Source organism: Balaenoptera acutorostrata, chromosome 11, assembly GCF_949987535.1.
Source record: "Balaenoptera acutorostrata chromosome 11, mBalAcu1.1, whole genome shotgun sequence".
Classification (NCBI taxonomy): Eukaryota; Metazoa; Chordata; class Mammalia; order Artiodactyla; family Balaenopteridae; genus Balaenoptera; species Balaenoptera acutorostrata.
The window spans coordinates 93,562,764-93,634,852 of record NC_080074.1 but is presented as its reverse complement, the minus strand read 5'-3'; positions in this window follow the sequence as shown (position 1 = coordinate 93,634,852).

The following is a 72,089-nucleotide window of genomic DNA, read 5'->3' as shown; positions in this document are numbered from 1 at the left end:
CTCCCTCCCACTCTCCCCATCCCACCCCCCCAGGCGGTCACAAAGCACTGAGCTGATCTCCCTGTGCTATGCGGCTGCTTCCCACTAGCTATCTATTTTACATTTGGTAGTGTATATATGTCCATGACACTCTCTTACCCTGTCACATCTCACCCCACCCCCTCCCCATATCCTCAAGTCCATTCTCTAGTAGGTCTGTGTCTTTATTCCCATCTTGCCACTAGGTTCTTCATGACCTTTTTTTTTTTCCTTAGATTCCATATATATGTGTTAGCATACTGTATTTGTTTTTCTCTTTCTGACTTACTTCACTCTGTATGACAGACTCTAACTCCATCCACCTCGTTACAAATACCTCCATTTCATTTCTTTTTATGGCTGAGTAATATTCCATTGTATATATGTGCCACATCTTCTTTATCCATTCATCTGATGATGGACACTTAGGTTGCTTCCATGTCCTGGCTATTGTAAATAGAGCTGCAATGAACATTTTGGTACATGACTCTTTTTGAATTATGGTTTTCTCAGGGTATATGCCCAGTAGTGGGATTGCTGGGTCGTATGGTAGTTCTATTTTTAGTTTTTTAAGGAGCCTCCATACTGTTCTCCATAGTGGCTGTATCAATTTACATTCCCACCAACAGTGCAAGAGTGTTCCCATTTCTCCACACCCTCTCCAGCATTTATTGTTTGTAGTTTTTTTGATGATGGCCATTCTGACCGGTGTGAGATGATACCTCATTGTAGTTTTGATTTGCATTTCTCTAATGATTAATGATGTTGAGCATTCTTTCATGTGTCTGTTGGCCATTTGTATATCTTCTTTGGAGAAATGTCTATTTAGGTCTTCTGCCCATTTTTGGATTGGGTTGTTTGTTTTTTTGTTATTGAGCTGCATGAGCTACTTGTAAATCTTGGAGATTAATCCTTTGTCCGTTGCTTCATTTGCAAATATTTTCTCCCATTCTGAGGGTTGTCTTTTGGTCTTGTTTATGGTTTCCTTTGCTGTGCAAAAGCTTTTAAGTTTCATTAGGTCCCATTTGTTTAATTGTGTTTTTATTTCCATTTCTCTAGGAGCTGGGTCAAAAGGATCTTGCTGTGATTTATGTCATAGAGTGTTCTGCCTATGTTTTCCTCTAAGAGTTTGATAGTGTCTGGCTTTACACTTAGGTCTTTAATCCATTTTGAGTTTATTTTTGTGTATGGTGTCAGGGAGTGTTCTAATTTCATACTTTTACATGTACCTGTCCAATTTTCCCAGCACCACTTATTGAAGAGACTGTCTTTTCTCCATTGTATATCCTTGCCTCCTTTATCAAAGATAAGGTGACCACATGTGTGTGGGTTTATCTCTGGGCTTTCTATCCTGTTCCATTGATCTATATTTCTGTTTTTGTGCCAGTACCAAACTGTCTTGATTACTGTAGCTTTGTAATATAGTCTGAAGTCAGGGAGCCTGATTCCTCCAGCTCCATTTTTTGTTCTCAAGATTGCTTTGGCTATTCGGGGTCTTTTGTGTCTCCATACAAATTGTGAAATTTTTTGTTCTAGTTCTGTGAAAAATGCCAGTGGTAGTTTGATAGGGATTGCGTTGAATCTGTAGATTGCTTTGGGTAGTAGAGTCATTTTCACAATGTTGATTCTTCCAATCCAAGAACATGGTATATCTCTCCATCTATTTGTATCATCTTTAATTTCTTTCATCAGTGTCCTATAATTTTCTGCATACAGGTCTTTTGTCTCCTTAGGTAGGTTTATTCCTAGATATTTTATTCTTTTTGTTGCAATGGTAAACGGGAGTGTTTTCTTAATTTCACTTTCAGATTTTTCATCATTAGTATATAGGAATGCAAGAGATTTCTGTGCATTAATTTTGTATCCTGCTACTTGACCAAATTCATTGATTAGCTCTAGTAGTTTTCTGGTGGCAGTTTTAGGATTCTCTATGTATAGTATCATGTCATCTGCAAACAGTGACAGCTTTACTTCTTCTTTTCCGATTTGGATTCCTTTTATTTCTTTTTCTTCTCTGATTGCTGTGGCTAACACTTCCAAAACTATGTTGAATAATAGTGGTGAGAATGGGCAACCTTGTCTTGTTCCTGATCGTAGTGGAAATGGTTTCAGTTTTTCACCATTGAGGACAATGTTGGCTGTGGGTTTGTCATATATGGCCTTTATTATGTTGAGGAAAGTTCCCTCTATGCCTACTTTCTGCAGGGCTTTTATCATAAATGGGTGTTGAATTTTGTCAAAAGCTTTCTCTGCATCTATTGAGATGATCATATGGTTTTTCTCCTTCAATTTGTTAATATGATGTATCACGTTGATTGATTTGCATATATTGAAGAATCCTTGCATTCCTGGAATAAACCCCACTTGATCATGGTGTATAATCCTTTTAATGTGCTGTTGGATTCTATTTGCTAGTATTTTGTTGAGGATTTTTGCATCTATGTTCATCAGTGATATTGGCCTGTAGTTTTCTTTCTTTGTGACATCTTTGTCTGGTTTTGGTATCAGGGTGATGGTGGCCTCATAGAATGAGTTGGGGAGTGTTCCTCCCTCTGCAATATTTTGGAAGAGTTTGAGAAGGATAGGTGTTAGCTCTTCTCTAAATGTTTGATAGAATTCGCCTGTGAAGCCATCTGGTCCTGGGCTTTTGTTTGTTGGAAGATTTTTAATCACAGTTTCAATTTCAGTGCTTGTGATTGGTCTATTCATATTTTCTATTTCTTCCTGGTTCAGTCTCGGTACATTGTGCATTTCTAAGAATCTGTCCATTTCTTCCAGGTTGTCCATTTTATTGGCATAGAGTTGCTTGTAGTAATCTCTCATGATCGTTTGTATTTCTGCAGTGTCAGTGGTTACTTCTCCTTTTTCATTTCTAATTCTATTGTTTTGAGTCTTCTCCCTTTTTCTCTTGATGAGTCTGGCTAATGGTTTATCAATTTTGTTTATCTTCTCGAAGAACCAGCTTTTAGTTTCATTGATTTTTGCTATTGTTTCCTTCATTTCTTTTTCATTTATTTCTGCTCTGATCTTTATGATTTCTTTCCTTCTGCTAGCTTTGGGGTTTTTTTGTTCTTCTTTCTCTAATTGCTTTAGATGCAAGGTTAGGTTGTTTATTCGAGATGTTTCCTGTTTCTTGAGGTAGGCTTGTATTGCTATAAACTTCCCTCTTAGCACTGCTTTTGCTGCATCCCATAGGTTTTGGTTCGTTGTGTCTCCATTGTCATTTGTTTCTAGGTATTTTTTGATTTCCCCTTTGATTTCTTCAGTGATCACTTCGTTATTAAGTAGTGTATTGTGTAGCCTCCATGTGTTTGTATTTTTTACAGATCTTTTCCTGTAATTGATATCTAGTCTCATAGCGTTGTGGTCGGAAAAGATACTTGATACAGTTTCAATTTTCTTAAATTTACCAAGGCTTGATTTGTGACCCAAGATATGACCTATCCTGGAGAATGTTCCATGAGCACTTGAGAAAAATGTGTATTCTGTTGTTTTTGGGTGGAATATCCTATAAATCAATTAAGTCCATCTTGTTTAATGTATCATTTAAAGCTGGTGTTTCCTTATTTATTTTCATTTTGGATGATCTGTCCATTGGTGAAAGCGGGGTGTTAAAGTCCCCTACTATGATTGTGTTACTGTCTATTTCCCATTTTATGGCTGTTAGTATTTGCCTTATGTATTGAGGTGCTCCTATGTTGGGTGCATAAATATTTACAATTGTTATACCTTCCTCTTGGATTGATCCCTTGATCATTATATAGTGTCCTTCTTTGTCTCTTGTAATAGTCTTTATTTTAAAGTCTATTTTGTCTGATATGAGAATTGTTACTCCAGCTTTCTTTTGATTTCCATTTGCATGGAATATCTTTTTCCATCCCCTCACTTTCAGTCTGTATGTGTCTCTAGGTCTGAAGTGGGTCTCTTGTAGACAGCATATATATGGATCTTGCTTTTGTATCCATTCAGCCAGCCTGTGTCTTTTGGTGGGAGCATTTAATCCATTTACATTTAAGGTAATTATCTATATGTATGTTCCTATTCCCATTTTCTTAGATATTTTGTGTTTGTTATTGTAGGTGTTTTCCTTCTCTTGTGTTTCTTGCCTAGAGAAGTTCCTTTAGCATTTGTTGTAAAGCTGGTTTGGTGGTGCTGAACTCTCTCAGCTTTTGCTTGTCTGTAAAGGTTTTAATTTCTCCATCAAATCTGAATGAGATCCTTGCTGGGTAGAGTAACCTTGGTTGTAGGTTTTTCTCCTTCATGACTTTAAGTATATCCTGCCACTCCCTTCTGGCTTGCAGAGTTTCTGCTGAAAGATCAGATGTTAACCTTATGGGGATTCCCTTGTGTGTGTGTTTTTTTTTTTTTTTTCCACACACACACACTGTATTTTATTTTTACAAGAGATAGATAGACTGACACCAAGCATTGTACATGGATGACCACAACAAAAGCAACAATGATTGCAATTACCAAACATGAAACACACTTATACTATGTCATAACATTGACATTCAGTCCAGTAATCCTCCACTGTAACAGCTCCTTTACTTTGCAGTGAAAATTGATTTGTATATTCTTTTCCTCTGAGTCCTTGTGGGATTTTTTTTTTTTTAAATTCAGACAGAAAGTCACAAAAATTATACTCATCCTCATCAGTTCACTCAGTCCCATGTAATTAATTTCTTTTTTTTCATCTTGATCTTTTGTTAGCACTTTTATGAGTTCATCAGTTTTTCATTAGAGTTCTGAAAATGCTTATTCATTCAGTTCAGCAGTACAGTCAGTTACCAGAAACCTGTACTTGTCAGAGTCTTTTCCATGAATTTCTTGAAGATGAAACTCTTTTATAGGAACATATTTGCAAAATCATCAGAGTACACCCAGAACTGTCTGTAAATGACAAAAGACTTAAAAATGACCATGGTTAAAGATTTGATGAAAGTTCATAATAATGCAGTTGACAACAAAATTAGTTATTTCTGAGATATACATTTTAAAGTAATAACTAGGATTATTACTTATAACATTATACCAGAACATATAAGATTTTTAGATGTTTCCTGTAATGTCTGAAACATTTATATTAACATATTTCCATACATATTTCCATACAAATACAAATATAAGATTTTTAGAAATTTCATGTAATGTCTGAAACATTTATATTAACATATTTCCATACATATTTCCATACAAATACAAATATAAGATTTTTAGAAATTTCATGTAATGTCTGAAACATTTATATTAACATATTTCCATACAAATACAAATATAAGATTTTTAGAAATTTCATGTACTGTCTGAAACATTTATATTAACATATTTCCATACATATTTCCATACAAATACAAATATAAGATTTTTAGAAATTTCATGTACTGTCTGAAACATTTATATTAACATATTTCCATACATATTTCCATACAAATACAAATATAAGATTTTTAGAAATTTCATGTAATGTCTGAAACATTTATATTAACATATTTCCATACAAATAACCCAATGAAAGTTTAGTATTAGTTGTTTTGTTTGTTTTTTTATACTGCAGGTTCTTATTAGGCATCAGTTTTATACACATCCGTGTATACATGTCAATCCCAATCGCCCAATTCAGCACATCACCATCCCCACCTCATCGCAGTTTTCCCCCCTTGGTGTCCATATGTCCATTCTCTACATCTGTGTCTCAACTTCTGCCCTGCAAACTGGCTCATCTGTACCATTTTTCTACGTTCCACATACATGCATTAACATACGATATTTGTTTTTCTCTTTCTGACTTACTTCACTCTGTATGACAGTCTCTAGATCCATCCACTTCTCAACAAATGACTCAATTTCGTTCCTTTTTATGGCTGAATAATATTCCATCGTATATATGTACCACAACTTCTTTATCCATTCGTCTGTTGATGGGCATTTAGGTTGCTTCCATGACCTGGCTATTGTAAATAGTGCTGCAATGAACATTCGGGTGCACGTCTCTTTTTGAATTACGGTTTTCTCTGGGTATATGCCCAGTAGTGGGATTGCTGGGTCATATGGTAATTCTATTTTTAGTTTTTTAAGGAACCTCCATATTGTTCTCCATAGTGGCTGTATCAATTTACATTCCCACCAACAGTGCAAGAGGGTTCCCTTTTCTCCACACCCTCTCCAGCATTTGTTGTTTGTAGATTTTCTGATGATGCCCATTCTAACAGGAGTGAGGTGATACCTCATTGTAGTTTTGATTTGCATTTCTCTAATAATTAGTGATGTTGAGCATCTTTTCATGTGCTTCGTGGCCGTCTGTATGTCTTCTTTGGAGAAATGTCTATTTAGGTCTTCTGCCCATTTTTGGATTGGGGTGTTTGTTTCTTTGATATTGAGCTGAATGAGCTGTTTATATATTTTGGAGATTAATCCTTTGTCCGTTGATTCATTTGCAAATATTTTCTCCCATTCTGAGGGTTGTCTTTTCGTCTTGTTTATGGTTTCCTTTGCTGTGCAAAAGCTTTGAAGTTTCATTAGGTCCCACTTGTTTATTTTTGTTTTTATTTCCATTACTCTAGGAGGTGGATCGAAAAAGATCTTGCTGTGATTTATGTCAAAGAGTGTTCTTCCTATGTTTTCCTCTAAGAGTTTTATAGTGTCCAGTCTTATATTTAGGTCTCTAATCCATTTTGAGTTTATTTTTGTGTATGGTGTTAGGGAGTATTCTAATTTCATTCTTTTACATGTGGCTGTCCAGTTTTCCCAGCACCACTTATTGAAGAGACTGTCTTTTCTCCATTGTATATCTTTGCCTCCTTTGTCATAGATTAGTTGACCATAGGTGCGTGGGTTAATCTCTGGGCTTTCTATCTTGTTCCATTGATCTATGTTTCTGTTTTTGTGCCAGTACCATATTGTCTTGATTACTGTAGCTTTGTAGTATAGTCTGAAGTCAGGGAGTCTGATTCCTCCAGCTCCATTTTTTTGCCTCAAGACTGCTTTGGCTATTCGGGGTCTTTTGTGTCTCCATACAAATTTTAAGATGATTTGTTCTAGCTCCGTAAAAAATGCCATTGGTAATTTGATAGGGATTGCATTGAATCTGTAGATTGCTTTGGGTAGTATACTCATTTTCACAATGTTGATTCTTCCAATCCAAGAACATGGTATATCTCTCCATCTATTTGTATCATCTTTAATTTCTTTCATCAGTGTCTTATAGTTTTCTGCATACAGGTCTTTTGTCTCCCTAGGTAGGTTTATTCCTAGGTATTTTATTCTTTTTGTTGCAATGGTAAATGGGAGTGTTTCCATAATTTCTCTTTCAGATTTTTCATCATTAGTGTATAGGAATGCAAGAGATTTCTGCGCATTAATTTTGTAACCTGCAACTTTACCATATTCATTAATTAGCTCTAGCAGTTTTCTGGTGGCAGTTTTAGGATTCTCTATGTATAGTATCATGTCATCCGCAAACAGTGACAGTTTTACTTCTTCTTTTCCAATTTGTATTCCTTTTATTTCTTTTTCTTCTCTGATTGCCGTGGCTAGGACTTCCAGAACTATGTTGAATAATAGTGGTGAGAGTGGACATCCTTGTCTCGTTCCTGATCTTAGAGGAAATGCTTTCAGTTTTTCACCATTGAGAATGATGTTTGCTGTGGGTTTGTCATATATGGCCTTTATTATGTTGAGGTAGGTTCCCTCTATGCCCACTTTCTGGAGAGTTTTTATCATAAATGGGTGTTGAATTTTGTCAAAAGCTTTTTCTGCATCTATTGAGATGATCATATGGTTTTTATTCTTCAATTTGTTAATATGGTGTATCACATTGATTGATTTGCGTATATTGAAGAATCCTTGCATCCCTGGGATAAATCCCACTTGATCGTGGTGTATGATCCTTTTAATGTGTTGTTGGATTCTGTTTGCTAGTATTTTGTTGAGGATTTTTGCATCTATATTCATCAGTGATATTGGTCTGTAATTTTCTTTTTTTGTAGTGTCTTTGTCTGGTTTTGGTATCAGGGTGATGGTGGCCTCATAGAATGAGTTTGGGAGTGTTCCTTCTTCTGCAATTTTTTGGAAGAGTTTGAGAAGGATGGGTGTTAGCTCTTCTCTAAATGTTTGATAGAATTCACCTGTGAAGCCATCTGGTCCTGGACTTTTCTTTGTTGGAAGATTTTTAATCACAGTTTCAATTTCATTACTTGTGATTGGTCTGTTGATATTTTCTGTTTCTTCCTTATTCAGTCTTGGAAGGTTATACCTTTCTAAGAATTTGTCCATTTCTTCCAGGTTGTCCATTTTATTGGCATAAAGTTGCTTGTAGTAGTCTCTTAGGATGTTTTGTATTTCTGCGGTGTCTGTTGTAACTTCTCCTTTTTCGTTTCTGATTTTATTGATTTGAGTCCTCTCCCTCTTTTTCTTGATGAGTCTGGCTAATGGCTTATCAATTTTGTTTATCTTCTCAAAGAACCAACTTTTAGTTTTATTGATCTTTGTTATTGTTTTCTTTGTTTCTATTTCATTTATTTCTGCTCTGATCTTTATGATTTCTTTCCTTCTGCTAACTTTGGGTTTTGTTTGTTCTTCTTTCTCTAGTTTCTTTAGGTGTAAGGTTAGATTGTTTACTTGAGATTTTTCTTGTTTCTTTAGGTAAGCTTGTATAGCTATAAACTTCCCTCTTAGAACCGCTTTTGCTGCATCCCATAGGTTTTGGGTGGTCGTGTTTTCATTGTCATTTGTCTCTAGGTATTTTTTTATTTCCTGTTTGATTTCTTCAGTGATCTCTTGGTTATTTAGTAACGTATTGTTTAGCCTCCATGTGTTTGTCTTTTTTACGTTTTTTTCCCTGTAATTCATTTCTAATCTCATAGCGTTGTGGTCAGAAAAGATGCTTGATATGATTTCAATTTTCTTAAATTTACTGAGGCTTGATTTGTGACCCAAGATGTGATCTATCCTGGAGAATGTTCCGTGTGCACTTGAGAAGAACGTGTAATCTGCCGTTTTTGGATGGAATGTCCTATATATATCAATTAAATCTATCTGGTCTATTGTGTCATTTAAAGCTTCTGTTTCCTTATTTATTTTCATTTTGGATGATCTGTCCATTGGTGTAAGTGAGGTGTTAAAGTCCCCCACTATTATTGTGTTACTGTCGATTTCCTCTTTTATAGCTGTTAGCAGTTGCCTTATGTATTGAGGTGCTCCTATGTTGGGTGCATATATATTTATAATTGTTATATCTTCTTCTTGGATTGATCCCTGGATCATTATGTAGTGTCCTTCCTTGTCTCTTGTAACATTCTTTATTTTAAAGTCTATTTTATCTGATATGAGTATAGCTACTCCAGCTTTCTTTTGATTTCCATTTGCATGGAATATCTTTTTCCATCCCCTCACTTTCAGTCTGTATGTGTCCCTAGGTCTGAAGTGGGTCTCTTGTAGACAGCATATATATGGGTCTTGTTTTTGTATCCATTCAGCCAGTCTATGTCTTTTGGTTGGGGCATTTAATCCATTCACGTTTAAGGTAATTATCGATATGTATGTTCCTATGACCATTTTCTTAATTGTTTTGGGTTTGTTTTTGTAGGTCCTTTTCTTCTCTTGTGTTTCCCACTTAGAGAAGTTCCTTTAGCATTTGTTGTAGACCTGGTTTGGTGGTGCTGAATTCTCTTAGCTTTTGCTTGTCTGTAAAGCTTTTGATTTCTCCATCAAATCTAAATGAGATCCTTGCTGGGTAGAGTAATCTTGGTTGTAGGTTCTTCCCTTTCATCACTTTAAGTATTTCATGCCACTCCCTTCTGGCTTGCAGAGTTTCTGCTGAGAAATCAGCTGTTAACCTTATGGGGGTTCCCTTGTATGTTATTTGTCGTTTTTCCCTTGCTGCTTTCAATAATTTTTCTTTGTCTTTAATTTTTGCCACTTTGATTACTATGTGTCTCGGTGTGTTTCTCCTTGGGTTTATTCTGTATGGGACTCTCTGCGCTTCCTGGACTTGGGTGGCTATTTCCTTTCCCATGTTAGGGAAGTTTTCGATTATAATCTCTTCAAATATTTTCTCTGGTCCTTTCTCTCTCTCTTCTCCTTCTGGGACCCCTATAATGCGAATGTTGTTGCGTTTAATGTTGTCCCAGAGGTCTCTTAGGCTGTCTTCATTTCTTTTTATTCTTTTTTCTTTAGTCTGTTCTGCAGCAGTGAATTCCACCAGTCTGTCTTCCAGGTCACTTATCCGTTCTTCTGCCTCAGTTATTCTGCTATTGATTCCTTCTAGTGTAGTTTTCATTTCAGTTATTGTATTGGTCATCTCTGTTTGTTTGTTCTTTAATCCTTCTAGGTCTTTGTTAATCATTTCTTGCATCTTCTCAATCTTTGCCTCCATTCTTATTCCGAGGTCCTGGATCATCTTCACTATCATTATTCTGAATTCTTTTTCTGGAAGGTTGCCTATCTCCACTTCATTTAGTTGTTTTTCTGGGGTTTTTTCTTGTTCCTTCATCTGGTACATAGCCCTCTGCCTTTTCATCTTCTCTGTCTTTCTGTAACTGTGGTTTTTGGTCCACAGGCTGCAGGATTGTAGTTTTTCTTGCTTCTGTTGTCTGCCCTCTGGTGGTTGAGGCTATCTAAGAGGCTTGATGGGAGGCTCTGGTGGTGGGTAGAGCTGACTGTTGCTGTGGCGGTCAGAGCTCAGTAAAACCTTAATCCACTTGACTGTTGATGGGTGGGGCTGGGTTCCCTCCCTGTTGGTTGTTTTGCCTGAGGCAACCCAACACTGGAGCCTACCCGTGCTCTTTGGTGGGGTTAATGGCAGACTCTGGGAGGGCTCACGCCAAGGAGAACTTCCCAGGACCTCTGCTGCCAGTGTCCTTATCCCCACGGTGAAACAGAGCCACCACTCGCCTCTGCAGGAGACCCCCCAACACCAGCAGGTACGTCTGGTTCAGTCTCCCCCAGGGTCACTGCTCCTTCCCCTGGGTCCCGATGCACACATTACTTTGTGTGTGCCCTCCAAGAGTGGGGTCTCTGTTTCCCCCAGTCCTGTCACAGTCCTGCAATCAATTCCCACTAGACTTCAAAGTCTGATTCTCTAGGAATTCCTCCTCCCTTTGCCGGACCCCCAGGTTGGGAAGCCTGAGGTGGGGCTCAGAACCTTCACTCCAGTGGGTGGACTTCTGTGGTATAAGTGTTCGCCAGTCTGTGAGTCACCCACCCAGCAGTTATGGGATTTGATTTTACTCTGATTGCGCCCCTCCTACCGTCTCACTGTGGCTTCTCCTCTGTCCTTGGACGTGGGGTGTCCTCCTTGGTGAAGTCCAGGGTCTTCCTGTCAATGATTGTCCAGCAGCCAGTTGTGATTCTGGTGCTCTCGCAAGAGGGAGTGAGAGCACGTCCTTCTACTCCGCCATCTTGGTTAATCTCCCCTTGTGTGTTATTTGTTGTTTTTCCCTTGCTGCTTTTAATATGTTTTCTTTATATTTAATTTTTGATAGTTTGCTTAATATGTGTCTTGGCGTGTTTCTCCTTCGATTTATCCTGTATGGGACTCTCTGTGCTTCCAGGACTTGATTAACTATTTCCTTTCCCATATTAGGGAAGTTTTCAACTATAATCTCTTCAAATATTTTCTCAGTCCATCTCTTTTCTTCTTCTTCTTCCGGGACCCCTATAATTCAAATGTTGGTGAGTTTAATGTTGTCCCAGAGGTCCCTGAGACTGTTCTCAGTTCTTTTCATTCTTTTTTCTTTATCCTGCTCTGCAGTAGTTATTTCCACCATTTTATCTTCCAGGTCACTTATCCTTTCTTCTGCCTCAGTTATTCTGCTATTGATCCCATCTAGAGTATTTTTAATTTCATTTATTGTGTTTTTCATCGTTGCTTGGTTCCTCTTTAGTTCTTCTACGTCCTTGTTAAATGTTTCTTACATTTTGTCTATTCTATTTCCAAGATTTTGAATCATCTTTACTATCATTATTCTGAATTCTTTTTCAGGTAGACTGCCTATTTCCTCTTCATTTGTTAGGTCTGGTGTGTTTTGACCCTGCTCCTTCACCTGCTGTGTGGTTTTTTGTCTTCTCATTTTGCTTATCTTACTGTGTTTGGGGTCTTCTTTTCACAGGCTGCAGGTTCGTAGTTCCCGTTGTTTTTGGTATCTGTCCCCAGTGGCTAAGGTTGGTTCAGTGGGTTGTGTAGGCTTCCTGGTGGAGGGGACTAGTGCCTGTGTTCTGGTGGATGAGGTTGGATCTTGTCTTTCTGGTGGGCACGTCCACGTCTGGTGGTGTGTTTTGGGGTGTCTGTGGCCTTATTATGATTTTAGGCAGCCTCTCTGCTAATGGATGGGGCTGTGTTCCTGTCTTGCTAGTTGTTTGGCATAGGGTGTCCAGCACTGTAGCTTGCTGGTCGTTGAGTGAAGCTGGGTCTTGATGTTGAGATGGAGATCTCTGAGAGATTTTCGCCATTTGGTATTACGTGGAGCTGGGAGGTCTCTTGTGGACCAGTGTCCTGAAGTTGGCTCTCCCACCTCAGAGGCACAGCCCTGATGCCTGGCTGGAGCACCAAGAGCCTTTCATCCACACGGCTCAGAATAGAAGGGGGAAAAAAATAGAAAGAAAGAAAGAAAGAGGATAAAATAAAATAAAATAAAGCTATTATAATAAAAAATAAGGAAAAAAATTATCAAGAATAAATGTATTCAGAAAAAAAAATTTTTTTAATTTTTTAAAATAGATTTATTAATTTTTTACAGTAAAAAATAAGAAAAAAATTATTAGGAAAAAATTTATTAAGAAAAAAAGTTTTTAATTTTTTAAAATAAAAAATATGAAAAAACTTATTAAAAATTTTTTTTAATTTCTAAAAATAGAAAATAAGGAAAAAATTATTAAGAAAACATTTATTAGGAAAAAAAGTTTTTTATTTAAAAAAAAAAACAAAAACAAAAACAAAAAACACGGACGGACCTAACCCTAGCACTAATGGTGAAAGCAAAGCTATACAGACAAAATCTCACCCAGAAGCATACACCTATACACTCACTAAAAAAGGAAAAGGGGAAAAATTAATATATCCTGCTCCCTAAGTCCACCTCTTGAATTTGGGATAATTCATTGTCTATTCAGGTATTCAACAGATGCAGGTACATCAAGTTGTTTGTGGAGCTTTAATCCGCTGCTCCTGAGGCTGCTGGGAGAGATTTCCCCTTCTCTTCTCTGTTCGCACAGCTCCGGGGGTTCAGCTTTGGATTTGGACTCACCTCTGCGTGTAGGTCGCCTGAGGGCGTCTGTTCCCGCCCAGACAGGACGGGGTTAAAGGAGCAGCTGCTTCAGGGGCTCTGGCTCGCTCAGGCCACAGGGAGGGAGCGGTACGGAGGAGGCGGGGCGAGCCTGCAGCGTCAGAGGCGTCGTGACGTTGCAGCAGCCTGAGGCGTGCTGTGCGTTCTCCTGGGGAAGTAGTCCCCGGATCCCGGGACCCTGGCAGTGGCGGGCTGCACAGGCTCCCGGGAGGGGCGGTGTGGAGAGTGACCTGTGCTCGCACACAGGCTTCTTGGTGGCGGCAGCAGCAGCCTTAGCGTCTCCTGCCAGTCTCTGGGGTCCGCGCTGATAGCTGCGGCTCGCGCCCGTTTCTGGAGTTCGTTTAGGCGGCGCTCTGAATCCCCTCTCCTTGCGCGCCGTGAAACAAAGCGGCAAGAAAAAGTCTCTTGCCTCTTCGGCAGCTGCAGACTTTTTCCCGGACTCCCTCCTGGCTAGCTGTGGCGCACTAGCCCCTTCAGGCTGTGTTCACGCCTCCAGGCCCAGTCCTCTCCCTGCGATCAGACCGAAGCCGAGCCTCAGCTCCCAGCCCCGCCCGCCCCGGCGGCTAAGCAGACAAGCCTCTCGGGCTGGTGAGTGCTGCTCGGCGCCGAGCCTCTGTGCGGGAATCTCTCTGCTTTGCCCTCCGCACCCCTGTTGCTGCGCTCTCCTCCGTGGCTCCGAAGCTTCCCCCCTCTGCCACCCGCAGTCTCCGCCCGCGAAGGGGCTTCCTAGTGTGTGGAAACCTTTCCTCCTTCACAGCTCCCTCCCACTGGTGCAGGTCCCGTCCCTATTTTTTTGTCTCTGTTATTTCTTTTTTCTTTTGCCCTACCCAAGTACGTGGGGAGTTTCTTGCCTTTTGGGAGGTCAGACGTTTTCTGCCAGCGTTCAGTGGGTGTTCTGTAGGAGCAGTTCCACGTGTAGATGTATTTCTACTGTATCTGTGGGAAGGAAGGTGATCTCCACGTCTTACTCTTCCGCCATCTTGCCCCCTGTCATTGTGGTTTTGATTTGCATTTCCCTGATGATTAGTGATGTTGAACACATTTTTGTGTACCTGTTGTCCGTTTATATGTCTTCTTTGGAAAAATGTCTATTCAAGTCCTTTGACCATTTTTACATTGGATTATTTGGGGTTTTATTTTGTTTTTGTAATTAAGTTGTATGAGTTCCTTATATATTTTGGAAATTAAGCCCTTACCAGATATCTGATTTGTAAATATTTTCTACCATTCCATAGGTTGCCTCTTCACTCTACTAATTGTTTCTTTTGCTGTGTAGAAGCTTTTTAGTTTGATGTAGTCTTGCTTGTTTATTCTGCTTTTGTTGCTTGTGCTTTTCATGTCATATCTGAAAATTTATTGCCAAACCCAATGTCAAGAAACTTTTTCTCTATGTTTTTTTCTAGGAGTTGCATGGTTTCAGGTCTTACATTTAAGTCTTTGATTCATTTTGAGTTGGTTTTTGTGTATGATATGAGATAGTGGTCCAGTTTTCCCAATGCCGTTTATTGAAGAGACTATCCTTTCCGCATTGTGTATTCTTGGGACCCTTGTCAAAGATTAATTGACCACATCAGGCTCTACTTCTAATTCTAGTTCTCTGGCTATTTCTATCACATCTGCCGTTACTTCCTCCACTGAAATCTTGAACTCCTCAAAGTCATCCATGACTTCTTCCAAACTCCTGTAAACGTTGATATTTTGACCTTTCCCCATGAATCATGAATGTTCTTAATGGCATCTAGAATGGGGAATCCTTTCCAAAAGGTTTTCAATTTACTTCACCCAGATCCATCAGAGGAATCACTACCTACGGCAGCTATAGCCTTAAAAAATCTGTTTCTTACATTTTCATTCCTCATCTCACCTGTCACAATCTATCCAGATCCAAAGCATGACCACAGGGTAACCAGCTGAAAATGCACCAAGTTCTTTAGCCTACAATTCCTGTATTGATTGATTGTCTAATTGACGGAAGTATTTCTTGATTCAACAAACATTTATTTGTAGTTTCTACTTTGTTCTAGGTGCTCTTCTGGACTCTGAGTATAAGAAAGGAGGAGAAATTGTGCCCTCCTGGAGGAGCTCAGAGAGCTCTTTGTTCCAGGTCTTACTGATAGAGAGTAGCAGCGTCAAGGTAAGAATCCAGGTGTCATGATTTCTGGCTTAATGTTTTTGCTCTAAGGCCACATTGTTTCTGAAGTTTAAAAGTGTGACCAATACCAAAAGCAGAAAATGCTCCACAGTGATGTAAGCAAATCAGTACCTCTAACTTATGGTAGGTTAATAAGGACCTCGGTATTTTGGAACTATTAAAAGTAACCTATGGAATCTGAGGTAATGGGCCTTAAAGTCCCTACAATAGGGATCAAATTCTAAACCTAAGAAACATCCCCAAAGACAAGTACTAAAACATCAAAGGTATTGGTTTTAAAATATAAAAGCACAAAAGCAAGTATTTAAAGTATCAAGACAAGTATTTAAACGTAATTGAGGTCCTTTCTTAATGACTCAGTTAAAGCGATTATACACGTGGGAGATGGGATATCTTCAATTTCCAGCTTGAGCAGCTCTTCCTTGCTCCTTGCTGTAGGGAGAGACTTTTAAGACTTGGTGGCTGGTTGCACTTGTACCTCTTCATCAGGAAAATAAAGCAGTCAAAGCAGGGCAAAGGGGACTCACAATTTTTTAGTGTCATTGAGGTGTCCTGAGTTTTATGCGTGTTGTGTCATTTAATCAACAAAACAGTCTTATGTGGTAGGGATTTTTGTCCTCATTTTACTGAAAACTAAATTCAATTTTTTTTTTTTGGCCGTGCTGCATGGCTTTTAGGATCTTAGTTCCCCAACCAGGGAGTGAACCTGGGCCCTCAGCCGTGAAAGCGCAGTCCTAACCATTGGACCGCCAAGGAATTTCCTAAATTCAAATATTTTAAATACTATGTCCAAGGACACAGTTTGTAAATGGTAGACTCAGAAATGATGGGACTTCCCCGGCAGTCCGGTGGTTAAGACTCTGCTGCTTCCGTTGCAGGGGGCAGGAGCCCTGGTCGGGGAACTAAGATCCTGCATGCTGCGTAGCACCGCCAAAAAAAAAAAAAAAAAGGTAAAAAGAAATGAAACTAGGCTGGTTTAGTTCCAAGGTTCATGTTCTTTGCAGCATACCATGCCACCTCCAGGGATGAGAACAAAACTTAAAGGAGAGAAAAAAAACCCTGAAGATGAAGTAGGGAAGATTATAAATAAGGAAGGGCTAACATTTAGATATTTTTTGAATTAACAGATATAGCAGCAGAAGGGCTGGGCTTATAATGCTTGTTATTCTCTAATCAAACATCACTTTTCAACACGTCGTGCCAGGAACCAAGCTCAGGTTCCTCCCTTGCTTGTCCTGTACCCAGGAGCAAACTTTCATACTCATTGAGAATTTCTGAAAGATTCTGCCTTCATCAAGAAGTAGAAAGATAAAATCCTGGGCTCTGGAGGCAGAGAACCTGTGTTTAACTACCACATTTGCCACCAACTAGATATACGTAGACAGATTTTTTACCTTTCTTGTGTCTGAGTTGTCTCAATGGGGATAATAATAATAAAGCCTCACTCCTAAACTCATGGGGAGTAAATAAGATGATACATAAAAAGAATCTAACATGGTGTCTAGTCCAAAGTGAGTGTTCAAAAAAATGTTGGTCTTCCTATTACTATTTTAAAACAAAACAAATATGATAGGTATAAATTGCTTCTCTACACTCAGAGGCAAGAAATGACACATCTCTTTATATTGTAAACAAAGTTTGGTCCATTTCAAGGATTAGTAAAAAGTCCCCTGATTAATTTGGAGATCCCACTCCTACGCTTTGGAGCATATATGTTTAGAGTTTATGAGTCTCATTGGAGGAAGATCATTGTTGATGTCCAGCCTTATGTGCCCTATTCAGAGATGGTGGCTCTACTACCCAAATCAGGCCTCTTCACCAAGCACTTCCTAAAATTGTTGTCATTTCTATCCAAGGTTCTATCACTCATTTGATTGTGGCCAGGTCACCACCAATCCCATAAACCCAAATCCAAAGGTCTTCTTTCCCAGTCTTTGGGGTCTAACCAGGCATTTTGAGTCTGAGTCATTCCCTCTTCAATATCTTCTGTTTCTACCTCTTCTCAGATACCTGAGCCTACATCTCCTTAACACACAAGCCTCTTGTAGTTATCACCTTCAAAGAGCCAAAACTTGCCTGGCATATTCTCTTCTCTGGCTCTGAAGAAAAGGCTTTCTTCCTTCACCAGGGGGTAGTGGTAAGGCAGAACCCAGAACTTTAGAAACACAATTCTGGTTTATCCTTACTGATAGAAGAGGAGAAACTTTATTATTTTCCGGTAAGATGGCATCAGAAAAAAACTCAAAGTAACAGGAAACTTTCTCAATAAATTACCTTGTTAAATACATATACATACACTTATATATATAAATATATATATATACACTTATATATATAAAAAATATATATATATATACACCATTTTATATATATATAAAACCAGTCTATCTGTAAGATACTGTAGGAAATGCAAGGAACTTACCCTCTAGTTAGGAAGTGAGACCTAGTCAAGATAAAACAACTGAGGCACTTCTGACCTTCCTGAAATTTCTATCAAAAACCTGAATATCCTTGAAGTGATTTTAAAACATGACAATTTTAACTAAGCACTAGTTTGGAGAGTCACATCTCTGCCTGAAAGTATACTTTGATGGCCATTATCTTTGTCTCTCTGCTTCAGTGACATGGAGATGGATTGGATGCCAGGGTGACAGAGAATCTTCCTAGCTGATTAGGCTTCTGTAGACACAACAAAAGCCATACTTTAAATTAGCTCCAACAGTCTAATCAGAATGAACAGACTACTTGGGTCTGTGATGGAGACATATTGGCAGCTGATGAAGGCTGTCTAGAGGGATTTTGGTGAAAACCCAAAGTATATTAATGCTGAAAGCAGTTTGATTCCAGTGTAAGGATTAAGGGTGATTTAGAAGGAAATGTTTATGCTAACAATTCCTTTCTATTTTAATTTTCTTTAAAGTTTGTCTTTATGTATTAGCTTTAAGAATCATGAAAGATAATAATTTTTCTCATCTCTTTCATCAGTGGTTTAAAAATATTAATTTGTTAAAATAATCACACTCAGGAGCATTTTGATATCTCAGACCACCTCATCAGGATGCCCACTACGATCTGGGAGGAAAATGCCCTAACTGAAGATTCATGTCTTTTGGTTGAGGAAACCAATTGCATCTTGATTCTACAAACTTGAGCACATTCATCATCTAAGGAAAATCTATATCACTTGTTATTAGAAGACACTGAACTTACTCTCATAATGAAATTTTCCAGAATATATCTTTTTTTTACATGTTTTTAAATGTAAATAGAAAACTATCTTAAGTTGGGTTTCCTGGGAAATAAAATTTGAGCCAGAAGTTTCCATGCAGGATGTTAATTGAGGAGTGCTCTAGGGATCAACACCTGTGATGGAGAGAAAGGTGGAGAATGGCAGAGGGAAGGGTTGAATTGTGGTGCAATCACAACAAAGCCTCGTTGGATCCTAAAGGGAGTTCTGAAACTGGGCTTAATCTTCAGAGCTGGACCTTTATTCCTATTCATCAAACAATGAGTGGACTTGGGCTGCCCATGAGAAGGGGAGGTGACCTTGAGTGAGACTCCTCTCCTGTTGTGGGTGAATGCCAGTGAAGGACTCAGCTGAGGACCTTCAAACATCAGCTGAGGCTCCTAGCATCCATTACAGTCCAGCCCTTGAGTTTTTCAGATCCATTTGTTTTGCAGGATAAATTCTGGGAACAATTTCTCTAGAATTCTGATTGGTCTCTTTTTTGGGGGAAACTTGCCTGAGAAAGGTTAGTGGGATGAATTACCAGCCCATCTCTGCAATTGACCTCAAGGCTGCAATAGATACTCTTCTTTCCTTCCTCTACTATCCTTTGCTACCCATTTCTCCCACTCTTGGCTACCATCTGTCTTGGTTTAGATTACTTGACCTGATAATCCAGACTTCAATCCTGAGGAGTCTAAATCCCTGGTCACTATATCCATGGCTATTGCACATATCCATTTATCAATAAAATTGGCAAGGGAAAAACACAAGACATTCCAGTGGATCACCTGAGTACTACACATATGCCTTCATTGTTTAAGGGTAGCCTTATCACTTCCGATTGATCAGGGGGCATTGCTTCTAGCAATATGGCTACTCTTTTCCTTCTCTACTGGTTTCTTGGAATAAGGAGTCTGATGTGAGGTTTCATGAGAGTCTTGTTTTGTTTCCTGGTGAAAATATTTCCTTTCTGGGAACTAGACCACTAAACTTATGAAGTCCAGAGTTTCAAGAGTGAGTAGCATGAATTCCCCAAGTGGGCCCACTTCTACTGTAGTTCATTATTTCTTGATCCATGTATTCTATTTATTGAGGGCACAGCTCAATTTGAAGGTTGTTTTCCTAGGATATATGCTGCTTGTAAAGGATATTGTCCTATTCATGTATGGAATCATCTTCTAATTTTTGTCTCACTTGTGCCTTCAAAAGGCTCTTCCTTTACTCCATCAAACCAATGGTTTCTAGATGGTATGGTATGTGCGTATGTGATAGGTCTATGGTCATATACCCACTGCCATCCCTCCTTTTCTGTAAAGTGAGTTTCTTAGTCTGGAGTAATGTTAGATGGAATTTTATGCCGATGGGTCAGACACTCTCTAAACCTTAGCATAGGAAGTAAGGCAAACTCATGCTTGAAATCTGTGCCCATTTAGGTCAAGATGAATAACTGCCCCTTCCAGAGCAGAAGGGTTAAATGTATTTAAGTTGACACTAAGTGGCTGTTTTGATCTCCCTGAGAAATGATGCCATATCTGGACCCAGCATTCATCTCTTACCATCACTTTAAACCTCTGTGGCTGGATGGTTGAACATTTGGCAGCAGGAGCAGTGACTAGATCAACCTTGATGAGTGAGTGTCCATGCTAAGCCCATGCACAGTCTTCATTTCACCATCTTAACTACTCCACTATTTCACCCATTGTGTTGACAGTGGAGTGGCCATTGGCCAAGACTGGCTAACCTCAACTGATTGAGTCATTCTGTCTTAATGTTTATTGAGTTCTTCTGTGGGACAAGTGCTGTCTTCCAAGCCTCTGACCAACTGGCCAATCCATTTTCCACTACCTGTATATAGATTCATATATATATATATTGAAGCACCTCTCTTTTTGCACAATGTGGATCATCGGGTATCCCAACCAAATCTCTGCCCAATGTGAGGATGTCCTCTCACAACTGTCTTTCAGGGCCACTTCTAAGTAAGAATTCATTTTCATCTGGTTGCACACATACCAAGATGACCCATTTTCAGCCTAAGCCATATATACCAAGACCAACTTTTTCCTTCAGAATTCTCAGGTCATAAGGGAACCCAGATGAGGCCATAGGAATGAGCTGAGGTGCAACAGTGGTAGCTGACATGGGCTCCCTGCCTGTAATGATCTTGTGCTATTGCCTCTGAACGTGCATGTGTCTGATCCCAAATGTACCACTTCCCTTGGATTTCTGGGCACACAGTCACTTGATATTCTAGCTAAGTTACTTAGAAATGGCCTTAACCTTTTGGTTCTTGCTTTTAAGATTTGTTAGTGAGTGCAGGAAAAGAGTTCAACCTAGAGCTAATTACTGAGATAAAACTCTTCTGAGTACCCTACTCCATGCCTCATGAATTATGAGGTTTTCCAGTCTGACTGCAGGGAACAAGGCCCCTTTCCTATGTCTGAGCTCCAGATATTGTTTCCTCTAGTCGTTTTGGGTGATTCTTTCCTGAGTCTTGGGTGATTTTTCTCACATCACGTGCCGATCAGTACTCAGTTGAATGGTCTAAGGGAGCCTCTGCATCCTCTTGGTACCCACTCTCTGATCTGTAGCACTCTGCCCTGCAAACTCTAGCTGCCTTGTTTTCCGCAGACTCTCTTGCTTCCTCAACTAAGCACGTCTGCTGAGCTCTGCTTCAGTTTCCCCTCTTTGAGCTTGTAAGCTCTCTGTGCAGTAACCTGGAGCAATCACAGAGTTCAGCTCACTTTTTCATCCCCTCAGGGATCCCTGTCTTCCACTGCCTAATGTCTAGTATGTTGAAAACTATTGTTTCATGTAGTTCTTCCATTTATTTAGTTGTTTCATGTGGAAGCATAAATCTGGCCTGTGTCCTTGTGTATTAAGGCCAGCTCAGACCTGGTATTCAATAATCCTATAATATCTGGGTATTCCCTTTTTCCAGTATATGCGATTGGGCATAAGGATATGTCACAGCAAACATTTTGATTTCAATGTGAAACAAAAAACCAGTTCTGAGATATTTTGTTTGTCCCTTATGTCTATAGCCTATGCACAGAAAATCCATGTTGTATATGTTTATTATTTATCCCTAGAATTAGGTTACTCCTCATCTGCCCTCTGAAAGTATTTCATTTGTACATTTATTTGGACTCTAATTACCTGGGTTCTTGTTATTTTGCTGCCCAATATCCATTGTCCCTTCCTAAAGGTCCTCTGAATTTTATTATTGGGATAGCTTCTCCATTTCACACCTCTATCCAAGGGCACCTGATTCATGGGAGGCCAATCCTGTGCTCCCTTTCTGTTCTCAGAGAATTGTCATTCCACCTGGGCAGGGACAGCCTCACCAGATCCTTCCTGCTATCATTCCTCTATGGTGGTCCTGCATCTTAGCCTCCTGTCTGGTCTTGGTGGCTTTCAGTGCTCTAGTTTGGTTCTCCAGTCTTCCATCAACTCTGAGAGTCTCCCCAATCCATCCAACTTATTTCCTTTTCCATAACATATCCAGAGGACAGTTCTATTTACATTCAATAAATGACCAATCCAGCTTTGTATTATGGTTATGTACATTTCTCTCTGCAACTAGATTGTAAGACAGTGGAGAGCAAGACCCATGATTTATTCATCTTCTTGTCTTCTAGAAGACCAAGAAGAGATGCAGATGCTAAACAAATGCTGCATTAAATTTAATCAATCATCAAACGTTTTTAGCATCTTGTGAAGGATATATTATTTACATACATGAATATGTCACAGTCTTTAAGTCCAACAGAAGTCATAGAATCAACCTCACCTTGACCTATCTTCCTGAGAGAACTTTTGGATAGGAAACGTGCATTTCCTATCCGAAAGTATACAGGAATGGCGTAAAGTCCATCGTGTACGACTGTAAAAATCTGCAGCCATTTTTGCAAAATCTAGTCTGCGACCTCCCAGATCTATAAATTGCCATTGATAACATCTAACTCTCCTTTCTCATGGACACCTTTTCATGCCTGGGCATTGACTTGCTATTTTTATATTTTCTTCCAGTTAACTGTTTCTTCCTCTGAGGTCCAGGATTGAAAACTGTGCTCTGTTACTTATTTCTTTACTTGTTCCCACCATATGTATGAAGATGTTTTCCAAATCTTTATCTCAACACGTAATTTCTCAGCTGTGTTCCAGTTTTACACCTACTCTTGCCTGAGTGACATGGGCATATACGTATACTGCCACGCATCCAAGCTAAATCTGGCACAAATTGAACTTCTCACCTTTTAAACTGTCACCTTGTCATTTTTCCCATCATCATTAAAAATGCCATCAGCCCCCAGACTTAGAAAGTGGGATATATCCTCTATTTTATTACCCTACTCACACAGATCAAGTCTACGAGTCATAGTTCCCCAAAGTAAATCTTTTCCTTTAACTCTCTTCACCTATATACATGCCAACAAAAGAAACAAAGTCAGACATGTTTGGAACTAACTAGTAGAGTTAATCTATAGGAAGGAATAAAATCTGCTTCACACAACCATCTCTCATTGGTGTTTCTGGAAACCTAACGTCTCTAGCCGTAACCCTGAATTGATTTGATTCAGGTAGGAAGAACACAGGATCGGAATGAATATTTTTTTTTATCTATGGCCATTATGGTCTAGTTTAGTTTAGTTTCGATTTGTTTTGTATTTTATCCACGTAAGCATAAAAAGATGGTTGGATTCTTCGAAAGGTAATAAGATAGTCACAAGATCCTACAGGTAAAAGTACTAAGAAGGGACACAATATATTTTTGAAAGCTAGATTTGTTTTTTCTTCATTTAAAAAAAATTTTATTGGAGTATAGTTGATTTACAATGTTGTGTTAGTTTCAGGTGTACAACAAAGTGAATCAGTTATATATATATGCATATATTCATTCTTTTTCAGACTCTTTTCCCATATAGGTTATTACAGAATATTGAGTAGAGTTCTCTGTGCTATATAGTAGGTCCTTATTAGTTATCTATTTTATATATAGTGGTGTTTATATGTTAATCCCAGTCTCTTAATTTATCACTTGCCCCTACGTTTCCCCTTTGGGAACCATAAGTTCAATTTCGAGATCTGTGAGTTTGTTTCTGTTTTATAAATAAGTTCATCTGTATCATTTTTAAATTAGATTCCACATATAAGTGATATTGTATGATATTTGTCTTTCTCTCTCTGACGTATTTCACTTATGATAATCTCTAGGTCTATTCATGTTGCTGCAAATGGCATTATCTTGTTCTTTTTTATGGCTGAGTAATATTCCATTGTATATATGCACCACATCTTCATCCATTCCTCTGTCAATGGACATTTAGGTTGCTTCCATGTCTTGGCTATTGTAGATAGTGCTGCAATGAATATTGGGGTGCCTGTTCTTTTCAAATTATGGTGTTCTCCGGATATATGCCCAGGAGTGGTATTGCTGGATCATACGGTAGTTCTAAATCTAGTTTTTTAAGGAATCTCCATACTGTTCTCCATAATGGTTGTACTAGTTTACATTCCCACCAACAGTGTAGGAGAGTTCCCTTTTTCCCATACCCTCTCCAGCATTTATTGTTTGTAGATTTTTTGATGATGGCCATTCTGACCGGTGTGAGGTGATACCTCACTGTATCTTCATTTTGTTTGTTTGTTTCATACTGTGTGGTTTATTACTTTATATATATACATGAGTTAACTTTTTGGTTTCTTTTTTTTTAATTTTTTTTTAAAATTTAATTAATTAATTAATTAATTTATGGCTGTGTTGGGTCTTCGTTTCTGTGCGAGGGCTTTCTCCAGTTGCGGCGAACGGGGGCCACTCTTCATTGTGGTGCGCGGGCCTCTCACTATCGCAGCCTCTCTTGTTGCGGAGCACAGGCTCCGGACGCGCAGGCTCAGCAGTTGTGGCTCACGGGCCTAGTCGCTCCGTGGCATGTGGGATCTTCCCAGACCAGGGCTCGAACCCGTGTCCCCTGCATCGGCAGGCAGATTCTCAACCACTGCGCCACCAGGGAAGCCCGGTTTCATTTTTTTATAAACATTTATTTTTCTATCAGAACTCTTGATTATTAAGTGGAATATTCTTTTGATCTAAGGACCTACTGTATAATACAGGGAATTCTGCTCAATATTATGTAACAACCTAAATGGGAAAAGAATTTGAAAAAGAATAGATACATGTATATGTATAACTGAATCACTTTGCTGTGCACCTGAGACTATCACAACATTGTTAATCAACTATACTCCAATATAAATAAAAAGTTTAAAAAGTCATCACTAATTCTTAAACTACAGGACACCACACCAATAAACATGCTTCTAGTTACCTGATGACAGCTAGCTATAAAGCACAGTCTAGAGGAAAGTCAGTCGCTCAAGAACGCACTGCAATCCTTCAGAATCTCCCTGTGCTTCAAGCCCTTGTGTCTAACTGCTCACTGGGCAGTTCCTTCTGTATATACTTAAGTCCTCATTTTCCATAAACCCATTCTTGATTCCCTATTTTCTAGTCACTCAAGTGTGAAAATGTGCACTTATTTTCAAATCCTTTTCTTTCAACCCAGTAAGTTAATTTACATCCGTTTTATTTCTGAAAAACATACTTTCATTCATTTTTCCCCCCATTCCGTTGTTACTGACACTAATACATTCTGATCTCATATCTCTTGCCTTGACGATTTCAGTAGAGTCCTCATGGACTCCTTGATTCCAGTCTCTTCTCTTGACCAGTAACCCTCCATGTTGCCAAGAGACTTGTATTTTTAAAGGGATATCTGATCACTTTCTTCTCTGATCCAAAAAACCAGGATGCCTCATTGTCATTATGACACAATTCAAATTTAATAGCATGATGTTCTTTGCTCTGATCTGAAAACCATCATCAAATAAGTGTTGAACAGCATTTAATATGATTTTTCTTCTGCTATCAAGATTCTATGATATATTTGCTTCATATCCCCTTTATCTCTTACTACTCACTATAGGTACTGCTGACTTTATGCTTTGGCTATACGAGTTCTTTCCTAAATATGCACCATGATTCCCTGTCTCCATGGCTTTGTATCACTCGATCATTTTGATTGGAATATTCATTCATTCTACTCTTTTGTGTCAAAAATTGTATTTATTCTTCTTGGCAAAATTCAAATGACCATTCTTTTAAAAATTCTCCCAGGTGAAATTAGACAATTCTTCCCTCTATGTTCTTTTCACTGTTTTTCCCCCTCTTACATCAAATAAGTTTAATAATTATGTAAATGCCTATCGATGTTTCTTCTATTATATTCCTATAAACTTTGCCAGGTCAGATACAGGTTATTTTATCTCTCCCTCAGCCCTTAATCCCCTGTTTAACTAGATAATTCTTGCTCATCTCCTGGGTCTCAGTATAAGTATCTCTCCATAATTCGGAGTCTCCTCTGAGTCCCTAGAAAATGTTGATCTTCCAAAAAACATTTATGGCAACATGAACTTTTCCTTAATAGCATACAATACATGATTAATTGTTTAAAATCTTCATTGCCAGACTGTAAGTTACCTACTTCACTGCAGTATTCCCTGTAATCAGCCTAATGTTTGGCACATAAAAGGAATTCAATAAATATATTTTCAGTGAATGAATGAAACTAACTCTGTTTTGTTCACTTTTATAACTACAACAGGACCAAGCTTTATGCATTTGATAGATTTAGCATTTGACAAATGCAAGTCATGTAATGCAATTGGATTTATTGTCAAGAAGTCATATATAGGCTGATCACTCAATAAATGTTTCTTAGATGAGTGAGGAAATGAATGAATGAATACAGGCAGTCATATGGTATAACTGAAAGAATATTAGATAGAGAATTAGAAGGTCTTGGAGTGGTGGTACCACTATCTTACTGCATGGCTTTGAACAATTTACCCAACCACTCTTCGTTTGAATAACAAATCCTATACTATCTACTGGTAAAAATGAAGTAAAACATAAATGTAAGGAGTTTTCATGATACTATCGTTCCTAAGTTAAAAGGAAATGAATATGGAAAATGGCCCTTTAGACTATTCTGTTCTTCTCTATGCTAGGGAGATTGTTTTTTCCAGCTGTGTTGAAAAAGAAGATTGCATTCAGAGGGTTGGAATATCCTTCTTTGAAGAAGTGCAAATCACCTGCAAGATATAACTTTCTTCGTCACAAATATGAGCCTTAGGTTCCTTCAACACAAGAATCCCCATCCCCAAATATTGAAGATTTTAAACTAAAGGTTTAAATAGAGGTTTTTAGTCTCACACCAGAGCTGTGACCTTGCTCTGTATATTCCTTACCCTAACAGTTTATATATTTCTTAACCTAAGAGTCCATATATCTTATATATAGTTCATATATCAAATTCTATGAACTCTTCTAAGAGTTCAAGGATTTAGGAACTTCCTGAAATTCTAGGAAAAGCGTTGTGTGTATTTATATTTGGGGGGTATATTTAGCACAGTTTAAAAAATCAGGTTCTCAAATGTGTCAAAAACTTAAAAATCACTGGTATATAATTAAATGAGAAAATGTCCAAGAACCTGAAGAAAAAGAAACATTGAAGGCGAGCTTAACGATGGCAACAAATATAAAATCAGAGAATTTTGCAGAGACATAGAAGTAGAGGCAAGAAAACCCAGTCCTGCACTCAGGCCATATTGACTCAATTTACAACTTCTAATAATCTCTGTGATTTGATTTCCTAGCCCAAAGGAAATCAGAAGAACCAAATTAGAAGAGTGGTCTTTGAAAGAATATGGCTTGGTATTGGCTCTTCAGAGTTCATTTTTTCCTACCTAAGCATTTTATGCTCTTTGTATATCTAGTTTCAGCTGGTATTTTAATTTCACGTTTACAAAACTTATTGTTTTTAACATTTGTTCTTCTTCAGAGACATGTATATTGGATTTTTTAGCCATTTTCTATGTCTCTTATAATTACTCTAGTGTTGCAGTTCAAAGTTTGAAACTCATTGTTTTTTAGTTGATGTTTTGTTCTTATAATTTTTCTTTTGATATTTTCTTTTAAAAATTATATTATATTAGTTTCAGGTGTACAACATAATGATTCAATATTTGTAAATATCACGAAATGATCACCACAATAAATTTAGTTAACATTCATCACCACATGTAGTTACAAATTTTTTTCTTCCTTTAACATTCTTAAATGGCACTCTTCTTCCTTCCCCCACATCTCTTAGCTCAGTTAGGACGTGGAGTAGTGGTAGTCAATGAGTAAATGCCTAGGATAGCCTGCATAATACCTAGTCAACATGGCGTGGTTGAGTTTTTTCCTATTGATTTCTGCTTCCTGGTTGTGATGGAGCAAATAATGATTCTCTCAAGGACAAAATGGGGAAAACCAAAAATAGAGCCTAAAAATGATTCAGCATCCTAAACTTCCACTTCTGCTTTTGTTGCCCCGCGCTTTATATTGTCACCCCTAAATTTCTCTCTCCCTCTCTCTCTCTCTCTCTCTCTCTCTCTCTCACACACACACACACACACACACACACACACACACTATAATAATCAGGGTTCTCCAGAGAAACAGAATGAGAGAGAGACAGTGGAATAAGGAATTAGCTCTCATGATTATGGAGGCTGACTAGCCCCAAGGTCTGAAGGGAGAATTGGTGAGCTGAAGACCCAGAAGAGTTGATGGTATAGTTCCAGCCTTAATCTGAGAACCAAGAGAATGGTTGGTCTAGCCCTAGTTTGAGAACCAGCAGTCCTGAAATCCAGGAAAAGCTGATGTTTCTGTTCGAGCACAAAGGAAGGAAAAAGCTGATGTCTGAGTCTGAAGGCAGTCAGGTAGGATAAATTCTCTCTCACACAGGGAAGGATCAGTCTTTCTGTTCTATTCAGTCCTTCAACTGATTGGATGAAGCCCACCCACATTAGGCAGGGAAATCTTCTTTACTTAGTCTACAGATTTTTTTTTGAATTTCATTTTATTTTTTTATGCAGCCGGTTCTCATTAGTTATCTATTTTATACATATTAGTATATATATGTCAATCCCAATCTCTCAATTCACCCCACCACCACCACCACTGCCACCACCACCCCCCCCATTTTCCTCCCTTGGTGTCCATATGTTTGTTCTCTACATCTGTGTCTCTATTTCTGCCTTACAAACCAGTTAATCTGTACCAGTTTTCTAGATTCCACATATATGCGTTAATATATGATATTTGTTTTTCTCTTTCTGACTTACTTCACTCTGTATGACAGTCTCTAGGTCCATCCACATCTCTACAAATGACTCAGTTTCGTTCCTCTTTATGGCTGAGTAATATTCCATTGTATATATGTACCACATCTTCTTTATTCATTCGTCTGTCAATGGACACTTAGGTTGCTTCCATGACCTGGCTATTGTAAATAGTGCTGCAATGAACATTGGGGTGCATGTGTCTTTTTGAATTATGGTTTTCTCTGGGTGTATGCCCAGTAGTGGGATTGCTGTGTCATACGGTAATTGTATTTTTAGTTTTTTAAGGAACTTCCATACTGTTCTCCATAGTGGCTGTATCAATTTACATTCCCACCAACAGTGCAAAAGGGTTCCCTTTTCTCCACATCCTCTCCAGCATTTGTTGTTGTAGATTTTCTGATGATGCCCATTCTCACTGGTGTGAGGTGATACCTCATTATAGTTTTTTTTTTTTTTAATTTTTTTTATAGCTACTTTATTTATTTATTTATTTATTTTTGGCTGTGTTGGGTCTTCGGTTCGTGCGAGGGCTTTCTCCAGTCGCGGCAAGTGGGGGCCACTCTTCATCGCGGTGCACGGGCCTCTCACCATCGCGGCCTCTCCTGCTGCGGAGCACAGGCTCCAGACGCGCAGGCTCAGTAATTGTGGCTCACCGGCCCAGCCGCTCCGCGGCATGTGGGATCTTCCCAGACCAGGGCTCGAACCCACGCCCCCTGCACTGGCAGGCGGACTCCCAACCACTGCGCCACCAGGGAAGCCCTCATTATAGTTTTGATTTGCATTTCTCTAATAATTAGTGATGTTGAGCAGCTTTTCACGTGTCTCTTGGCCATTTGTATGTCTTCTTTGGAGAAATGTCTATTTAGGTCTTCTGCCCATTTTTTGATTGGCTTTTTTTTTTTTAATATTGAGCTGCATGAGCTGTTTATATATTTTGGAGATTAGTCCTTTGTCCGTTGATTCGTTTGCAAATATTTTCTCCCATTCTGAGGGTTGTCTTTTTGTCTTGTTTATAGTTTCCTTTGCTGTGCAAAAGCTTTTAAGTTTCATTAGGTCCCATTTGTTTATTTTGGTTTTTATTTCCATTACTCTAGGAAGTGGGTTAAAAAAGATCTTGCTGTGATTTATGTCAAAGAGTGCTCTTCCTATGTTTTCCTCTAAGTTTTATAGTGTCTGGTCTTACATTTAGGTCTTTAATCCATTTTGAGTTTATTTTTGTGTATGGTGTTAGGGAGTGTTCTAATTTCATTCTTTTTTTTTTTTAAATAAATTTATTTATTTATTTATTTTAGGCTGCACTGGGTCTTTTTTACTGCACGCGGGTTTTCTCTAGTTGCGAGAGCAGGGGCTACTCTTCATTGTGGTGCGCGGCGTCTTATTGTGGTGGCTTCTCTTGATGCAGAGCATAGGCTCTAGGCACGCAGGCTTCAGTAGTTGTGGCACGCAGTCTCAGTAGTTGTGGCTCACGGGTTCTAGAGCACAGGCTCAGTAGTTGTGGCACATGGGCTTAGCTGCTCCATGGCATGTGGGATCTTCTGGACCAGGGCTCGAACCCATGTCCCCTGCATTGGCAGGTGGATTCTTAACCACTGTACCACCAAGGAAGCCCATGATTTCATTCTTTTACATGTAGCTGTCCAGTTTTCCCAGCACCACTTATTGAAGAGACTGTCTTTTCTCCATTGTAGTTCCTTGCCTCCCTTGTCATACATTAGTTGACCATAGTTGCACGGGTTTACCTCTGGGCTTTCTATCCTGTTCCATTGATGTATATTTCTGTTTTTGTGCCAGTACCATATTGTCCTGATTACTGTAGCTTTGTAGTATAGTCTGAAGTCAGGGAGTCTGATTCCTCCAGCTCTGTTTTTTTCCCCTCAAGATTGCTTTGGCTATTCGGGGTCTTTTGTGTGTCCATACAAATTTTAAGATTTTTTTGTTCTAGTTCTGTAAAAAATGCCATTGGTAATTTGATAGGGATTGCATTGGATCTGTAGATTGCTTTGGGTAATATAGTCATTTTCACAATATTGATTCTTCCAACCCAAGAACATGGTATATCTCTCCATCTGCTTGTGTTATCTTTGACTTCTTTCATCAGTGTCTTATAGTTTTTCTGAGTACAGATCTTTTCCTCCTTAGGTAGGTTTATTCCTAGGTATTTTATTCTTTTTGTTGTAATGGTGAATGGGATTGTTTCTTTAATTTCTCTTTCTGATCTTTTGTTGTTAGTGTATAAGAATGCAAGAGATTTCTGTGCATTAATTTTGTATCCTGAAACTTTACCAAGTTCATTGATTAGCTCTAGTAGTTTTCTGGTGGCATCTTTAGGATTCTCTATGTATAGTATCATGTCACCTGCAAACAGTGACAGTTTTACTTCTTCTTTTCCAATTTGTATTCCTTTTATTTCTTTTTCTTCTCTGATTGCCATGGCTAGGACTTCCAAAACTGTGTTGAAAAATAATGGCGAGAGTGAGCATCCTTGTGTTGTTCCTGATCTTAGAGGAAATGCTTTCAGTTTTTCACCATCGAGAATGATGTCCGCTGTGGGTTTGTCATATATGGCCTTTATTATGTTGAGGAAGCTTCCCTCTATGCCCACTTTCTGGAGAGTTTTTATCATAAATTGCTGTTGAATTTTGTCAAAAGCCTTTTCTGCATCTATTGAGATGATCATATGGTTTTTATTCTTCAGTTTGTTAATATGGTGTATCACACTGATTTGCGTATATTGAAGAATCCTTGCATCCTTGGGACAGATTTAAATGTTAATCTTCTTTTAAAAAATACCTTCACAGAAACATCCAGAATAAAATTTGAGCAAGTAACTGTGCACCCTGTGACTCAGTCAAGCTGACACATAAAATTAACCATCAAACACCCCCCCTCCCGATTTAAGGCAGGCTTCAATGTCCCCAAGGCTTTCTGTTAGTTTTTATATTGATTTCTTACATCTATTCTTCTATCTTTCTTTTCTGAAATCTGAGGGGTTAATTTTGGTAGAGGAAGCCAGTAGCGCATGCTAATTTTCCATTTTTTCAGGAATCTCCTATTCACAATTCCTAAATTATTTATATTATCACCAGTACTTTTTTCCCTGTATCATAGAAAATTGCTTCTCTTTTTCAAAACTAACTTCTACTATTTCCATCTCTTTCCGCAGTCGCGATTATATTGTCCATTTCACCAACCCATTAGGGAATTGTACTTTGTATGTATGTATGCATATATATATATATATATATATACACACACACACACATATATATATATAAGCATGTATTGATTTCTACTGTATCTAGACCGATAAGAATATTCCTCATATAGGCACACCAAAAATGTTCATTGAATGAACAGCTAAATGAATGGATAATGAATGGATGAATGAAATTATCACCAAGTACAAATCTTTAATGTAAAAATCATGAAACATTATGCAAATGAGAAAGAAATGCATTTTATGAATGGTGGTAGAAAGTCATATAGTTGAGCTATGAAGAATTATAAAATACTTTCTAGTTTTAAAACACAAGATTAAACAACGGAAATTGCTGGTTCTTGTGATCACTTGTTATGTCTTATTATAGTTTCAAGTTATTCTCATTTATTTTATTTCAGTTCGTGTGTGTGTGTGTGTTTGTGTGTGTGTTTCTGTTCAATTTTTAACATGCTTCAACTAAATTTGGCTTGTGTCTATATGCTGGATACTAGGAAAGACTCTTAGAGAATTATTCCGTGACTTGTTCAGTCCCTAGGTAATTCAAAGATTCATTGTCACCTTAATTGAACAGCCATTCTTCTTTTTTACTTTTTCTTTCTTCTCCCACCTCCTATATTTTCCATCTATTCTTCTTTTTTCTTTTAGTAGGTAAGAGTGGGAGTTCTGAATTATTTTTGGAGCATTCAGTTCTCCTTGGGGAATTAGCCAGCATGCTTGACTTCCACGAACTCTCATAGTAAAACGATTTGACAGAATGTAAATTTAACCCCACTTTGGTAGCATCGCTATGTGGTTTCTTCAACAGCAAAGATCACATTTGATATTAGTTTGGTTTAGAAAACAATTTTTTTATGAAATTGAAAGAACATAAGCAATGAAAGTTAGAATATAAGTGATATTTTCAGTTATCTTAACCCTGCAGATTTATATAACTCTTGTATTGTTTATTTTTTAATTTATCTGAGATCCTCTTTTAAATAAATCTAACAGAAGGCTGTCCATCTCTTAACTAAGAAGTTCACTTTTCAAAAAGTTCAGCGCATATTTATTTGAGCACCTAGCATATGCCAATGTGCCAGGCACTATTCTAGGACCAGGGGATACAGCTGACATCATAAATTTTCACAGCATAGTCTTGTTATTCATTATTCATTAATTTCATTCTGATTTTATTTTTTTGTCCCAATTAAATGTACAAATAAAGAGTAACTTCTACCCTGAATTTTAGTTTATTCTAAATTTGATTTTCTTCAATTCATAGCTAAAATATATATTATTTCAAGCAAATTCTTGCTATGAAGTTTGATTTATGTTAAAAACACTTTTGTCAAATAATCTTTTTTCTTCTTTGACATTCTGAGTGTTGACAGAAGAGAATTTTCATCCATTCTGCATCCAAAAAATATTAGTCCTTCTTACATGTTGAGTGCTAGATGTAAGTTTATAAAAAGGTATATAATCAAATCAGAGATCTAATTCTAAAAGTTATGAAAACAGTTGTAACCCTAGACCTCAAAGAAGATCAATAAAAAGCAAACCACTCAGGATCAAGGGTGGAAAAATAAAAATTGTATATGATTGTGTTGTTTATTATCTTTTTATAAGATATAGAATCAAATGTTGTGTTGTACTTAGGGGCATTGTAACTTCAGATGCTATTCTAAGATAGCCTTGAGTTTTCAATAGCTTGTGAGTCATAAGATCCATGTAGAAAAATTCAAAACATAGGACATATGTGATATCCTTAAAAGAAGTTATTTTCACCCTGATGTAATAATATAAGGATATATACATATATAGCTCACATTTAACAGCTTTTGAAAATTGACTTCAAATTTCTTGACTCCACTAAAATTATTAGAGCTTCTTATTAGTATTACTGCAAAGGTCAACACTGTGGAAACTCAGCCTCTTCCAACAATAAGGCATTTCTAATAGAACTAGTATTTGCTTCTCTTGAGATTTGCACTAAAGAAATAATGACAAATAAGGCCAAATCAATCACTAAATATTTACTCAGTGCTTACGATGATGTTCTGGTAGATACTGTGAGTGATAAAATGGACGATAAGGCAGGCCCTGTCCTCAGGCATTTTATAATCGAGTTAGGCAAGCTATGACATGTGATACGCCACATTCAGAGAAATCTTCCAGAAAGACTTGATCAAGGAGATGGAGTGAGTTCTCCTTAAAGAGTAGGTACTCTTCACACTCTAAGTTCATTGAGAGAAGGAAGTATTTTGCATATGTTTTTCCATCTCCATGTGTGTAGAACAGTGCTTTGCACTCAGTAGAAACAAAAGAAATATTTTCTAACTGAATCCATATAAGTAAAAACAGCAAAAGAAGATATTCCCAAAAGACAGTGAACAAATAATTACAATAATAATTAAAATAATAATTGTTATTACAGCTAACATTTATTAGGTACTGCTCTAACTCTTTAAATGAATAGACTAATTTAATTTTCACAACTCTGTTGAAATAATAGCTATCACTATGCCTATGTTGCACTGAAGAGAAAACTGAGGCATAAAAATTAAATAACTTGTCCAAGGACATGCAGCTAGTTAGTGATTGAACCAGGACTTAATCCCAGGAGGTCTGGTTTCAGCATCTATGTTCTTAACCACCACACAATAATGTTTTGCAAAGCACTGTGGGTAATATGAAGAATGATTTGACATGATTACTACCTTCAAAGAGCTTAAAATTATATAAGTTCAGGCCATTTTAATAACTGAATAGTAATAACTACATAAAAATTAAAACTGTTGCAACTGATCTTGAAATGAGGAGCAAGGGCATAAATGATTTGTTTGGAGAAAGGGGAGATACTGAAACCTGGAGCACTCTGGGAAGACTTCCTCGAGGAAGAGGAACTTAGTCTTTAGAAGATGAATAAGATTAGACAGTTAGGAAAAAATGTGTGGAGCATATCCCAGAGAGAGGGCATATTATGAATCAAAGTAGGGTGACTCTAAGTAACCAAAGACTGTGCTCTGGAAAAAAATCCAAATTATTCCAGATTGTTTGGAATAATGATCATCTCTTTGAGAGTGGTGGATAATGGTCAGAAATGCCTGTTTGAAGCATATGGTAGAAGTGCCTGAGTGACAGGCTGAATCTCTGGCTCTTCCTGATCCTTCAAATCTGGTGACACTTGAATCTTTGGCAAAACAAGGAGACCCTGTGCCTGGAGTTCAGTGGCTTCCAGAAATTCATCCCAGATTAAACCCCAATACTCTGCAGTTTTATCATGTCCATGGATGGCTGGCACAAGTTAACTTTCTAATTCTTGATGCTCTGGAGACCTTAGACTTCTCAGCCTGAGGGAAATAGCCTTCCCTTCCTTCTGGCCATTCTTGAAGGCAAGCCACTCGCTTCTTTCCCTATCCACAGCACTTAGCAGGATCACTTCCCAAAGTTTAAGCATTTTCAAAAGAGAAGGAAGATACCTTCCATCCTTTTGCAAACATGCTCTGATGGAAAGGATCACAAAGTCTGCTTGGAAAAGACGAGTGAGTGCAGAAATGAAAGACAATAAAAACAGAGTTAGAATAAACAGACATGGGAGATTGGTTCAAGATGGCAGAGTAGAAGGATGTGCTCTCACTTCCTCTTGCGAGAACACTGGAATCACAACTAACTGCTGAACAATCATCGACAGGAAGACACTGGAATTCACCAAAACATATACTCCATATCTAAAGAAAAGGAGAAGCCACAATGAGACTGTAGGAGGGGTGCAATCACAATAAAATCAAATCCCGTAACTGCTGGGTAGGTGACCCACAAACTGGAGAACACTTATACCACAGAAGTCCACCCACTGAAGTGAAGTTTCTGAGCCCCACGTCAGGCTTCCTGACCTGGGGGTCTGGCTAAAGGAGGAGGAATTCCTAGAGAATCAGACTTTGAAGGCTAGCGGGATTTGATTGCAGGACTTCGACAGGACTGGAGGAAACAGAGACTCCACACTTGGAGGGCACACACAAAGTAATGTGTGCATCGGGACCCAGGGGAAAAAGCAGTGATCCCATAGAGACAGAACCGGACCTACCTGCTAGTGCTGGGGTGTTTCCTGCAGAGGCAGGGGGTGGCTCTGTGTCACCGTGAGGACAAAGACACTGGCAGGAGAAGTTCTGGGAAGTACTCCTTGGCGTGAGCCCTCCCAGAGTTTGCCATTAGCCCCACCAAAGAGCACGGGTAGGCTCCAGTGTTGGGTCGTCTCCGGCCAAACAACCAGCAAGGAGGGGACCCAGACCCACCCATCAGCAGACAAGCAGATTAAAGTTTTAGTGAGCTCTGCCCACCAGATCAACAGCCAGCTCTACCCACCACCAGTCCCTCCCATCAGGAAACTTGCACAAGCCTCTTAGATAGCCTCATTCACCAGAGGGCAGACAGAAGAAGCAAGAAGAACTACAATCCTGCAGCATGTGGAACAAAAACCACATTCATAGAAAGATAGACAAGATGAAACGGCAGAGGGCCATGTACCAGATGAAGGAACAAGATAAAAACCCAGGAAAACAACTAAATGAAGTGGAGATAGGCAACCTTCCAGAAAAAGAATTCAGAATAATGATAGTGAAGATGATCCAGGACCTCGGAAAAAGAAGGCAGGCAAAGATCGAGAAGATGCAAGAAATGTTTAACAAAGACCTGGAAGAATTAAAGAACGAACAAGCAGAGATGAACAATACAATAACTGAAATGAAAACTACACTAGAAGGAATCAATAGCAGAATAACTGAGGCAGAAGAACGGATAAGTGACCTGGAAGACAGAATGGTGGAATTCACTGCTGCAGAACAGAATAAATAAAAAAGAATGAAAAGAGATGAAGACAGCCTAAGAGACCACTGGGACAATATTAAATGCAACAACATTCACATTATAGGGGTCCAGGAAGGAGAAGAGAGAGAGAAAGGACCTGAGAAAATATTTGAAGAGACTATAGTCGAAAACTTCCCTAACATGGGAAAGGAAATAGCCACCCAAGGCCAGGAAGTGCACAGAGTCCCATACAGGATAAACCCAGGGAGAAACACGCTGAGACACATAGTAATCAAATTGGCAGAAATTAAAGACAAAGAAAAATTATTGAAAGCAGCAAGGGAAAAATGACAAATAACATACAAGGGAACTCCCATAAGGTTAACAGCTGATTTCTCAACAGAAACTCTACAAGCCAGAAGGGAGTGGCATGATATACTTAAAGTGATGAAAGGGAAAAAACTACAACCAAGATTACTCTACCCAGCAAGGATATCATTCAGATTCGATGGAGAAATCAAAAGCTTTACAGACAAGCAAAAGCTAAGAGAATTCAGCACCACCAAACCAGCTCTACAACAAATGTTAAAGGAATTTCTCTATGTGGGAAACACAAGAGAAGAAAAGGACCTACAAAAGCAAACCCAAAATGATTAAGAAAATGGTAATAGGAACATACATATTGATAATTACCTTAAATGTGAATGGATTAAATGCTCCAACCAAAAGACACAGGCTTGCTGAATGGATAAAAAAAAAGACCCATATCTATGTTATCTACAAGAGACCCACTTCAGACCTAGGGACACACACAGACTGAAAGTGAGGGGATGGAAAAAGATATCCCATGCAAATGGAAATCAAAAGAAAGCTGGAGTAGCAATATTCATATCAGATAAAATAGACTTTAAAATAAAGAATGTTACAAGAGACAAAGAAGGACACTACATAATGAACAAGGGATCAATCCAAGAAGATATAACAATTATAAATATATATGTACCCAACATAGGAACAGCTCAATACATAAGGCAACTGCTAACGGCTATAAAAGAGGAAATTGACAGTGACACAATAATAGTGGGGGACTTTAACACCTCACTTACACCAATGGACAGATCATCCAGACAGAAAATTAATAAGGAAACACAAGCTTTAAATGACACAATAGACCAGAGAGATTTAATTGATATTTATAGGACATTCCATCCAAAAACAGCAGATTATGCTTTCTTCTCAAGTGCACATGGAACATTCTCCAGGAAAGATCACATCTTGGGTCACAAATCAAGCCTCAGTAAATTTAAGAAAATTGAAATCATATCAAGCATCTTTTCTGACCACAACGCTATGAGATTAGAAATCAATTACAGGGAAAAAAAACATAAAAAACACAAACACATGGAGGCTAAACAATATGTTACTAAATAACCAAGAGATCACTGAAGAAATTAAGGAAGAAATCAGAAAATACCTACAGACAAATGACAATGAAAACATGATGATCCGAAACCTATGGGATGCAGCAAAAGCAGTTCTAAGAGGGAAGTTTATAGCTATACAAGCCTACCTAAAGAAACAAGAAAAATCTCAAATAAACAATCTAACCTTACACCTAAAGGAACTAGAGAAAGAAGAACAAACAAAACCCAAAGTTAGCAGAAGGAAAGAAATTATAAAGATCAGAGCAGAAATAAATGAAATAGAAACAAAGAAAACAATAGCAAAGATCAATAAAACTAAAAGCTGGTTCTTTGAGAAGATAAACCAAATTGATAAACCATTAGCCAGACTCATCAAGAAAAAGAGGGAGAGGACTCAAATCAATAAAATTAGAAATGAAAAAGGAGAAGTTACAACAGACACTGCAGAAATACAAAGCATCCTAAGAGACTACTATAAGCAACTCTATGCCAATAAAATGGACAACCTGGAAGAAATGGACAAATTCTTAGAAAGGTATAACCTCCCAAGACTGAACCAGGAAGAAATAGAAAATATGAACAGACAAATCACAAGTAATGAAATTGAAACTGTGATTAAAAATTTTCCAACAAACAAAAGTCCAGGACCAGATGGCTTCACAGGTGAATTCTATCAAACATTTAGAGAAGAGCTAACACCCATCCTTCTCAAACTCTTCCAAAAAATTGCAGAGGAAGGAACACTCCCAAACTCATTCTATGAGGCCACCATCACCCTGATACCAAAACCAGACAAAGATACTACAAAAAAGAAAATTACAGACCCATATCACTGATGAATATAGATGCAAAAATCCTCAACAAAATACTAACAGAATCCAACAACACATGAAAAGGATCATACATCATGAGCAAATGGGATTTATCCCAGGGATGCAAGGATTCTTCAATATACACAAATCAATCAATGTGATGCACCATATTAACAAGTTGAAGAATAAAAACCATATGATCATCTCAATAGATGCAGAAAAAGCTTTTGACAAAATTCAACACCGATTTATGATAAAAACTCTCCAGAAAGTGGGCATAGAGGGAAGCTACCTCAACATAATAAAGGCCATATATGAGAAACCCACAGCAAACATCATTCTCAATGGTGAAAAACTGAAAGCATTTCCTCTAAGATCAGGAACAAGACAAGGATGTCCACTCTCACCACTATTATTCAACATAATTTTGGAAGTCCTAGCCATGGCAATCAGAGAAGAAAAAGAAATAAAAGGAATAAAAATTGGAAAAGAAGAAGTTGTCATCTGTCTGCAGATGACATGATACTATACATAGAGAATCCTAAAGATGCCACCAGAAAACTACTAGAGCTAATCAATGAACTTGGTAAAGTTTCAGGATACAAAATTAATGCACAGAAATCACTTGCATTCCTATACATTAATGATGAAAAATCTGAAAGAGAAATTAAGGAAACACTCCCATTACCATTGCAACAAAAAGAAGAAAATACCTAGGAATAAACCTACCTAGGGAGACAAAAGACGTGTATGCAGAAAAATATAAGACACTGATGAAAGAAATTAAAGATGATACCAACAGATTGAGAGATATACCATGTTCTTGTATTGGAAGAATCAATATTTTGAAAATGACTCTACTACCCAAAGCAATCTACAGATTCAATGCAATCCCTATCAAATTACCAATGGTATTTTTTATGGAACTAGAGCAAAAAGTCTTAAAATTTATATAGAGACACAAAAGACCCCGAATAGCGAAAGCAGTTTTGAGGGAAAAAACGGAGCTGGAGGAATCAGACTCCTTGACTTCAGACTATACTATGAAGCTACAGTACTAAAGACAATATGGTACTGGCACAAAAACAGAAACATAGATCAATGGAACAAGATAGAAAGCCCAGAGATAAACCCACACACCTATGGTCAACCAATGTATGACAAAGGAGGCAAGGAACTACAATGGAGAAAAGACAGTCTCTTCAATAAGTGGTGCTGGGAAAACTGGACAGCTACATGTAAAAGAATGAAATTGGAACACTCCCTTACACCATACACAAAAATAAACTCAAAATGGATTAGAGACCTAAATGTAAGACCGGACACTATAAAACTCTTAGAGGAAAACAGGAAGAACACACTTTGACATAAATCACAGCAAGATCATTAATCTTTTTTGATCCTCCTCCTAGAGTAATGGAAATAAAAACAAAAATAAACAAATGGGATCTAATGAAACTTAAAAGCTTTTGCACAGCAAAGGAAACTACAAACAAGACAAAAAAAACCAACCCTCAGAATGGGAGAAAATATTTGCAATCGAATCAACGGACAAAGGACTAATCTCCAAAATATATAAACAGCTCATGCAGCTCAATATTAAAGAAACAAACAACCCAATCCAAAAATGGGCAGAAGACCTATATAGATATTTCTCCAAAGAAGACATACATATGGCCAAGAAGCACATGAAGAGCTGCTCAACATCACTAATTATTAGAGAAATGCAAATCAAAACTATAATGAGGTATCACCTCACACCAGTGAGAATGGGCATCATCAGAAAATCTACAAGCAACAAATGCTGGAGAGGGTGTGGAGAAAAGGGAACCCTCTTGCACTGTTGGTGGGAATGTAAATTGATACAGCCACTATGGAAAACAGTATGGAGGTTCCTTAAAGAACTAAAAATAGAATTACCATATGACCCAGCAATCCCACTACTGGGCATACACCCTGAGAAAACCATAATTCAAAAAGATACATGCACTCCAATGTTCATTGTTCATTGCAGCACTCTTTACCATAGCCAGGTCACGGAAACAACCTAAATGCCCATCAACAGACGAATGGATAAAGAAGATGTGGTACATATATACAATGGAATATTACTCAGCCATAAAAAGGAAACGAAATTGGATCATTTTTAGAGATATGGATGGATCTAGAGACTGTCATACAGAGTGAAGTAAGTCAGAAAGAGAAAAACTAATATCGTATATTAACGCATATATGTGGAACCTAGAAAATGGTACAGATGAACTGGTTTGCAGGGCAGAAATTGAGACACAGATGTAGAGAACAAACGTATGGACACTAAGTGGGGGGAAGCAGCAGGGGAGTGGTGGTGGTGGTGGGATGAATTGGGAGATTGGGATTGACATGTATACAGTGATGTGTATAAAATGGATGACTAATAAGAACCTGCTGTATAAAAAAATAAATTAAATGAAATTAGAAAAAAAAAGAATAAACAGACATTAACCCCTCACAGATGTATTTATTCATGAGTTTTATTAGAGGGTTACTTGTTGGTAGTTTATCACAGAGAAAGCGAAAAACCCAGATTAAATATCTTAAAGTATCCCTGATTGCCTTTCCGGAAAGACCCAGTTGCCTTCCCAGCATTCACATTGTTTTAAAACTATTTGGCATGCCTGGGGTTACTTATGTGGTACAGTAAAAATTTTTTTTAAAAAAGCTTTTGCCTGCTCTTGGAAGACAATACCATGCTAAATATAGTGCAATGCTCCTCAGCTCATAAAATCTGCTACGTGGCACAAACTTGAAGACATCCTCAAAAGAAATACGGCAGGAGATGTACATTGTCTGCTTTAGTCAAAACTGCCATTTTCCTTACAGAATTTTCCTGAAGTGGCTGGACATCAGCATTCCACATCCTGGCTGGGATTAAAGTGATTTTTCTATAAAAGGAGAGGAGGACAAAAGAAAAAGCAAAATGTGGTCCACAATGGAAAATGTGATCTTTAGCCACTGGGATAAAATTACATTGACGATGGGGGAGTAACTTTCTTCCTTCAAAGAACAATGTTTGATATTTGAACTAGACTGGTGATGAAGCTCGTAACTTGGGAGATAAATCAGGTTCAAATTTAGAAAAGAGTTTTCAGAAATTGCTTAGCAGGGTAGTTTTAGGGGTTAACGTATGAATAGAGGTTACATGCTGCCTGGTCTGTCTGTCCTGTGTTTGTTGGACAGAGATAATAAGGCCTGTTCCCCTTGGTAGCACATACGAAGAAATTTAAATTCTGTCATAATTATTCGTTCTAAATTCTGTGACATTTCAGGATCGAGGAAATGTTCAAATTGTGTCTAGTTTCTGCCTCCCTTCCCTCTTTATGTTGATTTCTACATCTCCTCCTATTTATCTCTTTTGTGCATCGCATATATTTCACTATGAACTCAATTTTGCGGGTGAAAGGCCACAACTAACTGTTTGCATGCCTTATCTCTGCCTTAGAGAGTGGTAACTCACAAATGAGCCAGCTGCACCTACTGTACATAAAACAGCAACATCACTTTGATCTCTCCATTAATGTGCTAGGTTTAGATTACTCTGTGAGCAAAAGGGGTGAAAGGTGGTGGGAAACTATTTTAACTAACTACTGGGGGCAGTGTTTATTCATGGTGCAGATTTTTAATGGGAAAGATGGAACATGAAAGCTTGTCAAATGTACTGCTCAGAGAGTCTGACAACACAGAATATTTTTACAGATGAAAGGTGAGGAATCTCCAACTTCTCAGTGTAACATAAATTGTATGGAAAAAAGTAAGACATAAAAAAGCCAGATAGAAAACTATCTATATTCCCTTACGGCTGCATGAAATCCTGCCACAAAACCAGAGGACTATTTCAGAGATGCATTTGTCCAGTGCAAAGAGGGACATGGTGAACATTAAAAATATACACTTTGAGAAAGATTCTCATTACATTTATAATTAATGTAATATTGTTTTAGCAAGAACTAGGTATGTTTACCAAAAACTATTCCAATGTCGTGACAAGGTAGAAACTCAGAAATATCCAAGGATAATATTCTCCACAATTGGAAGAGTGAATTTATCTTGCCCCTCCAATCAGACTATAAGTCCAATTATGTTTAATTCAGAAATAGCTTGAAATTCTGCCTTTGCCTTTGATGAGACCTTCATCTTTCCCTTCTTGGCTCACCACAGCCTTGCCCTAAAGCAGATTCTCAATCTTTCTTTCTCAAATACTGATGTACTTAGTATACTTCTGCCGGTTACGGTGGCTTCCTATGAGAGTGTTTCTCAGGTAGAGAAGTGGAAAGTACAGGAGGTGCATGGGAATCTCTGGAGTAAACGGTGTGTTTTTTTTTTTTTTTTTTTTTTTTTTTTTTAATTTTTGGCTGTGTTGGGTCTTCGTCTCTGTGCGAGGGCTTTCTCCAGTTGCGGCGAGCGGGGGCCACTCCTCATCGCGGCGCGTGGGCCTCTCACCATCGCGGCCTCTCCCGCTGCGGAGCACAGGCTCCAGACGCGCAGGCTCAGCAGCCGTGGCTCACGGGCCCAGCCGCTCCGCGGCATGTGGGATCCTCCCAGACCAGGGCTCGAACCCGTGTCCCCTGCACTGGCAGGCAGATTCTCAACCACTGCGCCAACAGGGAAGCCCAACTGTGTGTTTTAAAGAAACTTCCAAGATGGTTTTGACATGCCCACAATTTTCTAACTCATGCCTAGGAGTCATTAGTGTTAAATTATTGAGCCCTTTATAATCTGGCTATAATGCATTTCATTAATTACATCAGCAATTATGAACTCTGTATTTTCAGAATCTCACCTTATATATATTATTCTATCTCTTGGGAATATCAGACTCCACCTACCTTATTTTCTCTCTCCCTAGCACATTTCTGTTTCCTTTGAAATTCCAAGCTCGAAATTGGTCCTTGAGTGAAGATTTCTCCATCGATCCCCCAAAGACTTAGTTGTTCCTGTCCTAGATACTTCCACAGCAAACATGATAATGACTCTGAAAATGAATTGTTCTATTCTAATTTGTCTGTTAAAATAGCTGTCTTCCCAACTCTACCACCAGATTGTGGGCCAGGATATTTATTCATCTTTTAAGCCCTAACTTTAAATACAGTGGCAACTACATTACAGGTGATGAATAAATGATTATTTGTACATGTGTGTACTTTTCATTTATTTACTGATAAATTATTTGTCTGTGTATATAGATATGGTAACATATACAAAGCTTAAGTGCAGAGGTCAATAATTTTTATATTGCATACCTCCATGTAAGTACTACTCAGACGAAGGCATAGAACAATTCCAACATCCCAAAAGATTCCCTCCTGCCCCTGCCTAGTCGACACCTTCTCTGCACCACCAGTTCTATTCTAACTCTTATGCAGTAAATTAATTTTACTGATCTACAACTACATATGGACTCTATAAATTGAATCACTTAGTATTTAATTTTCTGGAGTCTGACTTCTTTCATTAGGCACATTCTTGAGATTCATCCATGTTGTTACATGTTCATTTTTTTGTATTGTGGTGTAGAATTCCATTGCATAAATATGTCATGAATTTTTTCACTCTCTTCTTCATGAACATATGAACTATTTATAGTTTTTCCTTTGTATGAACAATGTTACTATTAATATTTTTGTACCTATTATTTCTTGTGGAAATTTACACGTCTTTTTTTTAGTATATACCTAGGCATTAGATTGGTGGGTCATTTGATAGGTACAGGATTAGCTTTATAATATATTATTACTTCCTAAAAATGCCTGGGCCAATTTATACACTCCAAAGTTAAATATAAGAGTCCCAGTTGCTCCATATCCTTGCCAACAGTTAATATTGTTAGTCATTGATTTTAGCCATTCTGGTGGTATTATAGTGGTGTCTCCTTGTAGATAGAGTCTACATTTATGTCCTTAATGACCAATGATGGTGAGCAAGTTTTTATATACTTATTGGTCATTTGAATATCATCTTTTGTAAACTGCCTCTTCAATTCTTTTACACATTTTTAGTTGGGTTGTTTGTCTTTTTTCTATTGAGTTTTTAGAGTTCTCTATATATCTGCATGCAATATCTGAATGCAATTCCTTTATCAGAGGTATTGCAAATATATTTTCTCAGATGTGGTTTGCCTTTCTTTTGATGAACAGAAGTTCTTAACTGAGTCAAATTTATTATTTTTCCTTTATCTATTAGTTCTTTTCATGTTCTTTTAAGAAAACTCTATCTCATCCAAGTTCATGAAGATACTGTTTTGTGTTCTTCCAGAAATTTGACTGTTTAATTTTCAAATTTAGGTCTAATATCCACCTCAAATTAATTTTTCTGTTAGGTGTGTAGAAAGGTTCAAGGTTTGTTTATATCCCATAGAAATATGCAATTGCTGCAGAACCATTTATTGAAAAGATCATCTTTACTCCCACTAGCTTGTATTGGTAACTTTGTAGTAAATTGGGCAACCATATATGTGTTGGTTTACTTTTGGATTGTCTATTCTAAACCATTGGTAAGTTTGTCTTAATTACTGTATTTTAAAATCTGGTAGAGCAAGTCTTCTAACTTTGAACTTTATTAAGATTATCTTGAATATTCTAGGTCCCTAGTTTTTCATGTAAATTTTAGAATCAAGTTTTCAATTCTCACCTCCCCAACAAAGTTCTAAGTTTCAATGGAATAATATCAAATCAATAGATTTTAATTTGGATAAAAACACTTTAAAATATACAGAACTATTTAGATTTCTATTTCTTCTTGTGTCAGTTTTGATAACTTGTGTTTTTCAAGGGTTTGTTTCCATTTCATTGATTTTTTTAAAAAATTCATGAATGGAAGTTTCTTTAAAAGTTACTTTATCCCATTTTAATGTCTTTGCAATATATAGTTTCTTCCTTTTTTCACTTTAGACAGTGATAATTTATGTTTTTTACTCTATCGCCCCTTTTTTTTGGTCCCTCTTACTAGTAGTTAATGAATTTCATTAATCTTTTTGAAGTACAAACTTTTGGCTTTGTTGACTGTCTCCATTGTATGCCTCTATTGTCTGCTCTTAATTATTTTCTTCCTTCTACTTTCTACTACAATTTAGTTTGCTGTTCTTTTTCTCAATTTTTGAGGTAGAAGCTTAAATTATTGATTTTAGACAATTCTTTTCTGATATATGCATATAATTCTTGGTAAGCCTGCTTTAGCTGTATCCCATAAATTTTGACATGTTGTATTTTTATTATCATTTAGCTCACAATATTTTCTAATTTATCTTGTGATTTATTCTCTGAATCAAGGCTTATGTAGAAGTGTTGCTTAATTTCTAAATATTTAGGGTTTTCTAGTCATCTATCTATTATTCAGTTCTAATTTAATACTTAAATGATTAGACTATGATTTAAATCCTTAGGAATTTTTCAAGGCTTATTTTAAGGACAGATTATGGTCTATTTTGGTAAATGTGTTATATGCACTAGAAAAGAATATGCATTTTGTGGTTGTTGCATATAATGTTCTATATATATTAACCAGATAAATTTGGTTTTGTCAGTTCTTTGAATCTTCTTATTGAAATGACCATACCAAAGGTCATTTAGATTTTCTCTTATGTTATAGTCCAGGATTTTTACACTTAAGTCTATGATTCATTTTGAGTTAATTTTTATGAAGGGTATAAGATCTGTATCTAGATTCTCTCTTTCTTTCTTTCTTCCTGTCCTTTTTTTTTGCATGTGAACATCCAGCTGTTACAACACCATATGTTGGAAAGACATTTTTTTTTTCCATTGAAGTGCCTTTTCTCCTTTGCCTAGTCATTTGTTTGGTGTTACCTGGCAAGAACATGGCCTTGGCTCAAAAGCTGAGTTGTGTCCTTAAAGCATCACAGGTGGAGGCTGTCAGCTAACTATACTCAACACAACTGAATGGCAAGTCCTTCTTGAAGGGAGATCAGAGAGGAACAACTCCATGACTATCAAATTTTTGGTTTAAGGGTCTCAGGCTTCCCCAGCAAGGGTCCTAACCTTGGCATAACAGAACTGACTTAGTTGAGCACTCTACACTCCTTTCCAGCAGTTGCTCTCAGCTAGGCATCCTGGAAGCTCCCTCAGTGCATGGTTGGTCCAGGAGTTATCCAAGGTCCTGATAGGTGATTGTGGTGCTCACTCCCGGGCCTCTCTTTCGTGGGTTGTAGGCTTGCCTCCGTTACTGTTGAATACTCACAAACAGTTCCCTTATACATTCATTTTTCCCTTATAATTTTTTTTCTAGGTTTTCTATTTGTTTATGGTAGGAATTAAATTACAAGACTAGGTACTCTATCATGGCCCAAACTGGAAGTCTCTTAGTAAATGATTGTTGAATAAATAGATTTGTTGAGTTGGAAGGAATTCTGGTATATCCTGATAAAAATGTTGAATAGGCATTGGGAGTCATCTGTATATTGGTAGTAGTTAAAGAAGCTATAAGGGTGTTGATATTTTCAAGGAAGATTATACAAGGGCCAAAGAAAGAAAAATTTTAAAAAACAAAATCAAGGAACAACAATATTTAAAGGATACCAGATTAAGAGAATCCAGAAAAGGCTGAAAATGGGACAGAAACATAAATATTTTATTTAGGCACTCTGTTGCACTTTAAATTAATTAAGTACTTATTGAATTTTTAAAAATAATTTGTATGACTAACAAAATAGGGATTGCATGGATTTGTGGGTGAATCAAGGATTAGGGTTCAATGAGGAAGAATTTCTAAGAAGAGTAAGAGTTTTGAGTTGAAGACTAATTGGATTAAATCATTATGAAATGGGATAGATGTGGAGAAAAGGGTTAATTCAGTCATCAGCTGAGCATGAGCAGGATTAAGGCTTTGCTGCTGGGAGGCACACGAGGAAATCAACCTGAAAAATATCAGGGTGGAAGAAAAGGAGCAATGGCTCCCGAAATTTTGTGCTGATAGAGATTTGGGGCAAATCTGTAGTTGAAAACAGATTCAGGGGACTTGCCTTGAGGTTGCATTTTAAGTCTGTAACATAGATCAGAGAAAGTAATATTAAGTTGAAAATTTCAAACACACATTTGCTGATTCTCTTATTATTTAAGAAATTATTTAACTTGAGATGACTTTGGGAGGCTACTAAGGATTTGGAAGACCTTTAGTTCTCTCCAACTTCATCCCAAGCTATCCTGATTCTGCTAATAAAATGCATTAATGCATTAAGTCTGATTGTTAAGGTGAGTATATGGTAGTGCATATCCAGGTGGATACACATGGTAGTTAGTGAAAGGCACACAGTTGGACAGAGAAAGACCCATGGCCATCTATCTGTCTATGGCATAACAAGTGCTCCAATGATGGAAGTGTTCATCAAAATAGAATGGCAATAAGCAAGATAAACTATATTGTATTACCAATAGGGGGCTCTGTGGCTTTGCAATAGAATTGTACTCATTCATTTAAATTCCCCTGTTCCCATGACCCATACAGTTTTCTCTGTTAATTAACAACTGAGTTCTTCTATCCATCCATCTCTTCTTCCGTCCTTCCATTCTTTCATTTAGTGTCATTCACCTGCATTCTTCATTAGTTAACAGTGAAAATACTTGGAAGGCAAATAGCTCTACGGTTTTCTCTCCACCTCATTGGAATTGCGGGAACTCTTACTGAGTGGTGAGGGTTAGGGTAATGAAACTTGGAAAAATGCCATCCTAGGATCCCTCTGTGCTACCAATATGCAAATAATTTAATAGTAATGCAGTCAAGAGTTCCCTGAGTAAAGACTCTCCATTTTCATCACTGTTGGTAAGTGCCAAGAGGGACAGATGAGAATAAGTTATAGCCACATTGTGACATGTAATAAATCTTCCAAAAGAGGTTTACACGTACTCAGCTCTTTGGCTTTTATCCTGTGTATGACACTTCTGTTTGCTTTGCATCTAAGCAACAGAAAGTAATCAGTTTCTAAGAACTTAATTACTGGTTGCACGGATAACCCTTAGGGTGTGTGTGTCCAGTCACTTGGGCCTCCTTCTACATCTCTCATCACAAAAAGCAATATGCTTCCCTCAGTGCTGGCCTTTCTGCAAAGCAAGGTGGTTCATTTCTTCTTCAAGGGGAAGACAAAGGGCTGCTGAAACAACAGAATAATACATCGAAATTGCCCTTCCTTGGGAACATGAGCTGCTAATAGTTCTTGATGACTGAAACAAAGAAAGAGTCCTAGGGCTAGAAATCACTCAAGAACGGAGCCTTGATAACAGTCAGCCGCTGAGAGGTAGAAAGTGTAAGGAATTCTAGGGAGAGGAGTGAGAAAATACTGTAACAGTCTTGCAAAACCCAACTCTGAATCACACTAGTATTTCAATAAGACAAGTTTAAACTAGTCACACTCCCACCTCTTAACCAAACTGTTAACACAATTTAACACACTTTCAAAAGGGCACCCCTAGGATGTGCTAATGAAGTCACTTTCTTCTCAGCAGGAGTCAATGGTCTTTTCCCTCTTTGTTGAGCTCTCTTTGATCAGGCTTACAAAATACTCAAATATCTTGTCAATCCTGAGGGGTGGTTAGTATGTTTTGCAAATATATCTCTGGGGAAACTGAGGCATAAAGGACCAATCTAAAGTTCAAAAGTAGTATAATTATTAGAGTTTGCATTGATTTGCTGTCCCAGCTTTTCCCTACTGCTATTTAACTGCTGTGAAATAAATAAATACTGTTCAGGAATTACATCTTTTAAGTTTACAAATAATTTGGAAAGGAACAATAGCTGTGAAGAGCTCTGTAATTGTTAAACACTGAACAAACATATGAAGTATTAACATTTCAGTTTTCAAAATTACATTGCAAATTGTTTGAACTGGACTTCAAAACAATTTTTTAAATTTATTTTTTAACTATAAGTGGTAATGGATACATTCTAGAAACCAATGGATATATATATTTAAAGCAACCGAACAATTAATTATTTTCAGTATAGTTTCAAGATTAAAGCAGTCTCTTAAAAGGCATTGTTCCACCCAGGTAGCTCCAAAGACAGAAACTACAGTCTTTTAGGCTAGGAGAGTGATGTGTACAGTACAGGGGTGTTTATTTTTCTATTCTTTAAACTGCACACACGTAAAAGTATACAAAATATACTTTTTATATGTATTATACATTTCCAAATAAAAAGGAATTTTCAAAAAGACTATGTTCCATAGCTGAAATCTTAAAATGAATTGAGCAGAGATGATGCATTTAGCATTCATAAAAGTTTCTTACAAGATTTTGTAGAAGAATTGCCCATTATTCTGTTTGACAACAGACCTATGAATTTTGGAGAAATACAAAAAAGAGGACCTGTAAAAAAGAAAAGAGTCCTTACACTGAACTATATAATATACAGATTACTACCTGTAATTTTTTTATGAGCATCTAGATTTTGGTGGCAAAGGTTTTAAAATTTCTTACTGCTCTTATAAACCTTTGTGATTATCTGACAATGATTCATGTAATATTATTCTATATCTGACTTTGGCTGTTACCCATTACACCATGTTAACATATTTCAATAAGTAATCAATTTGGTTTCCAGTGTGCTGATTTGATTCAGCTTTCATTACTTGCCTAGTATTTATTTTTTAGGCATGTTGTCCATCTTAGTCTAGGGCTGCCCTTTTTGCATTAGCCATTTTAGGATAAAATACTTAATAAGATTTGCATTTAAAAAATGAACTAGAGGAACTGGACCCCCTCCAGCCAGAACAAGTAATTATGTCATTTGTATTGCAAAGCAAGAGTGGCTATAAGCAATGGTATACTTTTTTAAAGATTGATAACCTTAAGCAGTATTATATTACACATAAAATGGCAGGCCTGACAGAGGAACTAAACGTGGGCAGTGTACAAAATCCTGAAAACCGTAGAGAGTCAAAAAGTTTTTACTTTGTCTTACGATGAACTACTCAATTAGAAGTAGTTATTTACAGTTTATATCTTTATTTTGTATTATATCTCTGTGTCATACATTGGACTTTCCCTGAGTGAACCCTACGTGTATGTGGATAGCAAGAGTGCCACATCATACACTAGTGAATGATCTCAAATTCCACGTCCTAATATTCAGAGGCCCAACTTAGATTGTGTTGATACGAAGTGGCCAAATAACATTAAACCTGTTTAATTGCCTTGTGATCACTTAGGAGGCACTCAATCTGCCAAGCTGAAATTTTCCATTGTTGATAATGACTCTGAAAGCTGGAAATGCTATTAATATTACTACCACTGCTAAGAAGAATACAATATGCCTTTATTGAGCATTTCATACTCAACACTATGCTCCAAATGCTGTGTTAAGTACTTTACACACCTCATCTCATTAATCCTCCCCACAACCTTGCAAGGTTGTATTATTATTAGAAGAGATGAGGATTCTGTTTATGGAGGTTACATAATAATCCCAGAACCACCAGCTATTAAAGCCATAGAATTGGGATTTGAACCCTGTCTAGTTTAACTCTGGAGCTGGTGTTCTTAATCACTATGTCTTATTTATATAAACTAAAAAATCTTTTAGAAAATATCCCGAAGATATTTTCCTAACAGAAGCAGCTACGACTACATTCCAGTGAATGATGGGGCATTAAAATGTTCTGGTCCTGAACTTAGATCTTTTCAACTAGAAGTGGTCCCCTAGTAGTTTTAGAGGGGAAGGATTTATGATAAGATGTGCCTAAATGATCAATTATGGTCTTTCTGTAGGACAAAAGTATACATACTATGCTATTTTGTAGGCATTGGTCAACTAGATATTTCTTAAATTTAACAAAACTGTTCTAAACCTTACCCTCACAGCGTTCACAGAAAGGGAAACAAAAAGAAATGCAAGGCAAATGGGAAAAGCAGTCTCACAAGAAAATCAAATTCCACAGAGACAACTAGCCAGTGTGATATGAACCAAGAATGCTGACCGGGAAAGCTTCTTCTGCACTTCTCATGGGCTAAGGAAACACATTTAGGGAGTTAAAAACTGAGAGGAGCAATCTAGAGATAGCAACATCCTCTTAGACTTCAAAGAGAAGGAAATATATTTAGGGACCTTTCTGGTGTAAAAAGCCATTATAATTTTGAAGCTTTGTTTTCCTTACTCTTCTCAATTGGACACGCTAATATTCAGTCATTGAATTCCATGGTTAATTGCTCAATATTTCAACCAACAGTCTACTTGAAACAATCAATCGATCAAATAAGTTTTCTGGTAGTGTATATTCTTCATATCTACAAATACATATAAATGTATATGTATTTGTATTATAATTGAAGCTAAGCATTTTCTAGTTAATTATGGAATAAGAAGAATCAGTTTCCTAGGGCTGCCATAACAAAGTACAATAAAATGGATGGCTTAAACAACAGAAATGTACAGTCTCACAGAATGAAGGCTACAAGTCTGATGGAAGGAATGGGAGTTTGGGATTAGCAGATGCAAACTATTATATACATTGGATAGAACTGTTAAACAACAAGGTCCTACTGTATAGCGTAGGGAACTATATTCAATATCCTGTGACAAACCATAAAGGAAACGAATATGAAAAAGAATATATATGTATAATTGAGTCACTTTGCTGTACAGAAGAAATTAACACAACATTGTAAATCAACTATACTTCAATAAAATAAAAAAAGATGTCAACTAGACTGGTCCCTTCTGAGGCCTGTGAGGAAAAATCTCTTTTGTTCCTCTCTTCTCACTTCTGGTAGTTTGCTAGCTCTCGTTGATGTTCCTTGGCTTTTAGAAGTATCAGCTCAATCTCTGCCTTCATCTTCACATGACATTCTCCCTGTGTGCATGTCTATCTCCAAATTTTCCACTTTTATAGGGACATCAGTCACATGGATGAGAGGCCCATCCTCCTGCAATAACATTACTTCTGCAATTATGCTGTTTTCAGATAAGGTCACACTAAGAAATTGGAAATTAAGATTTAAACACAGGCATTTGGAAGAGACATTGTTCAACCCAGACCATAAGTTTAACTTTGAAAAAAAAAAGGAATGTTTAGTATCATAAAATATTAGCATTGGAAGGAACTTTAGAAACCCATATTAATCTTCCACATGAGATTACCTGAGCTCAGAAATGAAGTGATTTCTCCACCTACCAATCGCATAGCCAGTGGCAGAGCTGAGACTGGAATTCAGAGACCACGTGCAAACACGATGCACTCCCTCCCACCCAGGCGGCAGCTTACTGGTAATAGTGCATTGGTATAAATTATTTCATTTAGAAACTGACTTTTTTCTAATAGGCAAATTAAATTGCTAAATAACATTTTTAAAGTTGGGACTCCATAGTTCACATACTTTAAGTAGAAAATTCTGGAAGCTTACAAGAACAATATTTTAAATAATTAAATAACAATAATTTAATCTCTCTCCAATTCATCTATTTCCAATAACACTTAGATAACAAGGGCATTGTACAAAACTCTCTACTTCACTCTCTCAATTTATCTTCATCGTAACCCCAAAAGCTAAGTGCAATTATTCTCATTGTAAAGATGAGAAAAGGAGAAAGATGTCAAATAAGTTGACAGAAGTCATGCAGATAAGTTACACAGCTAGGAATCAGACAGGTCTACTTGACCTTAAAGTGCTTTCTTTTTCAACTATGACTAAGCTGTCTCATGTTTTGATTGTTGATATCATAAAATAACCTGTAAAGATGTAGTGAAGAAGAGATGAGGGATAAATCATTTTACATATAATTTTCCTATTGGAAAAAAATGGCCCCATGTGAGTAAAAATGTACCTTAGGTAAGAGTGTGTAAAGAAGAAATTCAGGGCACCAAAGTTGATTTATTGATAAAACTTGTAGTTAATATTAAAAAATGGTCAATAAATTTAAATAGGCGAAGAGGAAAGAGTGGGGAGATTTGAGAACCAGGAAAAGATGGTGTCAGATGTCTCACATTAGGAAAATATGAAGGCAGAGAGTTTATTGAACTAAATGTCTATATTGGAAACAAAGCTTACTCATATTTGTACCACCAGTCCTTAATCTGCAGTAAATGATTAATAAGTAGGTATAAATATGATGGAATGAAAACTTTGATATTGGCTACAGGAAGGCATTTTTCATAGAATTTTGAGGACAATAATTTGAGGATAATAATCTATCGTACTGGTTTGAAAAATGGATCCATGCAAAGGAGAATAAAAGCCAACATTAACTGAACACCTTCTGTGTTTCAGGGACTGTTTTAAAGAGTTTATAGACAACATTGCATTTTTCCCTTAACAAATTTATAATGTGGGTGCTATTTTTTAATTTTTATTTTATATTGGAATATAGTTGATTAACAATGTTGTGTTAGTTTCAGGTGTACAGTAAAGTGATTCAGTTAATACATATACATATATCTATTCTTTTTCAAGTGTGTACTATTTTTGATCTCCATTTTATAAATGAGGAAAGTGAGGTTTAGAAGTCATACAGTAAAGGGTCCACTGGATTATACAGAGCAATGTCACTCTTCTTTTTTTCAAGGTAACATTGGTTTATAGTATTATATAAGTTTCATGTTTATAACATATTTTGACTTCTGTATTCACTACAGTGTGTTTACCACTAACTTTCATTTCTATCGGTCACCATACACTTGACCCATTTTTCCCTCTCCCACTCCCATTCCACTCTGGTAACCACTACTCCACTATTCTCTGTATCTATGTGTTTGTTTTCATTGAATTTGTTCATTTATTATTATTATTCTTTTATATTCCACATATGAATGAAATACATTATTTATCTTTCTATGCCTGACTTATCTCACTTAGCATAATACCCTCAAGGTCCATCTATGTTGTTGCAAATGGCAAAATTTCATCTTTTTATGACTGAGTAGTATTCCATTGCATATATACCACATCTTCTATATCCATTTATCCATAAATGGGCACTTAGGTTGTTTTCATATCTTGGCTATTGTGAATAATGCAGTGAACACAGGGGTGCATGTAATCTTTTCAAATTAACTTCAGATAAATACCCAGAAGTGGAATAGCTGGATCAAATGATAGCCACTGATATCATCAAGGAGGAAGAAATGATACAAGAAGGAATTTAATTTAGCTCTTTTTGCACCTATTGCAGCACATGGTAGGTATTTAATAAATGTTGGATAAAGTGAACAGAAATTTTAAATTTTATTACGGATTGGGTGCATGGAAATGCTGAATAGCATAGGGGAGTCCTCAGGGGATAAAGCAGATGACGTTACAGAATGAAAAGAAACAACAGAATCAAGAAGCCTCATCAAGTGAAATATAGTCTATGAATGAGCATGGATAAATAAGGTAACTGTGTAAAAAGAGAAATACTTCATCATCTATTGCTATGTCTCATCAGATCTTAAATTCCAAGAATATGTGTAAGAAAATTAAGTTTATAATGGTCACGAAACTCATGTAAAATTTTCTTATCCATGAAGTTTATATATTTCGCAATTGTCTATTTCCAAAATGTTCAAATATGAACTATATTGTTAATATTGTATAACCATAAAAATGTCAGCAGTAAGTTATTAAAACAGAGTAGGTGATGGGTGAATTACTATAGTGTGTGTGTGGAGAGTTATATTGAATTATTAACTGCCAAAAGATTTTTATTTGTTTGATAGTAAAATACATAAACAACTGCCTTAATATATGGACAAGTTTAAAAGTATGGGCAGCTGTTCACTTTACATTTCAAATATAAACACATTTATTTCACATTTATTGAGTTTCTATTATGTGTGAGATATTGTGCCAGGCTCCATGATGTCTTCCTATTTTTAAAATAAAAAAAGTTAAAAACCTTCTAGTTACAGTTTGTTAAACTTTGTAAACCTTAGAAACACTTAGCTTCACTATTTTCTCCCAATTGAAGAATTTTGATATCCACTTCTTTTAAATGAATATAAATCTTTGCCAAATATTTTCTGAATGTTAGATGAAATTTCTTACAGGCTCAAACCATTAATCACTATGTTTATCATTAAACCTTAGAGGCTGAATGAAATATATATTCTCCATCTTTTTTGAGAAAATCGATAGTATGCCTTTAAACCTTAGTACCAATCCAAAGATAGCTATTTTAGTAGATTGCCAAAAAATTTTGTCCAAGTACAGAAGCCATACCCTCTCAGACAATGGACCTAACTCACACTGATTTAATAGGTAGATGGGATTATGTGAAGATAAACTTACCAAAGGAACATCAGTAGTTGTTTCTGTAGTAAATGCCTTTTTCAATCACTGTCTCAGTAGAGGCAGAGGGTCCAGGAATAACATTAATCTAATTCAGTCTTTTGGAAATACTCTCAATTAACACATGAACTTAGTCACCTCCCCTGCATACTCCTTAATCTACATTCTCTAACTCATAAATAGTGATATCAGCCTTCCAGTTTTTCCAAAGTGGAAACCTTCAAGCTATTCTTGAGTCCTCTCCTTCTCCATAGCCAATCAAAGGTGAAGTTCTGTCAATTCAGCTTCTGAAAACTGATGACTTCATTTCCTTCTCCACTTCTTCCTTAATTCAAATGCCCACCTCCTAACCTGCACGAGTGCAGGAGTCACTACCCGCCCTCCCTCGCTCTGGCCCACTCTGCCCTTCCAGTCAATCCTCACTGCACCCAAGTTAGAAACCTGACTCGTCATTGCCTGCATAAAAGCCTTTTAAGGGCTATCCAATGAATCCAAACAATGCTAACGAATCTAAACCATCTTTTTTATGGAATTCACGTGGAGAGACCCAAGGTCTTTTCAGATCCAGGCATTCATAAAAGAAATGACATTGGTATTACTAAATATTTTTACTACAATTTTCTTACTAATGTAGATTCATTAAATATTTACAATTGTTCCAACAATAGTTTTAATTTCCTTTCTAAATATATACATACATATCATATATTATATGTGTTATATACATATACACATTACATATATATGTATATATTTATATTTTACTTTGTTTGGAAAAACTTGGTAGGATGCTTTAAATCTTAGTAGTAATCTAAAGATGGCCATCTCATTAGGTTGCAAAAAATGTGGCCTAAATACCCTAGTTTATAATTCAGCAAAATGTTTGGAGGAGGCCCAGTAGGAATGATGAATGGTAAAGATGGGATTATTACTCAAGTCTCATTTGTGACAGTTGACTTCCGTGATATTTATCTTACATTTTTCTTTTTGGCTGTGTGTGTGAGTGTAATACGCATTATATATTATCATTGGTCCATCTATTATTATATTGGCAGCAGGAGATTTCCATTGCTTAGTTTCTCTCTACTTGCTTTTTCTTTCTTTAAACCTTCATGCTGTAATGCAGAAGATTTATTTTCCATGATTTATTAAAATGTAATTCTAAGGTGACTCCTTATCAAGGAAGTAATCTGCAGGCTATCTTTGTTTAAACTTGCAACTTGCTTTGTCAAGGAAAACTGCCTCTGAAATTTTCATTATAATAGACAGCTTTTCATAATGAATGAAAAACAGCTATTATGATTGAAAACAAATTGTTCTGAAACATATTCTTTGAAACAATGTGCTGCTTAATTGTATTTTGGAGGGGGGGGGGGAAGCAAAGGCAATTCTATTTAATTGGTTACATTTTTCAGTTCTATAAATTAATTTGCACTACCCAATATCACTTAATTTTTCCCTAGGAAAGCTTTTGCTTGCCCTAGCAATATTATAACTGCTAATTCAATTACACTGAAATTGTTTAATAGAAAATATAATTGCTTATTCATACAGAATACCCATTAAAGAAGTGCAAAACATGAACCTGAGGGTTACTGCATATTAATACTTTGGGAATAAAGATGGGAAGGTTGTGCAGAGAAGGTGCTGGCTGATCTTTAATTGTTCATCACCTGCCTCCAAAATAATACGAATGGACCCAAACTAAATGACCACTCATTACAAGTTTCAATTTAGGAGCTTGGCTGGGGTCAGCAGATTGCTTATGCTGATCTCAATGATTTGAAGTTGTGATTACCATAAGCAATTTAAATGTTATTGATCTCCCCTTCTGAAAGTTGTAATTGAGCATAGATGTTGGACCCAGAGCTCTCCAAACTAAATTGTACTCTGAAGCCCTTGCTGGATTCCTGCAAGAATCAATAAGCAGTCAGTCACATTAACAATGAAATAGGTCCATTAACATACAGTGCTATTGGTGAAACTTTATTTAGGAAGGGTGTTAGTTCACTTCATTGTTTTATCAATGAATCTTGGCTGTACAAGGAAAAGTATCGCTTTAATATGTGTAATAAGCTGGTGTGAAAATGAAATTATATATTATAAATATATGGAATGTGGCTAGGTAGGCAGTTGAGTCCTTCTGTGAGAGTCATTGTGATTCATATCTTTTTACTGTAAACAGAGGTTTCATATGACTGGAAGTGCAGCTTGCCTGCTGCAGTGCTTTGCAGTAATTCGGAATTCTGACTCCTTTTTATTAGATACAATGTTTCCCTCCATCAAGGTTAAGTACATCTTGAAGTCTCCACGTTCAGTAGTAAGTAGTGCCTTGTTAAAGGAAGCTATATGACCCATCCTGCTGGGCCAGAGAGAGAAAGCCGGGAATTCAAACAGAAATCTAAACAGTTCCAAGCCATTTGGGACAGTATTTTATACCCAGAGCACTACTGAGTTGTGGTAAAAACTCTGGCCTACCTATTATTATCAAATTATAAACTGCTTAAAACTGTGTCTGTTAAAACTTTACGACAATTTTTCAAAAATAAATCAGTTCTTATTTGTCTCTTCCATTCATTTCCTAATCAAATGATGAGTAGGAAACTCTTGAGGATTCCCAACCTCCTGGAAATGCTAAACCTCAAGAAGTGTGAGGATAATAATACCATCATCTAAGAAACTTCCTGCTAATCCCGTGAGTTTTGGGGTGTTTGGATTACTGGCTGCCCGGGACCCTCTAACTTGGCACAATGCGGTAGAGGAGCAAGAAAGTGGAATTAAAAGCTTTCTCTCCGATTTTTATTATTTAAGATTAATTTAACCATAGTACACAGAGCTAAGTTTTATTTTTGGATTTTCCTTACTGAGTAAACTCTAATTAGACTGAGCTCAGGAACGGTGGAGAAATGGGAAGAGAATGTCAGATCAAGAGCCGTGGAGTAAGGTGGAGAATCTTACCTGATTTAGAATGGGGTGCAGGTTTTTGCTAGAATATCTCAAAGAGTTCTGGAACTCAGCTTCTCAACTACGTCTTTAGCCCCGAGGACCTTGATGATATACATAAAGCCCAGCAGGAAATTTTACTTTGAATATGGCCTTGGGTCATGTCTTTTCTATGGGGAAATTCTACAAGGGGGTTTTGCTTAAACAGTCTAAAACACGAATAATGATTCACATGGGGCTATGGAAGAGGCATATTTTATGAAGTTGAATGCTACAGTTTTTAACCACTTGTGTTATAGAAATAAAAGGCTAAATGGATTGGAAATGTTACTAAATCTCTCTAGATCTCAGTTTCCTCAGTGATATAAGGATAGTAGTGGAAGACGTTTCATATGTAAAGTTGATGTGGGGATTAAATGAAATAGTCCATGTAAGGAATTTAACATAGTACAGAAGGAGCTGGTACAGAAGGAGCTCTCAATAAAAGTTGTTAGTAGGACAACATACATCTGGGTTGCCTGGGATAGCCTCGGTTTCTTATAGTGTCCCCTTGCAATGGTTTGGGTGAAAAACTAAATGTCCACTTGAGCTATTCTTATCATTCAATGGAATGGTGAGGGAAAAGCCTGGCGTGGCAATTTTCTGCTGAAGAAATCAGAAATTGAGGGAACCCTAGAGCCCATGTGTTTGGTTGGAGGATCAGAGTTCATAGAGGGTGAGGTGAGGGGGTTACCCAGAACACAGATGGGTCTAGAGCCAAAGGAAAGTTGCTAAACATTTTCTCTTACATACACCTACTTTCCTTTTAAGATCTCTATCCTCTCTTCCAATGGTCTCTCTTCCTCCCAGGCACTCTCATCCTGAGTGTGTCATTCCCAGGCTGCTTGAGACTGCTCAGTGCTTCCCATGATGGTGTTTAATTCAGGTCAGCTTTTTTGGAGCAATGCTTCATGTTCTGGGTGTTGTGGTTTTTGTTGTTAATCACCTCCAGCTTAATCACTTCTAATCACCATTCTCTGAGCTCCATCGTTGGTAAATAATCTCATATCTAATTTCAGATTAAATTGCAATGGCTTTTTAAAAAAAAAGTCTTTATTGAGTGGATAATTAAATGGATGAACACTCATGGGGGCATTTGTGTTTTAATAGATGCAGTCCCTTAACCGTAATAAACCACTCTGAAAAGGTAACTTTTAGGCTCTATATCAGGCTGTTAATGGAGATAGTATAAAGCAAGAAGCTTTCTTGGTGTCTCTTAAATCATATGGCGTTGGTGATTATTTGACCTACTTGCACAGTGGAAGAGATTTAAGAGAATATTCAGAGGAAGATGATGTAGGATAAATGGGTCAAGTGGCTATTGAATAATTAAGTAATAGTGAAACAAAATAGAAGTGATCAAGTAATAGGGAGAAAAAAACAAAATAAAGTGGGGTTTGCTTTGGGGACAACTGAAACTAAGAAGATAATGAGTTATTTCAATGAATTAGCTTGAGTTCGAATGCCAGTTTCATCACTGACTATGGGGCTGTGAGCAAGTTACTTAACTATTATAAGCTGCATCTGTAAAGTTGGTATAAAAATACTACTAACTTTATAGGTCATGAGATTTATGTAAAAGAATCTATGTAAAAGCACTTCCTATACTGTCTGGCCTATAGTGAATGCTTAATAGTAATTATCATGAAACACAATGCAGTCGAAACACAATTTAACATTTCTCCTATTACAGTTTTATTTTCCCCAGTTTAATATATCTAATGACATAGATAGAAAAAGCTTCCATGATTTATCTTCCTTCTTCTCCCGGGCTGGTAGCAACTAGAGAAAAGTTTTTCTGTTGTTTTTCTTCCTTTGGAAAACTGGGTAGTTTTTCTGGTGAAAGAGTGATTTCTTTCACCTTCGTGGTGATATAGTTTCAGAAAATTATATGATTAAAAATGTAACTCTAAGAGCCCTGGGAAATAATTAAGCAAGGGCTGTGCGTGTTTTGCTAAAGGGCAAGTGTAACACCCAATCAGCAAGCTATCAATTGTTGTAATTCCATCGTAGAGTACGGGAAGGCAGGCCTTCAAGAACCAGGCCGTATTCCCTGAATTCCTATACAAAGGTACTCATTGGTATTATTGTGACAAATAACCTCAACATTTCAGCTCCTGAACATGATAGTTATGTGTTTTCTGCTCAAGTGACAGTCAGTTCAATGTTCCTGATTGGTATGAGGCTTTATGTGATGACACTGACCCCAAGGATCCTTCCATTTTGGGGCCCCTCCACGGCCCAGATCTTCTCAGTCCTCTGCTATACATGTGATGTAATTAAATTATTGGATACCTTACAAATGAAGACCGGGGAATTCTCAAGAGAAAGTCCTTTTGATTTCCCTTTGACTGCTTTCTCTGAGCCCATGCCTCATTTTCTCCCATGCACATGTTTACCTGATACAGCAGTGCTGTGTGTTCTACAGACTTGGAAAAACAAACTCGAAATACTGTACTCCTGCATCAACATTACCTCTTGGCAGAGCAGTGTATGTGTGACCAACCTGGGCTCCAGATGTATCCTAGATGCGCGACTAGAAGCTTTCCTTATTGGACTTTAATTTGGAGAATGGCAAAGTGGAGCGTGGTGACAAGATGTGTGCTTAGACAAGGAAGAAAAGCTCCACTGACCCAGTAGGAGATTGTTTTTAAGCGGAATCCTTTGAACTCAAAAGTTATAAAAGGCAAGGTGAAGACATGAAGCTGTTTCTCTGTTCATTTTACTCTGAAGGAACTGCAATTGATGGGAAAGTATGATCAACCAGATTCAACTCTATCCACATCTTGTATTTTAAGATCTAAATTTAACTGGTTAATATTTAAATGAATTGGAGCTCTTAGTCCATGAAGTATGATGGGCTTTGCTCCCAATTTTACAACTCCTCACCCCTTCAACCTTTGTCCTTTCAGCCTTTCTCTTTCATATCTTTTGGTTTGTATGTGTTCTCAGTTTTTAAACTATTTAGGTCTCTCTGGATATAAGGATGAAAATTCATTTTTAAAAAAAGTTTTATTGGACTATAGTTGATTTACAATGTTGTGTTAGTTTCTGCTGTACAGCAAAGTGAATCAGTTATACATATACATATATCCACTCTTTTTTAGATTCTTTTCCCATATAGGCCATTACAGAGTATTGAGTAGAGTTCCCTGTGCTATACAGTAGGTCCTCATTAGTTATCTATCTTATACATAGTAGTGTGTATATGTCAATCCCAATCTCCCAGTTTATCCCTCCCCCCCTTACCCCCGGTAATTGAAAATTCATTTTAATGGAGATATTTGTGTATACTTAAAGACAATTGCTTCTATGTTTAAGAACGATAAATTAGGAAAATGGGGTTAACAGATACACACTACTATATATAAAATAGACAAACAAAAGGCTTTTACTTTATAGCACAGGGAACTATATTCAATATCTTGTAATAACGTATAATAGAAAAGAATCTGAAAAAGAGTACATACATATGTGTGTATAAATGAATCACTTTGCAGTACACTTGAAACTAACACAATATTGTAAATCAACTATACTTCAATAAAATTTAAAAGAAAAAGAAAAAAGAATGATTATAATAAACTGATTACTAGTTATTACATTTTTTAAAAGACATGCACCATTTCTGATTTCTGCTCACACGTGTTGGTCAGAATTTACAAGGCCATACTGAACCTCAAAGGAGGCTGGCAACTGTAGAGTAATTTTGTGCCCTGGAAAAAGAAAAAAGGGATTTATGAATGGTTCAGGATCTTTGCCCCCTGTCCCTCTCACAGAAACCCGACATCTTTAACTAGCTTTCTAAGTTAAGCATAACGAGTATGATGAAAAGTGAAGGATTTGACTGTATGTAATTAAACTTAAATTTTTTCCCCCCAGTTTTATTGAGATATAATTGACATACAGTACATATAAGGTGAAGTATACAGCATAATGATTTGACTTGTAATTGGACTTTGACACTTTTGAGAATGTCGTTATTAAAACTTGACTAATACAGCTTACTTTTGTCATCGAGCCTTAAATTCATAAACCTTGATTTAAGATAGGTTTTGATACTACACTGAAGAAGAAAAGATTGCTATTTTGAGGTCATTAGACGTGAGCTACTTGAACAGAAGAAGAATGAGTCTCCTAGGACAGTTAAAGCAGAGGATATTGTTTACCTCAGCGTGGGACAGAATGAACCACTGCCCAAAACTGTAAGAATCCCAATTAGATATATGTTTCCTCTGGATGGAAACTGGTAACAGAGATAAAGGAGGAGTTAAACAATTAACTCTATGTTTCTTTCTCTTGACACACCTTCTCTTTTGTGTCAAGTATTAAAAGCCTGCTCACCTTGAAATCGTGAATATTGAACATTTTGATGTTTCCTCTTTTTTTCCTGAAGATTTCACATTTCCCACCATTTTGTAGCACTGATAACTATCACTTCTTCCCCAATAATCCCAGTTCTATGCAACTTGTGGAAGGCAGAGTGACCCTGAGATGTCATAGTGGGTGGCAGATGACTTTGGTGAACGACTATTTCTGCTATTAAAACAAAATGACAGGAAGCACCACAGAGAGGGTTCTTTATTTGAAAAAAAATTAGGGTTGTCATATGATATAAAATACAAATCTAAGGGCTTTGGGCAGTCACTAATCTCACGTGGTGTGATTATCACTAGAAGAGAAATGTAACATCCACCTTCAAGATTCTGTGAAAGATGCTTTACGTGAAAGGCAAGACAGTGTTTCCTGGCCTACTGCTTACATGTGTAGCAATTTATTATATGAAATGCAAAGTACAACTCAGACAACTTCTGAGTGCTTATTGAAATTCCCAGGCAAAAATGCCTTCCTCCATGCTACATTAGCATTTTTCTGGTTTAGACCAGTTTATCTTTTTGAACTGGGGTGCATGAACCATCACATCCAAAATGTAAGTTTAATATGTATATTTAAATATTTTTCCTTTCAAAATGGAATGATAATTCCTATTATACACAATCTATTCTGAAAAAATAAAACCAGTCAGATTGCAGTCTTTTGTTCCCCTCAGACACCTAAGAATTGTAAGAGCTGAAATCTTAATGTTGAGGGGATCAGGGATGTTTCTTATAGTCAAGGGTGTCCGTTACTCCACTTTAAAAAAGTTCTTAGATCTTACTAATAGTTTTATATACCATAATCATTCACCTCGAACGTTTGCTATTATGTCTAAAATATTATTCTCTACTTAATTGTTTTCAACAAGCATTTTTATTGAACATCCACCAGGCAAAAAAGTACCATTTCGAGAGCTCTGGAACCTTCTGCTTTTGTTTATTAATAATTCCCAAACAGAATGTCTGCTTCAGACATTAGTTTCTGAAATAGAATTGAATCTTAATTAGTTCAAGAGAAACTCTTACTAAAGTGGTCTTAGAGAAAATGCACTCATTTCCCCTCTAATATATCCTCCTGTTGTTTGACTGTGATGAGAATGGTCTCTTAAAAGAGGCCTCAGGTGTTAAACCAACTGTTCAGGCTCATTGTCAGCTGCTGGTTTCTAGAGTATTAATTCAAAATTAGTGAAAATATAAGACTATGTCTACATTGGCCAACCCCACTGCGAAATTGAGCAATTTTCAGCTAAGGGTGCAGCATTCTCTACAATGCCCTTGAGGAAGATTCAGAAGCTCATTCTATTTCCATCTGCTTCCATCATTAGAGAATGCAGTTGATTGATTCAACCTCACTAACAATAAGAATGGATGCTGTTTAACTAAAAGGTGAGTAGTATAGGCGTAATCTCTATGCCAAAATGAATAAAAATAAGCATGCTCTCGGTCCGTTTATATACATATATATATATACACATATACATAAATATACAACTTCATATATATATAATTTTTTAAAGATAATTTTACTATTTGAAGACTGAAATGACCTTATTTGTATTGGGTCCTTATTATTATTAGGTGAAAAGTGCAAGAGAAGAATGGGCATCTATGAGCTGGCTGTTGCCTTTTCCTTTAGTCTTCCTTTCAGGAAAGGAATACTGAATACTAATATCACACATTTTCTGCACCACTGATTGAGCGCCTATGATATTACGTCATTAGCAACATTATCGATAATATTAGTGGTGGTATTCAGTGTATAAAACTTATGTCTCTACAAATATCAAGAGTTTCTTTTGAGTAAAAATCTGTATATAGTTAAAATTCTTTGTGGAGCCTGGTGCAGTGCTGTATACAGAGTAGGCACTCAGGAAACATTTGTTGGAAGATAGATTAATCAAAAGCATTATTTTATAAACCATTTATTAAAGGCTAAAGGTACAGACAGCTAGTTGCCCCGCCCCTCCCAGTGTCTATTCACCCCTTCTTTCTTGTAAGAACAGAATCCTACCTACCTCCCAACCCCAGTTTTAGCAGGGCACATGGCTGTCTAGCTAGGGACTACATTTCTCAGTCTTGCTAGCAGCTAGATAATATGTTCAATGTCTAGGTCATTTCTTTCACAGTGAAACTGCTTGTCTTTTACTTCTTTCACATTTTCATGGGTAGTGGTGAGCCGGCTTCACCCATGCGACATGAGCAACACTTGGAAATGGTAGAAAGCAAAGCAGAAGGAATCTAGATGGGGAAAGCTGTGTATAAGTTCCCCCATCTCTGCACTGTTAAATGTGAGAAAGCTAGAGTGCTATTTTATTTGAGTGATTGTATTTTTTTTTAACTTATTTATTTATTTTTGGCTGTGTTGGGTCTTCGTTTCTGTGCGAGGGCTTTCTCTAGTTGCGGCGAGTGGGGGCCACTCTTCATCGCGGTGCGCGGGCCTCTCACTGTCGCGGCCTCTCTTGTTGCGGAGCACAGGCTCCAGATGCGCAGGCTCAGTAGTTGTGGCTCACGGGCCTAGTTGCTCCGCGGCACGTGGGATCTTCCCAGACCAGGGCTCGAACCCGTGTCTCCTGCATTGGCAGGCAGATTCTCAACCACTGCGCCACCAGGGAAGCCCTGAGTGATTGTATTTTGCGGTCACTTTGTTGCTGCAGCTTCGCTAGTACTCTAACTCACAAAAATGCAAAATGCTCTTTTCCATAGCTGCCATTCTAGAATTCCACGGACCCACTCATTGTTCTCCACTAGGACTGTGATAATCTAAGAAAGCAGTTTGGCTTGACTTGTGAGAGCATCTGTGGCCTACTGAAGAGTGGAGAACATTAAGGATGTGTTAAAGATGCCTGCTCTCGAGTAAATTATGGGCAAAACTTGTCAAGGCTTAAGTCTTCTTTGTAGAGAGGCGCTGTGCCCTCAGAAGTCAGCATCTCACAGATGATCAGAGTAAGCTACCCTTTGTTGGTTGTGCAATTTGTAACTCTGTCTCAAATAAATTCAACAGGAATGTAGTTTAGGCTTTGTAAAGAACAAAAACTGAAGCTGAAACTTAGCCTTGGATAATTAAAATATCTTTTTTTTCTAAAAGCCTCCAGGTCTTCACCAAAACAACTGTAAACAAATTGAGGATAGAGATTGTTTCATGTTTCTGCTTACACAGAAATTATATTTCTATACATAGTAAAACAGGAAACTCATCACTGGGGCTCAGTTGAGGTTTGTTGACTTAATTGTTCAGAATTCAGAAGTTCAAGAATATTACAGATTTTCTAGTTCCTACGACTAATAATTAGAACGTTTCACTATAATTTACTAATCTAAATATTATTTTCCCATAATTCGGCATTGTTCTATACTGTTTATAGTACAAAAAGAAATGTTTGGGGGATTTTTCAAAATACAAAAGTTTCAAAGGACTGCTAGAGTTATTTGGGCTTATGGCTGTCCTTCAGCTGGAATTTCCAGAAATATTTGCTACAAACTTTATCCTGCATTTTAGATCAAGAAAACAGGATTTATTTCTGATCAGTGTTAATGTATTTACAGAAAAGAAAAGTCTCTGTATAACAACCAGGTCAAGTTTGCTTTTTTGAGCAATTAATTTAGATGTTATATTAATAAAATTTTTCTCCATCATACTAAGCTTTCAAGGCAAGAAGAGGTTTCTCATTGGTAAGTTGATTGGTTTCGTCTGGGTAAACAGGAGTTGCTCATGTAGCAATTGTTTGTTTTGGGAAGATTCTCTGTTTTTTGCTTTGTGTTGATCCTCATCATAAAAAAACAGTCTTAGGGGCTTCCCAGGTGGCGCAGTGGTTGAGAATCTGCCTGCCAATGCAGGGGACACGGGTTCGAGCCCTGGTCTGGGAAGATCCCACATGCCGCGGAGCAACTAGGCCCGTGAGCCACAACTACTGCGCCTGCGTGTCTGGAGCCCGTGCTCCGCAACAAGAGAGGCCGCGATAGTGAGAGGCCCGCGCACCACGATGAAGAGTGGCCCCCGCTTGCCGCAACTAGAGAAAGCCCTCGCACAGAAACGAAGACCCAACACTGCCAAAAATAAATAAATAAATTAATTAATTAAATTAAAAAAAAAAAGTTTAAAAAAGTAAAAAAACAGTCTTGGATAGGTAACTTTTCTGATTTATACTGATATAGATCATGATTAACAGTGTCTAACCACTTCATCTGTTGCTCAGTTTTAAAGAGCTGATTGAATCATTATACATTAAAATATAGTCCTTTGAAGATTTTTGGCCATCCCTTCTAGAAAAAATGGCATTTTTTAAATTGATTGAAAAATAATATCAAAATTCAATAGTGGACTCTAAAAAAATTGAATGACTTAAGAGTTGACTATTTTTTCCAAATTAAAATTATATATTGAGATCCTGAGTTTTTGAGATCATTCTGAACTTCCCATTTTTTGGAGAGCATTTTTAAACTAAAAACAATTAAGTTTTGAGATCCATTTAATTTTTACTTCTTTTAAGTACCAGCATAAACATCTGCCATCTGGCATGGAAATTACCTCATATGGCGGGAGGAGAAATGAGATTTATTTAAAAGTTCTTTGTCTTTGATACTTTTCCCTGCTGCATTTTCCACTAGTGTAATTTGAACCTGACTGTATTTAAATAACCATTTATCGCCATAATGGAAGAGCCGACTTAAAAATACATAACTGCTGTCATTCCAGGAGACTGTATTAAGGAAACATAGAATTTGCCATTCTAGATCAGACCATTTGTCTGTCTTGTCTAACACTTGCCTCTGGCAGTGACCGATATTGAGGACACTGGAGAACAGCAGAAATATGCAACATGAACACAAACCATTATTTAGGGGAATAATTATTTTCTCAGTTGGTAATCTTACACTACGGGATGTTAAAATTGAATCACCCCTACCTGTTTATTTTATTAATATTTTTATCAATCAATAAGCTAACCAGTTTTGTTAAAATTATTTTAGTGGATGATAATTATCTATGGTATTTCTGTATACAAAATTTTCTTATGCAACTAACACTCAGTTTTTCAATGCTGTGATTTTTACATATGAGGAAAATATGTAGAAATTTGGGCTGTACAGCAAAAAACAAAAAAACAGAAAACCAAACCAAACAAAAAAATCCAAACCTTTAATTTTGGCTTGTAGTTCAAAGTCTAGATAAAAATGTATTTACTACAAAAGTTCAGTTTACAGGTCCAGAAGACAATCTAACACTATCTAATTTGATACTAAATTTACCATTGATGGTAGCAGAATAATCCTATGCTGAGTGATTAATGGGTGGACCAGAATATAGGCCTACAAATTTGTATCTTCCCTGACAACTCACCAGTGTTGTGGAAAAACTATTACAGAGACAAATTCATCCTTGATACGTCTCTGAAGTTATAGGTAGATGCAATGAACAGAATACTTACCAAGTGTAGAGCTCAAATGCACACACACTCACACACACACATGCACACACACACACACACACACACACACATACCTGTCTAATGCTCCAGTCATATCAAATTCCTGGTGTTCCCCAAGCCCATCACCTCTGTTCATACCTTCCTTAACTCTCCCTAAGCGAATATAAAAGACTTTCCTCTGAGATTATATAAATTATGCACATTCTTCTCTAAGACTACTTTAATCCCTCGAGGAATTCTAAGTGCATAAAACCTGTATACTCTGTCAGCCAACTTCTCACCTGGCCCGTAAAATGTACTTATAAAACAGCTTTTCTCTTATCTCCTTGACAACCGAAAAAAAAATTGAGGGTCAAAATGAATCTGTTAATTAGCAATACTGCCCAAACTACGAATACCACTAACAATGTGACCACCTGTTTTGAACCAGATCTTCTCAATATTTAGAAATCAAGAGTTTTAAATAATTTGGGCAAATACCTGCACAACTGATTACTTAGCTGAGCTGAAAAACGGTGAGTCTTAGAGGCTGGAGATGGTATCCCATGACATTTCCACCCTCCAAGGTGCTGATGTGTCAACTGCTAATTTAATAAACTCTCTTCCTGAAGTGGCTAGTGTCTTTGGAGATATATTTTTTTTAAATTTGTTTTTATCCTTATTGGGGAATAGTGAAATCCTACGTGGCCATGGATAACTAAAAATAACCAAACGGAGACGCTTAGAGAGTGAATGAGTTTGAAAAATGCTCTTTAAGTAGGTAAGCAGTTGAAAATGGTTTCTTTCAATTGGCTTTGTACTGAACTGGCAGCAAATGGAGAGGCCAAAAAAAAAAAAAAAAAAGCCAAAAACAAACTAAAGAAAACCTCATCCCTTCCTAAAATAAGTGATGGAATGTTTACTTTGAGCCAAGCTCCGAAGACATCTGGAAATCCTTGAGTCAGTTCCTTAACTCCTTACATTTTGTAGGTTAGTCTTTTCATAGGCAAACCTACAAGGCAAAAAGAACTTCCTTAGCACAAATGTTTCTTCCAGCTGAAATCAATCCCTGCCTTTTACATGAAGCATGTATAGTCAGAAATAAACCTTGCCAAGATTCCCTCCATATTTCCACTAGACAATTTTCAAATCTGTCGGCTAGAATCTTGACTTTAGTATAAGATAAGGCTTATATAGCCCTCTAAGTCAGTGGTTCTCAAAGGGAGCAATCTAGTCTCTGCATCCCTCCCTCCCCAGGACATTTGGCAATGTCTAGAGATGTTTTTATTGTCACTCCCATGGGGTTAGTGCTGACATAAAGTGGGTAGAGGTCTAGGATGCTGCTAAACGTCCTACAATGTACAGGGCATTCCACCCACAGAAAGAATTTTCTGGTCCAAAATATCAATCGTGCTATGGTTAAGAAACCCTGCTGTAAATGGAGGCCATTAGGAACACAACCAAAGAAAGTTTTGGCATGTCTGACTACACACTCTGGAAGGAGAATTTGATTCACTATACTGTGAATTAAATTAAACATAAATATATACAATTATAAAAGTAATACTTTGGGCTTCTTATACCAATTTTTCGTATTCCTCTCTAAGAACTGGAGAGAGCCCTTTGGTGGATTTCTAGCTAACTCCTCAGTTTTCCGGCATTGCTGACATTCCTCCTACACCATTCTTGACTGTGTTCTGTGTGTTTTGACTGGTCATGTCCTTGCTTCACGGTTTGTATTGCTATTTGCTATTCTCAAATCATGAAGAATGCAGTGGCCTCAAGTTAATTTTAAGTAGCAATCTTTGTCATCTTATTTCTATAGGGAAATAAGAAGCTCAGCAGCTCTGTGTCTAACCTGAGCATTCTGTGCCATCCCGGACCAGAGTGAGAGATTTGTTCCACAACCTTCCACAGAAAGGATCCCTCCTGAGCAAGTTCCAGTTGGAAAGGCATCCTTCGTAGACTGTTAACTATAAACACCATGACATTCCTTGAGTAACACCAGTAAACATCTTCTCATCCTTCCCGCCCTACTTGCAGCAGCTGCTCAAAAATTGTTTTCTATTTAACCATCATATGCCCAATAGCAAGAAGGAAAAATGTCATTAAATTGACAGGACATGCAAAAGTGTCTTTGCAGCTCCAGGTGAAGAACGGTAAGGAAGGTTTCTAATTTTAGATTTCCTGAGAGGGGAGTTGCATTACCAGCTGCCATCCGCTCTGTCATTTCTGAGCCAATAGAATACATACTTAAAAGAGTTTGCCCTTGTTGGATTTCATTCAAACTTGTTAAGGCTCTTGGCTATCCACACCAAAACAGACTTTCAAAATTACTTGACCCCATAGCTGAATACATACCTCCGATATATTCTCCAATGTTTAAGCTTGAAAACAAGCATTGTCTTAGGCCAGATGACTGGCTTAATTTTCCATTGTCATTGCTTTTCCCCTCACTGACAACTCAAATCAGAAACCTCTATCCCCTTTCCTTGCTGTCCCTACCCCACTGCCAGCTTTATTGCTTGACCATTTCTGAAGACACAACAAATGGTTATCTTCAGATTATTTTTGAATGAGAGTCATAATAATAATGAGACAAAAATCCAAATTCAGAGAAGACACGTGTTTGATTCAGAAGCCCGTGTGCTTGTGCGTGATGTGAAAGGTGTACTGAGAACATATTAATCGTATTTTCTCCTTTCATTTTACATGAAAGCTGTCATTATTGGGATAAGAATAAAACGAATATAAGTATGATAAATGATAAGTGCATATGGTAGTCAATATACTACTTGGAGAGAGCGTGCTAATCAACCCGGGCAGTGGGCTAATGTACCCTGTGAGCAAGCACCTGGGAGAGATTCTAAATTTGTAACTCAGGGAAGCTTGGCATTTAACTTGAGCTGCTTTTGGCTTAAGGTGAAACA